Below are 72,089 nucleotides of genomic sequence, written 5' to 3'. Positions count from 1 at the left end.
ATTCAAAGATTTTATTCCACTGGAGTGTCGTGGTCCATTATTCTACTTGTTAGAAAACAGGGGTAGCATTTAAAATTGCAAAGCACACCCAATACGGTTGAATTCTTCTTATTATACAGAATTTATATAGTGCCAACAGTTTTGCGCAGCAATTTACAATATGAGGACAGACATTACAGTTACAATTCAATACAGGAGGAATTAGAAGGCCCTGTTCATTAGAGCTTACAATCTAAAATCTAATTTTGTATGTAAACTATATGTTTTTTTTTTTTTGTTGTTTGCCATCTAGGTAACATTGGAGAAATTTCACATAATTTCCTGTCCTGAAAATACAACAGAAAAAAAAAAGTCTCTACAGAATGAGGACAGGACAACCCCCCCCCCCCCCCCCCTAAGACAATTGATGTCACCTTTATTGACAGCTCATAATGTTGGATTTTCCTCACTTTAAGGCTAAGTTTACATGTGTGGCAGACCCTGCCACCCCACTGAAAAGCGATCCACGATAAATCACTTTTCAAAGGCATTTGATAGGAGGTGAGCAGGTGGTATGTGAGAAACAGGTAAACCCATTGCATCACTTAAATGGGTCGTGTTCAGTGGTGATACTGACAAATGTGACAGGGAGTATACTTTTTGCTGTGGCTGCAGCATGTGTACATTCCCAGCCATCTATTATGTATTCTATTAATATCATATCCGGGATAGCCATCCACTCTGGGAGAACACAGTGATTATTGATACAGGGTTTAACTGCCGCTAGCAATAATCACTTGTAAAATGTGTCAGGCTGGTTGTACCCAAGTTGATTGATCAACTTGGGGACATTCAGCCTGCCCATACATGGTTCAAATCTCAGGCAATTCATGCTGAACCGAGATCGAGAGATTCCGATCCATCGATCCATCTATGGCCGCCTTTATGATATGTAAAACAGGTATGCAGATGCATACCTGTTTGCCTGAACATGTAAAACAGTCATTGTATGAGATTATAAAACAAGATTTGCCGCTTTGTTCAAAACATGAACTCCACGCAGATATGAACAAATACCATGTATTATAGAGATGTGCACACTGAAATATCATGGAGGATGCTGGGACTGTGACATCATAATGGGTGGGGACATCATCCGGTGATGTCCCTATATAAGTCGCCGCACGCCGCGTGCCCTGTCATTGTGACCGGAGACAGTGATGAGGCAACATCTAAAGAAGAGAAGAGAACAGAAGACGGCAGCAGCGGCGACAGAAGACCAGGCCACCACTTGTAAAAGAGCTAGAAGAAGACGCGGTGGCCCAGCAAGAAGAAGCGAAGAGGGGGACAAAAATGTGTCAGGCTGGTTGTACCCAAGTTGATTGATCAACTTGGGGACATTCAGCCTGCCCATACATGGTTCAAATCTCAGGAAATTCATGCTGAACCGGTCGAGATTCAATCCGATCCATCTATGGCCGCCTTTATGATATGTAAAACAGGTATGCAGATGCATACCTGTTTGCCTGAACATGTAAAACAGTCATTGTATGAGATTATAAAACAAGATTTGCCGCTTTGTTCAAAACATGAACTCCACGCAGATATGAACAAGTACCATGTATTATAGAGATGTGCACACTGAAATATCATGGCGGATGCTGGGACTGTGACATCATAATGGGTGGGGACATCATCCGGTGATGTCCCTATATAAGTCGCCGCACGCCACGTGCCCTGTCATTGTGACTGGAGACAGTGACGAGGCAACATCCCCAGAAGAGAAGAACAGAAGAACAGAATAACAGAAGACAGCAGCGGCGACAGAAGACCGGGCCACCGCCAGTAAAAGAGCTAGAAGAAGGCGCGGTGGCCCGGCAATAAGAACCGAAGAGGGGGACAAGACCCCCGAAGTCGGAAGAAGTGGGCGGCGGTGAAGAAGAAAGCCGGGCTCCTCCGCTAGCAAAAGAGCTAGCAAAAGAGCAGAAGATAGCGGAGTCCGGCGAGAAGACCCCCAAAGATGGAAGAAGGCCCCCGGAGCTGTGCAATAAACTATTTTAACCCTTGTGTGTTGTGTTTTTTTCTGTACATTTTTTTCACAGGTGAATGGGTAGGGGTACATTGTACCCCTTACTCATTCACATAGGGTGGGGGGCCGGGATCCGGGGGTCCCCTTATTAAAGGGGGCTCGCAGATTCCGATAAGCCCCCCCCACAGACCCCGACAACCAATGGCCAGGGTTGTCGGGAAGAGGCCCTTGTCCTCATCAACATGGGGACAAGGTGCTTTGGGGGTGGGGGGGGCCGTGCCCTGCAAATTAAAAGCATAATGGGCTAGTACGTGTGCGGGAGCCGTCAGTCATGGCACACGCTGGGGAAGAAACGGCACGGAGGTCCGTTTCTTCACAGTGCATGCGCCGATGACATCATTGGCACACTACAAGGGAAGTATCTTCTTAAAGGCGCACGTTTAGGAGGTATTTCCACTACCTATAGGTAAGCCTTGTTCTAGGCTTACCTATGGGTAAAAGTCAGGCATGGAGGTCCGTTTCTTCACAGCTTAAAATATTTGTAAAACAGAGAGGAAAAATAATTTTTTTGACTTTGTAGTAAGCTAGCTCCTCTGATTCACCATTGATGTTTATTTGCTGAATCTTATCCCTTTGCATCTATCTGCAGGAGCTTTAGCTTCACCAACATTTTGTTTGCCAGCTTTTGTACCACTTCATTGAGCTAAAAAGTAAAAGTGACGTTTTAGGACCAAGTGGGTGCATTGAGATTAGTGCATCCCTCTCACATTAAAGGTTAGTATTATATACACACATATACATATTTTTTTTTATAGAAGTGGTAACCTATGAAATACATATTTTTTTATATCTGTGGTAACCTAAGAAATACATATGTAGCACTAACCCCCGAAGGAGCTGCTTGTTTTATTTGGGCTTACCGTTACCTGACCTGCTCGCCTCTCCATCACAGGTGTCCCGTTAGAAAGTAGCCCAAATGATGTTGAATCCGACACTTAGTCCTTTTTTTAACATTTATTCAGCATAAGCACAAAAGTTCTTCAATAAAGGGTCAGAGGATAAATGGGATTTCAGGCACCTAGTAATTGTGGGTTAGAGGCATCGGTCAGATCCAGAGGCCAAACAGCTCCACAGACTGGATCCAGCAACGGATCCAACAGATAGGCCCCTCTCACTTGACCTAGCAGCCGTTGAGTTGCTAAACAAAGTCTCTGCCACAGACTTGTCAATTAAACTTAAGAAATCTTGAGAGTTTAGAAGAACTACCATACAGTACCAGATTCTTTCAGCTGACCCGGCGATACTGTGTGGGTGTTGATCCGGGTTGTGTCCACCTAACTGAGTTTCCAGGCTCCTCCAGAGACACAAGCCTTGCGCTCGGTCCTCTACCAGAAAAGTCCTCTCCTGGATGCTCCAGTTTTCTTGGCTTCTCCCTGCATGCAAGGCAGCACAGGACCATCCCTAGATCAGTAGGCCCCAAGACTGTTGTGGGCCTACCCTTTCAGTTGCACAGCCTCAGGCCAGCCAGCCCTGAGGCACATAACCACGCGGCACAGACCCCAGGCCAGGAGGGCCATGAGGTCGCGATAGCGACCCCAAAAAAGTACCACAAAAATGGTGTCGGTACCTTAAATACCCTCTCCTAGAATGCACAGCAGGGAAGACACTCCCACTGAGCCATTTCTGAGCAAGAGGTAATATTCAATGCATCCAGCCTGCTGCATTTCCACACTTCCCGGTGGTGACAGCAACACCTACGGTCAAGTGGGAACCAGTGCAACCCAGCTGGACTGGTACAGAAACCAGAACTTTAGAGAAAATTAGTATGAGCCAATTAAAGGCTTCAGACAACTAAATTTGAAAATAAATGATAGTGTCTGCCCATCAGGAGCAGGGCGCTACACATATTTTTTTTTTTTTAGATAAGTGGTAACCTACAAAATATATATTTTTTTATATAATTGAGACCAAGTTAAGTTCTACAGAGTGGTCCATTTGTATTCTTAATAATTTGATCATTTCAGGCAACTTTATTTGATTGTGGCAGATAACCAAGCTAACGTATTTAAAGTGGTTGTAAACCTTTGAAGTCAAAAATTGACAAAGGATATTCTCATAGAGTGTGCCCCATCCATAGCACTTAGTGTGTATGTTCTCTCCTTTCCTGTGTAATATGCATGTGACACTTCTGACAGTTTTCTCCAACATCAGACAATCCATAGTGATGACCCACCTCCCCCAGCACACAGCTGGTGATTGACAGCCTCAGGTGTGTGCGTTCCCCAGTGAGGCTGTGTAGAGGGTGTGCAAACTATGCAAACATTGCAGTGGAAACATTACAGGCAATGCATTCTCCCCTTTTTATATATTATTTATTCTCTATAAAAAAACAAGGCAATAAAATAATATCCAAATATGTTATAAATTGAAAGCCGTATATGTCCTGAAAAAAAAAAAAAAATGTAGAATACATACATACAGACTACACATTCTAAAAGGACTAATGTGCTAAAACAACACACCAAAATGAATAAAAATGTTCTGGTACTTGAGGGGATTTAGAAAAAAAATGGCCTGGGGATGCAAGTGGTTAATGAACATATGTGCACATTAGAAATAAACATTCATCCATGATAATGATAGTAATGAATTAATGAAATACATTATATATAGAAGGCAAAGTTTGCAGATTCCATTAAATGGTTAAGGATCTTGTTTCTAAACAGATAATGAGCTTCATTTGCCTGTTCACATGAACAAGAAAAAAGTCTATATAAACTTTTTTTCCATTTACCCATGACACTATCATGTAACAAGGAACAGTCTGTGTATGCCTCCTTGTGTCCCCTTTCCCCTAAGATAAATGTTTCTGTGAAAATGCTAGGCAACATTCCAGAGAAAGGAATTTAATTCAAATATTCTTTTCTTAATAAGTAGCCTCAGGCTTTTGGCTATCCTCACAGGATTGGAAAATATCCCACCTCATTCACTTTTCTGTGCTCCTTTTCTTTCACACAACTATTCATTGATAGCAAATAAACAAGAAAGTTTCACAGGCTGTAATTCAAGTAAAACTTAAACTGTACTGTAAATATGTATGCATTGCTTCATACAATAGGATGTGTTGCTATACATTTTTTTCATATCAGTTACAACAATGTAAATTTTATATGCATGTTCTCATTCTTTATTACATGGAAACATTGAAAGTAATGGCAGAAAAAGGCCAATTGGTCCATTGAATCTGTTGTTTTTTTTTTTACATTTTGGTCTGCATGTAGATTCCACACATCAACTACTCTTTCAACAAAGTCATAAGTCCTAAGGTGAGTTTAAGGTCAGTTCCCCATGTTCTAGATTTTAGTATCATATTAAAAACACTGCCCTCTTGAACCTTATTCCTGCCTCAAAGCAAAACTCTGGGCAAAAACTTTTTTCAATGTCCTTGTTGCTGATCTCCTACCTTCAACGACTATGACATCGATCTTCAGAGATCTGTAGTTCCTCTGTAATAGCCTGCTGATTTTGAAGAACAAACGTTACTGCCCTGTAATTTGCTGTTTGTAAGACCAGTGGCTGCTATTCCTCCTGTATTCCCAGACACCGGTCTTGGCACTTCCCATTTGTAGTTCTCTACAGCAACCAGGGGCTTGTACTTCCACCCTGCTTTCTGTAGTGGGCAGAGAGGTCTCACAGACCCCGTTCTGTACCGCCAATGGAGGTGGTGTCCTCCTTCTCTTCTCCCTGCCAGCACCGCTCCCCAATCCACCCCCCCCCCTCGCCACCACCTGCCACCACCTGCTGCCACCCACCATCTCTCAGTGCAGCAGGGATCATTTTGAGATACCAGCGGAGATTTCTGGCTGTGACAGATCTTGTTTGTGAAATGTACATAACGTCCTGCCTCCTGGACTGGCTTTGTGATAGAGAGCACACTGTTCCAATGCCAGTCCAGGAGGCGGGACATTACGGTGATCGATGTTTCACATACAAAATCTGTCACAGCTGGAGATCTCTGCTCTGTCATCCGGCTGGTGTCTCCTAATGGTCCCAGCTGCACATACTGTATGGACACGGATTGGCACAGATAGGATGCACTGATATGCTGCACTGGTGGGCACAGATAGGCAGAAAATAATGTATTTCATGGATGAATGTTTATTTTTAATATCTGCACTGATGGGCACAGATAGGCGGCAGTGATGGGCACAGATGAGACTGCACTGATGGGCACAGATAGGTGGCACATATGGGCACAGATAGGCTGCACTGATGGGCACTGATGAGACTGCACTGATGAGCATAGATAGTTGGGCACTGATGGGCACTGATGAGACTGTGCTGATGGGCACAGATGACACTGCACTGATGGGCACAGATAGGCAGCACCGATGGGCACTTATAAGCTACACTGGTGGGCACAGATGAAACTGCACGGATGGGCAGAGATAAGCTGCACTGGTGGGCACTGATGAGACTGCACTGATGGGCACAAAAGGGGCATGTATTGGCACAAATAGGCTACACTGATGGGCACTGATAAGCTGCACTGATGGGCACTGATGAGGCTGCACTAAGGCGGCACATATAAGGCAGCACTGATGGGCACTGAGGTGGCACTGATGAGTCTGCACTTATGGGCACTGATAAGCTGCACTGATAAACCGCACTCGGGTGGCACTGATTAGGCTAGTGGGCACAGATAAGCTGCACTGATGGGCACTGAGGCAGCACTGATGGGGCTGCACGTATTGGCACTGATAAGCTGCATTGGTGTGCACTGATAATCTGCACTGATAAACTACACTGAGGTGGCACTGATAAGCTGCACTGTGGTAGCATTGCAGCACTGATGAGGCTGAATGTATGGGCACTGATAAGCTGCACTGATGGGCACTGATGAGGATGCACTGATGGGCACTGATAAGCTGCACTGATAAGGCAGCACTGATAAACTGCACTGAGGTGTCACTGATGAGCTGCACTGATGGGCACTGATGAGGCTGCGCTGATGAGACTGCATATATGGGAACTGATGAGGCTGCACCGATGGACACTGAGGTGGCACTGATAAGACTGCACTAATAAACAGCACTAATGGGCACTAAGGCTGCACTGAAGGGCGCTGATAAGGCAGCACTGATATGCTGCACTGATGGGCACTGATGAGGCTACACTTATGGGCACTGATGAGGCTGAACTTATGGGCACTGATAGGCTGCACTGATAAGCAGTGTACACTGTCCACTGCTTTACCGACACCGTCCACTGCCAAATATCTGTAGGAGGGGTTTGCACCATCCCTGCAAAGTTTACAGACATTTTTTATGTCTTATTTTCAGTTTGATGTGTATTATATGTGACATTACATATCACAGAGACCACTATTGTGGTGATATTGAAGCTTATTGAGATTTCCATACATAGAGGGTGTCATCATTATTGTGTCATTGATTAGTAAGTTAGCACTGCGCTTTTTTGATTTTTTCTCATGCCGACATTTATTTGTGCCACATGCTGATGATGCAAAGCAGCATGTTCTGGCTCTCTCTTTCTGTGGTGTGGCTAGGGATGTTCTCATATACACCATACAAGCAAGGGGGAGAGCACAAACATGGCAAATGGGTGTACCGGTATGTTCACTTTAATTTGCGGGGCTAGTGGGGGCGTGCCCACCGCATACAGCGTGACTGTGCCCGCGGGTCCTGCGGACTTGATGTCCCGCGATCGTGTCGTGGAGCTGCAGAATGGGGAGATGCCTATTTAACCCCTTACAGACCGGACCATTTTGCTGGTCAAAGACCAGACCACTTTTTGCAATTCGGCACTGCGTCGCTTTAACTGACAATTGCGCGGTCGTGCGACATGGCTCCCAAACAAAATTGACGTCCTTTTTTTCCCACAAATAGAGCTTTCTTTTGGTGGTATTTGATCACCCCTGCGGTTTTTATTTTTTGCGCTATAAACAAAAATAGAGCGACAATTTTGAAATAAAATGCATTATTTTTTACTTTTTGCTATAATAAATATCCCCAAAAATATATCAAAAAAACTAATTTGTTACAATGTAAAGTAGTGAGTGTACATTTTGTATAACCATGTAAATTTGCTATCCTCTCAAAATAACTCAACACACAGCCATTAATGTATAAACCCCTGGCAACAAAAGTGACTACACCCCTAGGTGAAATGTCCAAATTGGGCCCACAGTGTCAATATTTTGTGTGGCCACAATTATTTTCCAGCAATGCCATAACCCTCTTGGGCCTTGAGTTCACCAGAGCTTCATAGGTTGCCACTGGAGTCCTCTTCCACTCCTCCATCACAAAGCTGGTGGGTGGATGTTAGAGACCTTGCGCACCTCCAGCTTCCGTTTGAGGATGCCCCACAGATGCTCGATAGGGTTTAGGTCTGGAGACATGCTTAGCCAGTCCATCACCTTTACCCTCAGCTTCTTTAGCAAGGCAGTGGTCATCTTGGAGGTGTGTTTGGGGTTGTTATCATATTGGAATACTGCCCTGTGACCCAGTATCTGAAGGGAGTGGATCATGTTCTGCTTCAGTATGTCACAGTACATGTTGGCATTCATGATTCCCTCAATGAACTGTAGCTCCCCAGTGCCGGAAGCACTCATTTAGCCCCAGACCATGACACTCCCACCACCATGCTTGACTGTAGGCAAGACACACTTGTCTTTGTACTCCTCACCTGGTTGCCACAACACGCGATTGACACCATCTGAACCAAATAAGTTTATTTTGGTCTCATCAGACCACAGAACATGGTTCCAGTAATCCATGTCCTTAGTCTGCTAGTAATCAGCAAACTGTTTGCCAGCTTTCTTGTGCATCATCTTTAGAAGAGGCTTCCTTCTAGGCAATGAAGACCAATTTGATGCAGTGTGCGGTGTATGTTCTGAGCACTGACAGGCTGACCCCCCACCCATTCAACCTCTGCAGCAATGCTGATAGCACTCATACATCTATTTCCCAAGGACAACCTCTGGATATGATGCTGAGCACGCGCTCTCAACTTCTTGGGTCGACCATGGCGATGCTTGTTCTGAGTGGAACCTATCCTGTTATACCACTGTATCAAAGGAGGGGGGTAAGTGCTGCAAATGGTCTGGAAATGGCCTGACCCACATCCCAGTTAATGGTAGATGCGAAAAGGGTGCCTGGGCGGGACTTTAAAGGGGCAGGACAAGTATTTAGTAGGCAATATCTTACTTTAAAACAAATATTTTTATTTTACTTCAAGTAAAGTCAAAGGGGTAGTGGTCATATGGGCAAACAGAAGCCCAAATAGTAGAAGGGATATGAATGAATGTGTGGATACAAAAAGCAAAACAGGATACAAAATACAATAAACACAAAGAGCAAAATACAGGTGAATATTCCTATTCAGACGCGTTTCGAGTGTTTCAAATTCTTCCTCAGGGAAATGGATCAGCAAACATATAATATCAATCTACAAAAAAAGGAAATAACATAAGATGTGTGGCTAATACAAAGGTTATAGTCACTATAGCATACTAACATTGAGTAAAAGCTAGTATTGTACTGACCCTGTATCAGAAGCTCGATACGTCAGAAATGCATCCATAATTATACATAGTTAAAAACAATGGTAGACCTCAGGAGAACAGGAAGGGGAGGTGTGCTGTCTTGTGTCGCCTCGCATCCGACGAAGGAACCAGGAGGTGGAGAGAAAAATTGTTCCCGCCCTGGATGGAAGATTCACAGCCTTGAGTGAGGAAATAGGGGTTCACCCAACAAAGGGTCAGTGGAGGTCCCTCACAGAACCTGCAGGGGGTAATCTAAAAAGGGTACATAGGATGTAAGTAAGATTGAAATAAGAGGGTCCATCGTCAACATGTGCCAGTATTTTTGGACTGTTTGTTTGACCGTGCTATGTTGTTTGGAGAATGTGGTGATAATTGAAATCGGATGCGGTTGTTGGAGGGATTATATAAGATGTCCGTACGGGTTCTGCTGCATACTCTTTTATATGCTTTTTTAAGGCATTTAGGAGGAACTTGACTGGCCTCCAGTCTGACCTTAACCCGATAGAAAACCTTTGGGATGAATTAGAGCGGAGACTGCGAGCCAGGCCTTCTCATCCAATATCAGTGCCTGACCTCACAAAAGCGCTTCTGGAAGAACGGTCAAACATTCCCATGGACACACTCCTAAACCTTGTGGACAGCCTTCCCAGAAGAGATGAAGCTGTTATAGCTTAAATCCTTATTATACAGGATGTATATAGCGCCAACAGTTTACGCAGCGCTTTACAATATAAAAGGGAGACAATACAGTTATAATACAATAAAATACAAGGATTAAGAGGGCCCTACTCAGAAGAGCTTACAATCTAATAGGATGGGGCAGGTGGTACAAAAGGTTGTAACTGTGGGGAATGAGCTGATGGAGGTGGTAAAAGATCAGTTGGAGACATGATAGGCTTTCCTGAAGAGATGAGTTTTCAGGGATCGCCTGAAGGTAGCAAGAGTAGGGGATAGCCAGACAGGTGGAGGTAGCGAGTTCCTGAGGATCGGAGAGGCTCTGGAGAAATCCTGGAGACGAGCATGGGAGGAGGAGATGAGAGAGCTTGAGAGTAGGAGGTCTTGAGAAGAGCGGAGAAGACGATTTGGGTGATATTCGGAGACAAGATTGGTGATGTAGCTCGAGGGAGAGTTGTGAATGGCTTTGTATGTTGGGGTTAGTATTTTGAATTTAATTTGCTGGGTGATTGTAAGTCAGTGTAGAGATTGGAGAAAAGGGCTGGCAGACACTGAGCGGTGGTAAGGTGTATAAGTCTGGCAGCAGCATTCATGATAGACTGAGGAGGGGATAGCCTATGGAGAGGCAGGCCAATGAGAAGCGAGTTGCAATAGTCAAGGCGAGAGATAAGAAGGGATTGCACGAGGAGCTTGGTGGTTTCATCTGTTAAAAAGGGGCGGATTTTAGAGATGTTACGGCGGTGAATTCTACAAACTTTTGACAACGATTGGACATTAGGCTGAAATGACAAGTCAAAGTCAAGGATTACATCTAGTATCCTGGCATGAGGGGAGGGACTGATAGTTGCATTGTTGATTTTGATGGAAAAGTAATGGACTGGGGCCACGGGTTTGGGGGAATATTAATAGCTCCGTTTTAGAGAGATTTATTTTAAGGAAATGGTGTGACATCCATGCTGATTTGTCAGTTAGTAAATTAGTAATATGAGAGGAGAATGAAGGAGTGAGGTGAGGTGTAGACAGATAAATCTGGGTGTCATCGAGCCGTTATCAAGTGATCAAGGGAGGAGGTGTAGAAAGAGAAGAGAAGGGGCACAAGAACAAAGCTTTGGGGGACCCCCACAGAAAGGGGCAATGGATTGGAGGAGACAGAGTTGTAGGTGACACTGAAGGATCACTATGATAGATAGGCAGAGAATGAGGATACAGGAGAATCTTGGAGGCCAAGGGAATATAGTTTATTGAGAAGGAGCGGGTGGTCAACAGGATCAAAGGTAGCAGAGAGGTCAAATAGTAGGTCTATGGAGTACTGGCTGTTGGTTTTAGCAGTTAGTATATCATTAGTGAGTTTTAGTAAGGTGGTTTCCGTGGAGTGCTGCGAGTGAAAACCAGACTGTAACGGGTCAAGAAGGTTATTTGCCCATTGCCCTGTACATACGATCGGTTTTGCAGTCGGAATAAACTCCAAAGGTTTCTCTGACAGAACCCCGACGGAATTCCATTCCATTCCATTCTGATCCTGACCTCCCTGGGGCCCTAAGCAAAATTCTGCTAAGGGGCCTTCTACCTGACCTGTGATGCAGTGAGCTATGTAAACCATTTGCCATTGCCACACAGTCACACCTGACACTTCAGTGCACCCAATACAATCCTCTTTCCTTTAAACAAATCAGTCAAAGAATAGGTACAATATATATATTACATCAGGGTCCCCAGAGAGCGGGGGGTTGCTGGATGAGTCCGCTGGTGGGAGTGCTGGCAGAGTCTGCTGGCGAAGGGGGTTGCTGGCTGAATCCGCTGGGGGGGCGGGGTTGGTTGATTGCCCTTGAGCCGTCACTGCCAAACTTTAAAATTGTTGTTATGCAAAATTTCATCACACCTTACTTCAGGCTGGGGAGGGCTGTGTGTTTCAGTGGAGAGCCAAGTCCTTGCACCTCTTCGTGGGGGGTGATGATTCTGTCCTGTCATGTCAAGTCTCTTCTCTTCTCTTCTCTGCAGGCAGAGCTCAGCCCCAGCCCACCAGCTCAGCAAGTCACATGGGACAGGACATTCTTGACGCTGCTCGTACCCTCCCCTGACGTTCCACGTGACCTGCCTCTGAGACTCCTGGGAGGTGGGAGTTGTAGTTTGCCGTGCTGATAAGGTCCTTACCTTTAGGGCGGCCAGGCTATAACTCCCACAATGCAGCCCAGCCTGCGCAGCAGCAACCAGCTAGCTAATTGGCCGGCGGGGTCGACATCTAGCAAAAAATGTTTTTAAATTAACAGACAGCCAGCGCCTGTGGTCCCTCGGCCGTTTTAAAGATAATATAGATGGCCTGGGGGGAAATTTCCACCCTGCCCTTTGGCCCAGCACCCCCTGCAGGGGGTGATGCTGGGTCTTGGGAGCCCCCCCACACAGCTTGTGTAGTGAGTATATGGGCAGATTGGCTCTGCCTCCACCTTTCCCTCAACCCCAGCAGAAGCTGATGAGGTACAACCCGGGCCTTCCATCCTGGAAGAAGTGGATGCACCCAGCTGGAGTCAGGTATATTATTTGTAGACAAATTTATTGTCCTAATATATATGATGTTAAAGCGGAGGTCCACCCTAAAGTGGACCTTCCGCTCATTGGAACCCTCCCCCCCTCCGGTGCCACAATTGGCACCTTTCAGGGGGGAGGGGGGTGCAGATACCTGTACAGTACAGGTATCTGCACCCACTTCCGGGATAGCTCTCTGCGGAAAGGGGCGTAGATTACGCCCCTTTCCGAAAGTCCCCTGCTGCCTGCTGGGAAACACACAGATCCCAGAGGCAGCGGGTCCATCCTTATTGCGCAGCGCGACTCGCGCATGCGCAGTAGGGAACCGGGAAATGAAGCCGAAAGGCTCCACTTCCTGATTCCCATACCCAAGATGGCGGTGGTAGCACCCGAGAGACGATCGAGAGATCGGCTTCGGGTGCCGACATCGCGGGCGCGCTGGACAGGTAAGTGTCACTATGTTAAAAGTCAGCAGCTGCAGTATTTGTAGCTGCTGGCTTTAAAAAAAAAAAAAAAAACGCGGAGTCCCAGCGGACTCCCGCTTTAACTAGATGTTATAATTAATAACTAATTAATCTCTTTAACAACTTACAGACCAGACAATTTTGCTGGTCAAAGACCAGACCACTTTTTGCGATTCGGCACTGCGTCGGTTTAACTGACAATTGCGCGGTCGTGCGACGTGGCTCCCAAACAAAGTTGACGTCCTTTTTTTCCCACAAATAAATCTTTCTTTTGGTGGTATTTGATCACCCCTGCGGTTTTCATTTTTTGCACTATAAACAAAAATAGAGCGTCAATTTTGAAAAAAAGCATTATTTTTTACTTTTTGTTATAATAAATAACCCCCAAAAATATATAAAAAAAAACATTTTTTTTCCTTAGTTTAGGCCGATACGTATTCTTCTACATATTTTTGGTAAAAAAAAACGCAATAAGCGATTATTGGTTGGTTTGCGCAAAAGTTATAGCGTTTACAAAATAGGAATAGTTTTATGGCATTTTTATTAATAATTTTTTATTATTTTTTTTTTACTAGTAATGGCAGCGATCAGCGATTTTTATTGTGACTGCGACATTGTGGCGGACACATCGGACATTTTTTACACATTTTTGGGACCATTGTCATTTATACAGTAATCACGGCTATATAAATGCAGTGATTCCTGTGTAAATGACACTGGCAGTGAAGGGGTTAACCAGTGGGTGGCAGTGTAGGGGTTAAGTGTCCCTAGGGGTGTGTTACTAACTGTGGGGGGGTTGGGCTTTCATTTAGTGAACACTGATCTCTGCTCCAATCACATGGAGCAGAGATCAGCGTCACTAGTTGCTAGGGAGAATGGAGAAATGCTGTTTACACGGCATTTCCTCCATTCAGCCGTCCTGTGAGACGATCGCGGGTATGCCCGCGGTGATCGAGTCCACGGGACACGTGACCGGACTCACGGGGGTCCCGACCAGCACGTGAGCGAGTGATTTACGTATGAATAGATAGTAGTGGCCAAAATTTTTGGGACAAGGATGAAAAATACTGGGGTCAGAATGATAGTCTTTTCTATTTATTAACATTCAATTTGCAAGTCATGAGCTAAAAATTGTGTGTGATTGATGAAGCAAAAACTAAAACAATGTCTCTTTTTTATACACAGAATGAGCTCAGCCAGCAGGGTCTGGAAAGTGGCAGGCTGGAGGAGGCCGTGCCCAGTGACAGCCAGGAGGTGGCCATGCCAAGTGACAGCCAGGAGGAGACCATGCCCAGTGACAGCCAGGAGGAGGCCATGCCCAGTGACAGCCAGGAGGTGGCCATGCCCAGTGACAGCTAGGAGTTGGCTGGTCCCAGTAGGAGCCTCACCCAGTCCCAGGTGCCTCCCCTCTGCCTTCAAACAAAAAGGCCCAGGAAAGGGAAAATCACAGAGGAGGCAGCACTGGGCCTCATTAGGGAAGCAAGTGATGTGCTCAGAGGCCCCCCTGATGCTGAAGAGGCCTATGGCTGCTATATAGCCACAGGATTATTGAAATTGGAGGCGGGCCAATGCTTACCCTGTGAGCAAATTATTTTTCACGGCCTTCAGAAGGGGTTGAGGGGCAAGCTGACAGAGAACAGCCATATATCTGAGCTCGCCCATCCTCCTCCTCCTCCTGCCACAAGTCCACTACCAGAGACACAGCCTCCAAGGAAGGCTGCAGGGAAGCGTGGAGGGAAGGCTGCAGCGAACAGAAGAAAGTGATGGCCTGACTCCAGTCTGGTCTGACAGAAGATGCAGGCTGGTGTAGTACCACAGCTGCTGGTCCTGATCTCTGAGAGTCCTGGACCAGATTGGGCTCAAAATTATATGGACTCCTCAAGATAATTTTTTTTCAACAGACTTGATGTGTGCCCTGGGGCCAAAAGGCTTCGCAAATTCCAAAAGTATATCCAGCCTTGCCTTCCACGTTGTTTTGTTAACCAGAATAAATGGATATTTTATTTTGAGAAAATACTTGCCTATATGTGTTTTTCTAAAAATAGGACAGATTGTTTGTGAGTATGCAGGTACATTTTAAAAAAACAATGTCAAATTGCCAAGGGACACCAACCAGCCTCCTTGAGGTTACAAAATACAAGATGTTATTGTGGTAACTTGACACACCATAAAAAATTTAAATATGGAGATCACTAGAAAATAATTAAGCAAGAATCAAAAAAAAAAGGATATCTTGATAAAAAAAATAAATAAAAAAAATGGATGACTCTAAAAAATAATTCTAAACATTATTCTGGAGATCTGGCTTTTAAATAATAAAAGATTATTCATGAGATCATGAAAAATAATAAAGAAAAAAGTCTGTGAGAACTCATTAGCAGCAAAACAAGTTCATTCTTCTAGCATTATAAAGCACTAAAGAATGCGATGCATTAAACGATCACAGAATTTGCAGCATGAGGAATGTGCTATATCCATTCTGAACGCTAGTTTTACCAGACCGACCGCTTCCGTCTCGCACTTGCTTCTGAGCTTGCATAGTTTTTGGTACGTTGGAACAGCATACAGACGAGCGGGTTTCCCGATAGTAATTAGCTCCATCGGGAAAATTTAAAACATGTTCACTATCTAAGTCCGTCAGAATTTTTGACAGAAAAAGTCAGATGGAGCACACACAAGATCTGAATATACAATGAAAAGCACCCATCAGACTTTTTCTGACGGACAATGTGCTCATGTGTATGCGGCATAAGCGTTCTAGAAGTTTAGAGATGAATGGGAGCAATGAGATGGGTCTTAAGTCGTTCAGGTTGATGGGGTCCAGTGAGGGCTTTTTAGGTATGGGAGTGATCTGCGCATGTTTTAGAGGGGAGGGGAAGGTGCCACTAGAGAGGGAGAGATTGAAGATGAGTGAGGGAGCATAGGATAGAAGAAGAGGGTGACCGTAGTAGTTAGAAAGGGAGCAGGATCTAAGGGACAATTGGTTAGATTGTACCTGAGAAAAATTTTGTAACCTCTTCAGTAGTAGCCAATTAAAAAGAGGAGAGCGTTGAATGTGCTGTTAGGCAAGGTATGTTGGGTGGGGAAGATGTACGCACAGTGGAGGTGTCCTCATGAATTGCATCAATCTTGTCTTTGAAGTTTTATATTGAACCCTACTGACTAAAACTGGGATACCATTAAAGTTCATGAGCATGTAAAAGGCTTTTGTGGGGGGAAAAAATTGTAAATAAAGAAAAAATAATATAGCACATATAATTGCGACACTAATCATATTGTAATTGAATGTTATTAACCACTTCAGCCCCGGACCATTTTGCTGGTCAAAGACCAGACCACTTTTTGCAATTCGGCACTGCCTCGCTTTAACTGACAATTGCGTGGTAATGCGATGTGGCTCCCAAACAAAATTGACTTCTTTTTTTCCCACAAATAGAGCTTTCTTTTGGTGGTATTTGATCACCTCTGCGGTTTTTATTTTTTGCGCTATAAACAAAAATAGAGTGACAATTTTGAAAAAAACGCATTATTTTTTACTTTTTGTTATAATAAATATCCCCCAAAAATATATAAAAACATTTTTTTCCCTCAGTTTAGACCGATACGTATTCTTCTTTATATTTTTGGTAAAAAAAAAACGCAATAAGTGATTATTGATTGGTTTGCGCAAAAGTTATAGCATTTACAAAATATGGGATAGTTTTATGGCATTTTTATTAATAATTTTTTTTTACTAGTAATGGCGGCGATCAGCGATTTTTATTGTGACTGCGACATTATGGCAGACACATCGGACATTTTTGACACATTTTTGGGACTATTGTCATTTATACAGCAATCACTGCAGTGATTCCTGTGTAAATGACACTGGCAGTGAAGGGGTTAACCAGTGGGTGGCAGTGTTCCTAGGGGTGTGTTACTAATTGTTGGGGGCTGAGCTTTCATTTAGTGAACACTGATCTCTGCTCCAATCACATGGAGCAGAGATCAGCGACACTAGTTGCTAGGCAGAACGGGGAGATGCTGTTTACAACGGCATCTCTCCGTTCAGCCGCCCCGTGAGACGATCTCGGGACCTGCGACCGGACTCACGGGGGTCCCGATCGGCACGCGAGCCGGTACAGGTACGCCCATTTGCCTGCCCGTGCCATTCTGCCGATGTACATCGGCGTGCGCTGGTCAGGAACCGGTTAAAAATTACCTTTCCTTTTCAATCAGCAGCCACTGAAATTTTCTGAGAATGCATTGCAATATGGCTACCTGGAGTTGTTCTGTACACAGAGTGTGTACTGACCACTCCCCAGAAACGTCATTTCCTGCTTGTGTGGTTTGCTCACCATTTTTCCCAGAAGTCTGCCTAAGATACAAGCCAGACTTCAGGTATCCCCTGCAACAAAAATGTCATTTTTGGTGAGAAACTTTTAATAAGAGCACATCTAAAAGTATACAGGCCCAGCAGATTTTGTCACTAGAGCCCTGCAGCTGCACACCTGACAGTTAATTATGAAACCACTCCCATTAGACCCACTCAGAACAGAGGCACAGACAAACACAGAATGATTTCTTCAGAATAACAAAAGGTAGGAATCTGCAATAAAGTTTGTTCTAATCCTTGCAATGTACATAGATCACCCAGAGGGGAATGTTTTTTTTCTCATCAAAAGTGGAGCTTCACTTTAAATGTATGTTCTTTGGAGAGCTTTATTACTTCAATATCAGTAAAATCTCCTACAATGACAATTCTTCTCAGTGGCTCCCTGAAGATAGATAGTTATATGTCACAATGCCTACAAAACTATTCATTATTTCTCATTAAAAGATAACTAGTGCCGTTTTTTAAGCCTAGTACACACCACTACCTTTTTTTTTCGTGTCCTACGTTAAGTTCAACTGAACACCATGAAAGACTGAGGCAGGGATCACAGTGAAATTGTTAATAATAATAATAATAATAATAATAATAATAATAATAATAATAATAATAATAATAATAGTTAATCAGTTTAACTTGCCATTAACAAGCTACTGCGTGCTATTGTTCATCAGGGGCATGCCGAGTGTCAAATGCGTTTAATTTAACTCTTAAGCCTAGTACACATGACCAGAATATCATACCAAAAATATTGATTTTGAAGCAATCGTACGATAATCTGATCATTAGAATGCAGCTTTCGTCCAAAATGATCTGAAGGGACAAACACGAAAATAAAGTACAAATACATTACATCACTTCCAAAAAAATGTTGGTCGTACGAGAATTTTTGCACTAATAACCTATTCGTTTTCGATATGGAGACTAGCATGCAAAAAACAAATGGACGATCATTCAGCCGATAATCTTATCTTGTGTACTAGGCTTTAAAGTGGGAACATTTCTGACTCTTGGCTTAACCACTTGCTTACTGGGCACTTAAACCCCCCTCCTGCCCAGACCAATTTTCAGCTTTCAGCACTGATGCACTTTGAATGACAATTGCGTGGCCATACAACACTGTACCCAAATTAAATTTTTATCATTTTTTTTCCCACAAATAGAGCTTTGTTTTGGTGGTATTTAATTACAGCTGGGAGTTTTATTTTTTGCTAAACAAACAAAAAAAAGATGCAAAAAAAAATAAAAAATCATGTTTAATAGTTTGTTTTGCAAACAGGCCATTTTTCTCCTTCATTGAAGTGCGCTGATGAGGCGGCACTGGTGGGAACTGATAGGCTGCACTGGTGGGCACTGATAGGCATAGTTAAGGCGGCACTAATAGGCACAGATAAGGTGGCACCGATAGGCACAGATAAGGCAGTACTGATGGGCACAGATAAGGCGGCACTGATGGGCAAAGATGGGCACAGATAAGATGGCACGGATGGGTGGCACAGATGGGTGGCTCTGATAGGTGGCACTGCTAGGCACTGATGGGCGGCACTGATGGGCGGCACTGATGGGCACTGATGGGCACTGGTAGATGACACTGATGGGCACGGATATGTGGCACTGGGGTGCAGCACCGTTGTTGAGGCAGATTGTGGGCACTTATGGGTGGCACTGTGGGCACTGATGGGTGGCACTGATGGGGGGGCACTTTTTTTATTACTGAGGTGGCACTGGCATGGGGCAGGCGGGCACTGGTAAGCTGGCCGTGATCAGGACTGATGTCCTGATCACGGCCGCCGGTGATCGGCTCTTTTTTTTCTCCTCGCGCTGTCAGCGCAAGGAGGAAAAATAGCCAATTACCGGCTCCGTTGTATCACATGATCAGCTGTCATTGGCTGACAGCTGATCACGTGGTAAGGGGTCGGGATCGACCCCTTGCTCCGATCTGTGATCAGGCGAGTCTCATAGACTGGCTGATCACAGAGCGTGCCGCGCGCACCTCTCAGGGGGAGCGCAGGCCGCTCGTGCACGGGATGACGTCAATAGACGTAGTCCCGGCAAAGGAGGTCCGCGCTGTAGCCGTCATTTGGCTATAGCGCGGATCCCTAGTGGTTAACCTAATCATTTTTATGCCCAAGTTTGATTTGTACCTATACACAAAAAAAATACATCTTCTGTGACTCTTCTGCATTAGACATTGCGCTATCAATAAATTTGTTTCGTTTCGTTCCATTTCGTATTAGCCGTTAATTCGTATCCCAAATTCAATTTGGACGAAATACGAATTTTCATTAGGTTCGTTAACTTTTCATAACAATTAAGAACGTTCGTTATGATGAGTTTAAAATGCAAAAAATACTTTTCTCAATATGGCAGTCGTTGACTCATTATGAGGGGCTGCCACCATCCCTGTGCTGTGCTGACTTCCTCCTGGGGCTGTACCCCTGCTGTGCTCATTATGAGGGGCCCCCACCATCCCCCTGCTGTGCTGACTTCCTGGGTTTTTAACTTGATCATAAAGAATAATCATAATTATTATGGCAATAATAAATCAATGTTAACAAACATTCTTATTTTGTCCGATTCTGAATCTCCCATTTACTACTAGTACCAGTCTCCCACACCCATATTAAAAAAGTAATTTTCCCAACCCCCCACTCAGCAGCAGAAGAAAACCTCTGATTGATCAACAAAATACCAGTCACGTTTCCATCGTAATGGAATTTGGATCCGAAATTAATCAAAGAAATGTTGTATTTCATATACAATTCAGAAGCATAGAAATTCATATTTTGGATGCTTCCAAATGTACGAATTTTCGTAAATTTACGCAAAGTTTCGATTTGTACGAAACAAAACGCACATGTCTATTCTGCAAAGGGTGTGCTGTACCACATGCTAGTTTACATGCATTTGCAATACTTTAGGCCCATATGTGATAGCAATAAAATGAAGTGTAAAAAAAGCTAACCAAATAAAAGTCACATACAATCAATAAACCCTCCTTCCTCCATGTGCAAGCACATATCAACATAAATGCGCAAGTAGGGTTTGTCTGTATGTACAAAAATTATGATTGCACTATACATATTGGATATCGCTGCATACACTGGAGAGACATGTTAGGTTTTTACTGCTATATCGGGGCTCGTTAGATAGACTACCCCTCAATAACTGTCTGAATGGCAAAAGTTTAATTGGGCAAAAAGTTATAGAAAGTCTGCATCATGGACAAAGCCAGACAAAAAGCTGATAGGAGTGCTAGCCTTCTCTTACTATGCTAATAAAGCATTTCTATTCTGCTCCTTGTTGCCAAATTTCTCTCACTTCCTATCTGATCAAACCACTGTCATTGCATTAGAAATGAGGGAAATCTCTCTGACAGTGGTGCAGATTCTAGTAAAACCCTCTTCTTCAGAGCCAAAGAGATAAAGAAGGGGGTTCTTCCTCGAAACACATTAGCCACCTTGCATTACTGCCTGGTCCTCCGACATCTTTGGTTCCTTACTATAGACCTATCAGATACTGGTCGCTTTTGTTGATGCTTTGATATGCTTGTTGACTACATTTTTATGTGAGTATAACCATTTCTGTATTACTTTTATTTAAATAATTTTTGGTAATGCACAAGGTTGATGCGCCCTCCTTTCTCTCTTCTATATGTTTCAGTTCCAAGGAGCAGCAAGGCCATTGACATTCTATTTAAAAGGGTTGACTGCACCACACATCCCTAGACCCAGCACCCAAGCGCAGGAGAATTGTTTTGTGTGACTAGTAAAAACCCAACAGGGGTTCTAATTCTTATCCATAGCTAAAAAAAAGTTTTGGCTGTACATATACTTTGACTGTGAAATGAAAACTCAGCTCATTTAACACACCAGCCAAGTCCATATTTATGCACACTCAATAGCTTATACAAATCCTCTATTTTTAGTTTAAAACATGAGTTAGATATTTCAGTACTTAAATATTCATTCCTGTATCAGCAGGCTTGAACACGTTAATGGAAGAAGAGTTTACTTTGCAAGATACATACAGTATCAGACCACACAGCTTTCTAAGCTATCCATTTGTTAAGTAGTAAATGTGTAGCTGAAGTGACATTTTCCTCATGCTCAGATTGATTCATTAGCTATCTTACAGCTTTGATATACTGTAAGTGCATTCAAAGGATTATTAATGAAGAGTTATTTAGTGCAACACAGTTTATGCTTATGGTCTTTCTTTTCTTTCCAATTAACATCACAAGGTCATTGCACTGGTACTGTCCTTCTGCAAACTGGCACTTGTCTGTTATTTACACTTTGGATTATCTTTTGGCCAGAAGCCTAGCAATGAAATGGAGCAAGGAAAAGACAACTACACAGCACAAGTAAAAAGAAATGTATAATAAGTAAAATATCAAAAACTATAGAAAAAAACACACAAAGCATGTTATATACACCTACAACAGTATAGGATGTGCAGTATAAAATTTACATTCAGCATAAAAGTTACAGATAGGCTGACATAATTAGGCCTCATGTACACTGCTGCTGGTAAACGGACGTTCAGAGGCAGTTGGATGCTTTTTTTCAGCTGCCCCTGAACTCATCCAATGTTATCTTATGTGTACATGTACACAGGTTCGTTTAATGTTGTTTTTAGGAGTGCGCATGCGCGGGATCTCAGACGCAGACGTGCTCTGAGAGAGCTCCGCACGATCCGGCCCAAATTTAGCTAAAATCAGCGCAGCCAGCGGGACAGCGGTGACGAAAACGGCTGAGGGAAGTTCCGGAGAGGGTGATGAACAGGCGGGCTCGGGGCCAGCCGAAAAAAGGACAGCGTAAAGCCCTAATATTCACCGGGGGGTCCGGGTCCTCTCCGGAGCGCAGGCCGCAATCCAAGATGGCGCCGGGACGCCGAGACACGCGGGGCCCGGCCGGAGCTGCGGCCTTCCTGAGGGATGGAGCCAGCAGAACACCCCTGAAGCTCCCCAGGGATCCGTTCTCCTCGCAATCTTCCGGGGACATGGAGGAAGAACAGCAGGGTGAGTCCCGCTCGCATCCCCCTTCCCCAGCCATAGATGAAGATGCACAGGAACTGGTGGGCTCCCCTGAATCCTCTATGGATAAGAATATGGCTGAGCTGGCAGAGGCCATGTCTAGCCAACGTAGTTCTGCTTCTATAGCACCCCAGCCAGCTTACTATTCCGGGGACACAGTGTTACTAGCTCGGTTCTCCACGATGCTACAACAGGAGCTTTCTAAGGCCTGCACTCTGATTACCACTGATCTAAAGAAGGACATCCACAGTATTGGTGAGAGATTTGACATTGTTGAAGCTAAAGTTGAAGGAACTGTTAAAAGGGTTAATCAGAATACCCATATGCTCACAGACCTCCAGGATAGGCTGGAGGAGGCCCTCGCTAAAATCGAGGACTTGGAAAATCGCTCTCGTAGATACAATGTGCGTATCCGCGGCCTGCCCGAAACGCATACCGATTTGGAAGGGGCAATGCAGGAGTTAATGAAGGACTTAGTCCCAGATATAGCACCGCATCACATGGAAATTGACCGCATTCATAGGGCCCTCACTGCCCCTAGACCTGATGGCCTGCCTCGTGATGTTATTGTTAAACCACACTACTACCAGATTAAGGAGAAGTTGATGTTTGCTGCCCGCAGCTGACAGGACTTGACTCTATGTGGGTCGTCCATCCAGCTGTTTACCGACCTTGCTCCTTCTACGGTACAAAAGCGCAGAAATTTGAAACCCCTGCTGCAACATCTCATCAACCAACAGATTAGATATCGGTGGGCCTTCCCCTTTAGACTGTCGTTCACCTATAATGGGAAATCCTATTCATTTTCCACGTTGCCGGAGGGAGAAGAATTGCTACTTAGTTTGGGCATCATCTCAAGGGACTCATCAGCCTCCTCTCCTCCGATTCAAGCACGCCGCTCACTCTCCCCACTTTGGACGGAGCGTAAGCGGAACCCACCTAGAGGAGCCCCCCGGAAGACCAGGAATCCCGAGAATACACTTTTATGCCCTCCTTGAAATTCTGGACTGGCCGCTTGCGGCTGAAGGGATACTACTATTTTTTTTTGATTGAGGGACGCTCCTGAGTCCGTCTATACCTACGTGACTACGTAGTCACCCTGTTAGCACAACCATAGTGCAGTTTCCTATTTTTTGGATTTACTCCACCCGAAACGGTTCTTCCATGACTGATTTAAAGTTAATGTGCTTTATCTTTATTGGTTTTATTTTTATAATTACTCTCTATTTTTGGACATGTTCTACAGCGTCCTCATAGTTTGAGGTTTGCACTTTGTTTCTATATAACATGGGGAAATGGGGTCTGTCCTATGGCGAGGCCCGTGGGGAGGGGTGCTGGGGCGGGAGGGGACCATTAGGTGCCTGCTTGCCCTGGGGCCGTTGCCCTCGAGGTGGGATGACTCGCGAAGCTAGTGTAACTCATTGTCCGACAGCATGCGAAACCTGAATCCACACCGCTGGCATGCTATGGAGCTAGGGCCCTTTGGGCCAGATCGGGAATCCATGCTGCTCCTTTGCAAGACTACCTTCTCTCTTTGGAGAAGAGGTACCCTTGCCACTACCGGAAAGGACACTCTATCCGTCAGGGATTATTTCCCACATTGTTCTACGGTTTACACGAGTTTACTGGTATAAGTTACTGGGCCTACGGCCCTTGTCCTGTATGTTCACTAATTCTCTGTTTTTTCTAATTTTTCTCTTTTTCCTCTCTCTCTCTACCTTCTATCTTCCCCGAGCTGTAGTCCTGACTCTAACCTACGTGCGCTGGTATTGGAAGCCTGCGGAAGGTGATCCCCATGTATTGAAGGCTATGCCCGATCTTTTGGTGCAACAAGGTAAGAGTGCTCTGCCCTACCACGATGGCTAAGTCGTATTCGTCCGACTTTTCGGTGCTCACGCATAATGTCCATGGCTTTAACTCCCCAACTAAAAGGACTAAAGCCTTCCAATTTTATCACAAGCAGAAAATAGATATTTTACTACTGCAAGAAACGCATTTTTCTAAGACGTCAGCTCGGCGTTACCTTAGTGTTAAATACCCGCAGTTTTACCTGGCAAATGGACCCGATAAAAAGGAGGGGGTGGCTGTGGCTTTTTCTAGACGTACCCCTTTATGCCCATAACCATAATTAAGGATAAAGGTGGCAGATACATCATGGCCGTGGGACGTATACATGACCAACTGGTATCCTTTATATCTTATTATGCTCCAAACTCAGGACAGGTGGAATTTTTTAGCAAAATGTTGAGGACATTGATGCCCAAAGTCCAGGGGCAGGTGATTTTGGGGGGAGATAGTAATGTCCCGCTGGACAGAATTATGGATAAATCCAACCCTGACAGACCCACTCTCAAGAGACCACCGACTGGGAGCAATAGGGTGGCTAGGCTCTTACATCTCTACGATTTAATTGACGCTTGGAGGGAGTCCAATCCCACGACTAGAGATTATACGCATTATTCGCAGGTACATCATACATATTCCAGGATAGACCATATCCTGGTCCGCACGCCCCTACTCCCGCATCTAACGTCGGTATCGATACTGTCCACCCCCTGGTCGGATCATTCTCCGATCAAGATGTCATTGACTGGGTTATGGTCCAAAGCTTCCCCGGCCCCGTGGCGTCTGAATGCTAGTCTGTTAAAAGACCCCGTTTGGGGGCTGAGATAGACAAAGCATTACAGCAGTTTTTTGCGGGTAATAAATCCTCAGACACATCACCCGCGATTAATTGGGCAGCTCACAAGGCTACGATTAGGGGCATTATGATACAAATAGGCTCTAGACAAAAACGAGCACGTGACCATGCGATTCGGCAATTAGAAACCAAATTGGACCAGCTACTCCGGGAACAACATGCTCACCCGCACTGCGACATTAGACAAACGATATACGATGTTAGACTGGAACTGAACTTAGCTCTGACGACTCAGGCTGAAAAACATATCGGCTGGACTAAGCATAGGTACTATACAATGGGTGACAAACCGAATACTATGCTGGCCAGGAAACTGGTTCCCCGACCACATACACCTACGTTACCAAAACTGAGGCTTTCAACGGGTCGCTCTACGCAAAACCCTGAACTTATTATACAGGAATTTTATAAGTTCTATTCCAAGCTTTATGGCTCACAGACTGCGTACGATTCTCGTAAAGCTGATCTCTTTTTCCATGATGTTCCGCTGCCTCAATTGACACGAGCTCACGCGGATCTAATGGAGGCGGAATTCACTGAATTAGAGATTAAAATGGCGATTAAGTCACTCCACCCCTCGAAGGCACCGGGACCAGATGGATTTCCAGGCCAATATTATAGGAAATTTCAGGATGTTCTGATTCCTCACCTGTGCTCTTATTTTAATGAGCTTCGGAGGGGAAGCAAGATACCCTTACATGAAAATGTGGCTTATCTTAGTGTCATTCCTAAACCGGGCAAAGATCACGGGGACTGTGCGAACTATCGACCGATCTCCCTGATCAACACTGATCTAAAGATTTTAACGAAAGTCTTAGCATTTAGACTTAACACTTTTCTGCCAAACTATATTCACCCTGACCAGGCCGGTTTTGTCCCGCTTAGGCAGGCATCGGATCAGACCCGCAGGCTAATTAATCTTATATCAGCAGTGCGGTCGGACTGGGATGGTGGAGGCACTAGACGGGGAATGCTGCTATCGTTGGATATTCAGAAAGCGTTCGATTCCCTTTCTTGGGAATATTTATTTGCGGTCCTAAGTAGGTATGGTTTTGGTGAGCGCTTTCTGACTCTCCTCGGTGCGCTTTATGACACACCGTCGGCATCGTTGATGCTGCGGGGATATTCCTCTGAACCTCTACCGATTAGACGGGGCACGAGACAAGGCTGTCCACTGTCCCCGCTCCTGTTTGTTCTTGCAATAGAGCCACTGGCCATTAGGATCAGGGAATGTCAGGATGTTCAGGGGATTAGGTGTGGAAACAGAGATCATAAATGCCTACTGTTTGCTGACGATCTCATGCTCACGCTGACGTCACCAATTACTTCTCTCCCAAACCTATATGCGATTCTTCAACCCTTCTCCGAAATCTCAGGGTTAAGAGTTAATCAGTCCAAATCTAAAGCGCTCAATCTTTCCCTGTCGGAGGCCACACAGAAAGCTATAGAGAGCACATACCAATTTAAGTGGGAGTCGGAGGCCCTGCCTTATCTTGGTGTTAATCTGACCTCGACTATCCAGCAGTTATACAGGCAGAATTACCCCCCACTCTACAAGACACTGGCAATGGACCTAGCTAAATGGCAGCTACACCCTCCATCGTGGTTCGGCAGATTACACTCTATTAAAATGAATGTGTTACCTAGAATACTGTATCTGTTCCGTACCCTACCAGTGGCTATTCTGCGTAGGGATCTACAATTGTTGCAAAATGATATTCTTAGGTTTATTTGGGGACACAAGAGGCCCAGGGTGAACAGGAGTACAATGTACACCCTAAGGAAGCAGGGGGGTCTGGGCCTGCCGGACTTGCAGAAATACTATCATGCGGCTCAGCTGGCCCATCTTACTAGATACCACTCTAGCCACGCACATGCTATCTGGATGGACATGGAATCTTATTCCTGTCGTCCCTCACAGGTTTCACAGTTACTATGGCTTCCAATGAAGGATAGACCGCTGATATTGTGTCCTACCCTGTCACTGGCTCTGGCTATATGGGACAGGCTGTCCAAATTATACAAATTCAGATCGCCCCACAACCCGCTGGCGCCATTACTTAATAACAATGAGTTCACCCCGGGCCTCTCTCCTCAACTGTTCAGTTGGTGGACAAATAAAGGGCTATTGCGCATTGCAGACCTATGTGACCATAGGGGTATACTTTCTGAACAAGCTCTAACTGAAAAATTTGATATGCCGTATTCGGAGAGGTTTCGATGTGCCCAATTAAGGCATTTTGTGCAGAGTATGGTCCGTAGGGGAGACCTGGGTTCCCTAACTCCCATGGAACAGTTGAGTATGCAATATGACAAAATAAGAGGCCATTTATCTGCCATCTATGCATTACTTAGGGGGCCAAGGAAGAAGTTGAGTTATATGCTTCAGTGGGAGCGGGACATTCAGGAATCCTTTGATTTAGATGACTGGTGTACACTCTCCGAGACGGCATATCGCTCTCTCGCCAACACATCGGTGATAGAGGCCAATTACAAGGTATTGTTGCGGTGGTACATGGTCCCAGCCAGGTTGGCCGCTTTTGTTCCGGGAGCACCGTCCCATTGTTTTAGGGGATGCGGCCAGGCGGGGACCACCTACCATATCTGGTGGTCATGCCCGAAGGTCAGAAGGTTTTGGATTAGAGTGTTTAATTTTGTCTATACTATCACAGGATTGAACCTGAGGAAATCACCTAAGCTGGCCCTCCTGGGGGGCAAGGCAACAGAGGTTTCCAGGCCTCAGCAGCGGCTCCTTACCTTTATATTTATTTCAGCGAAGATCACTATAGCTCGTAACTGGAGATCAGCCGCACTACCGATAGCCCAGCTTAAACATAAAATGTCATGGCTAATGCTAAACGAACGGTTATCCGCATTGTCACAAGACAGGATGAAAATGTTTCATAAAATTTGGGACCCATGGATTGTCTATCTAACTAATGGTTCCGGGACACATGCTGTTTAACGTTGTCACGGTAGCATGAGTTTGTGGATCCAGGACTACGGCTCCCCCCCCCCCCTCCCACTCAGTTCTCCCCCTTTCCTTCTTTTTTCTATCTTTTTCTATTTGCTACTCTTTTCTCTTTCCCTGCTATAGGGTCCTTCTTCTTTTCTTTACTGTTCTCTGCTGAATTCTTTATATCTCTCATTCAGCGGTGCTAGCAAAATAATTGGGTATCTCCATCACTCAAGAGGCAACAGCTCCGGCTGCTGGGATCCTATGTGATCCGGGGTTACTGGATATGACACCTATTTCGAAGCCGCCAACATGTTTACGGAGCGGACTGGTGTGTTAGTCCATTTTACATTGTGCTTAATGTAATAAGTTGCCGCATTAATGAGACTATTGCTTGTATTGTACTGAAAACCTTTAATAAAAATTATTGAAACATAATGTTGTTTTTAGGCAGTTGCATTTATATGTGAACAATATTTAAACCTCTAACAGAAATGAGATAAAAATAGTGGCGCTAAATTAAATATTAAAGTGAAACATGTATGTAAAATACTAAACATGCATCAATGAATATTTAATCACCCTGTGACTAGTGTGAAAAAATAAAAAAAAATGTATCTAAGAAAAAGAGTTAATAAATAAATTCTTCAAATGTTGGCATAGGTAACTTGCTGACTATCAGTTGCATTTATAGGCTTTGCTTTGAAGGCAAAAAAATTAATTCAGACACTGAGTTTTCCGTCATTTCAGATGCCAAACGTGGGTAAAAGCGGTACCGGCGTTTAGCCGTGTTTTAGTTTAAAAGAGTTTTTAAAGGTGCCCTTTTTTTTTACATTAGAAAACTTAAAAATGATAGCAAATGATGAAAAACCACTACCATTTTTTTTAAACTTGTAATTGCTTGCAATACTTCATAGAGCATTTATATACCCCTAATGAGCCAATGATCCAATCCAATACACCACTAGCATTGCTGTTAGCCAAAGTAGAATTGGAATTTGACCCATCAATGAGCTTGACCCCCGACTTGATCAAACTGTGTGCTTTAGCTCATGAACCCCCATAGAGGCAGAGAACCTAGGTACAGTAGAAAATAGATCATATATCCCCCCTGAAGAACAAGGTTAGGATTAGGGGTTAGGGTTTCCTGTTAGTGTTAGGATTAGGGGGTTAGGGTTTCCCCCTGAAGAACAAGGTTGGGGTTAGGGTTAGGCATTAGGGTTTTCCCCTGAAGAATAAGGTTAGGGTTAGGGTGTTAGGGTTAGGTTTTCTTCCTGAAGAACAAGGTTAGGGATTAGAGTTAAGGGTTAAGGTTTCCCCTTGAAGAGCAAGGTTAGGATTAGGGTTTCAGGTTAGGGTTTCCCATTAGGGGGTTAGGGTTTCCCCCTGAAGAACAAGGTCAGGGTTAGGGTTAGGATTTTCTTGGTAAACAAAATACAATAAGCGTATATTGATTGGTTTGTGCAAAAGCTATAGCGTCTACAAAATAGGGGATAGATTTATGGCATTTTTATTATTATTTTTTATTAGTAACAGTGGCAATCTGTGATTTTTATCATCAATGCGACATTATGGCGGACACATCGGACACTTTTGACACTATTTTGGGACCATTGTCATTTATACAGTTATCAGTGCTATAAAAATGCACTGATAACTCTACAAAATAGGGGATAGATTTATGGCATTTTTATTTTTATTTTTTATTAGTAACGGTGGCGATCTGTGATTTTTATCATCAATGTGACATTATGGCGGACACATCGGACACTTTTGACACTATTTTGGGACCATTGTCATTTATACAGTTATTAGTGCTATAAAAATGCACTGATTACTGTGTAAATGACACTGACAGGGAAGGGGTTAAACACTAGGGAGCGATCAAGGGGTTAAGTGTGCCCAAGGGAGTGATTCTAACTGTGGGGGGGGGGGATTGACTCACTAGAACATGACAAAGATCACTGTTCCTGATGGGAAGGAGCAGTAGATCTCTGAGAACAGGGAAATGCCTTGTTTACAAAGGCATCTCCCCGTTCTGCCGCTCCGTGACATGACCGTGGGCCCCCGGAGGACACCGAGTCTGTGGGACCTGCAGGCATGGTCACGGATGCCGCAATTTAAAGGGGACGTACCTGTACGCCCATTTGGCCGGCTGCGTCATTGTGCCGACATATATCGTCGTGAGCTGGTCGTGCATGTGGCTAAAAATTTTAAATATTTAAAAAATTGCAATTAAAATTTGCATAAAAAAGACAAAATATATGTTTTTTAAACTTAATAAACAACTAAAATAATACATATATACATATATAGATATATATAAATATATACACATACCTGATAGTCACCAACAGACATTCTTCTGGTGGCACACTCTTCCTCATGTTCGTGTCCATGTGTGTCAGACTGGGACAAATTCTTTCAAGGAGAAGGTCAAAGAGGGCAATGGACATGCGAGTAAAATTAAAAAAATTTATCAGAGAAACTGCGTAGTTTGAAAAATATCCTTCATACATGCGCTGCACAATCAATAAATAAGTCCAATAGTGACAAACTCTGGTCCTCGTATGCAATTTCCGATGTCATTCCAGCCTCATCAACAGCAATGTCAGGAGCATTTCCTCACATATGCTCATTATGGGATACTCACACTGGTATCACAGAATGGCTGAAATAGTTAAATAATACTGTTTTTTGGGCTTTTGGAGGCTCTTATGATGTTATCTTAAATAAACGCTCCTAGATGCGAAAGAGGGAAAATGCTGCTAAACACGACTAAACGCGACATGTAAATGCAGCTAAATGGATATTTTTAAACACCAAGCTGTCAGAAAATCGTTCAGAGGAGGTTGCATCAGCGTCCAGTGTACATTATGCCTTAGCCCTTGTACACACGGTCAGAGATTCTGACAACCAAATCCGTCGGATTTTGTCTGTCGGATCTTGTCCGAAACTGTTGCATAGACACGGTCGGACAACGTTGTCGAAAAATCCGATCTTTCAGAACGTGATGACGTAATTTAGTTACGATGTGACTGCGTTCAGGCTAGTAGCCAATAGCTTTGATGTAGGAATTTGATCTGAGCATACGTGGCACTTTGTCCGATCGGAATTCTCTACACATGATCGGAGTATTTTGACGGAAAATATTTCCAGCAAGTTGGAAAATTTGGTCCGACGGATATTCCGATGGAAACAGTCCGATGCATACCACACACAGTCGGATTATCCGACAACACGGTCCGATAGGACACATTCCGACGGATTCTCCGACCGTGTGTACAAGGGCATAGGGTAACGTGGGTTCATTCAGTAAGGTCACTCAAAGAGAGAAGTGCCAGGTCCATAGCAATAAGATCTTAGTTTACTTTAATTATATTAACAAAGTGATAATGTTTGATTGGTCAAGATGGGCTGTTGCACTTTGCACATCAACACTGCTTCTTGTATTATGTTATTGAATGGGCCTATATAAGTATATAATGTTTGAACCTTATGACTTTCAGAATTTACAAACCAGGTACTACACAGAACATTCTGTAACTAAAATCCATGCTACACAACCAAGTATAAAAATCCTTCATACTTAGCCAAACTTGAACTGGTGAGCTGGCAGATCTGGGATTTGTCAGAAGTGCTTATATGTTTGAGATTCATATGTATACATTCAGAATCAAGACAGAATTATTAGACTGGTTTGAAACATAGCTGTCAGCTGTTCCTCCATTTATCCTTAGTTAAACTTTTAATAAAATTAGATAGCTTTGTTTGAATCTTTCCACTGCCATGCACATATCAGAAAGGTTATGGCTCTTGTCCCTCCTTCACAGTTGTGAATGTTTTCATTATATCCTGGCTGATAAATTATATTTTTGAACCATTATTTATGCTCAGAACCACAACTTTCAGTTCAGCAGACAGTGCAAAGGGCATGTCTGTCTCTTTGTAATGGCAGTAAAGTAAAAAAAAAAAAAAAAAAAAAGAAAAAGGTAGTAATAAAATAATTATAAAATGCTTATGCAACACACACACACATCATACATATGTATACATTTAAAGCCCACATGTGTACATAAACACCTTTACGTAGCATACACTAGCTGTGTGTACTGATGTCTAAAATAAATGTGAGGCATATTTTTAGTTTAATACTAAATCGATTAAGTATTAAATTATCAAATTGACATATTTTTATATTTTGTTCTTAACAAGAGTGCATATTTTTAAATGTTGTATTTTGGTATATATAAGATATATTAAAAGCTGAAGTTTATTTTGTATATTTTGTGCCTTCTCTGGTTCCTCCCTTCCACCTCTTGTACTATGCTATAATATGCTAATTACATTTTTAAATAAAATCTTTCCTTTCTATTATATATTTTGTTTTAGAACCATTGACATCATCACTGGGTTTTTGTGCTTCTTTGATCAATGAAGGCAGGTCATTGCTGGTGGAAGGGGCTGGAAGGGTGCTGTACAAAGCTTTCTGAAAACATATCAGCACCCTGCCTTAGTACTGCTTTAAGTGCTTTCAGCTCTGATGCAAGCAATGGGCTGGCTCTTGGTTGGAGTTATTCAAATATCAGAATGCCTTGACGGGTCGATGTCAGTCTGGAGGAGTGGACATGCACACCACCCTAAATATCATCCACATGTAATGCAAAGCCACCATGATTAAAATAACTGGAAACAAAAATTAAAGGGTAGGGAATTGGAATGTGTTTTTCTCAGTACATGTTTCATTGCTTAAAAATAAGACAAATCAATCAGCACAAAAATGATTTCAAGCTAACAACAGCAGCTGGACACTGAGGGTCAAATTATCAAATCCCAAATAGCAATAAAAAGCTTCCATAATGTCCATATTCAAAAACACCAACAAGTGCTCCTATGGATAATACACAAAGTGATTGTGTGACAACCTCCACCAGCAGTAATCCTAGCCGCACACCTAATGGCGTGGACCCTTGAGTAAATCAGACAGGTCACGCAAGCAGTTCCCTCACAAGAGTAAGATAGCTGAGCCACTGGATATGATGGACGCTGGAGATGAATACATACTGAGTGTATGATATCCCTTGTATCCTGATCATAGCCTCCGGTACACACATACATAAAATAGAAGCAGTAGAATATAGTGCTCTCCGTATTTAATGAAGATAAAAAGGTTTGCACTTACATAAATAGCACTGTATCTCAGTGCAAAGTGATATGCAAAGCAGTAAAAACATTCCACGAGGATCAACACAGGTGACATCACGCTAGTCACGTGGTTCCGTATGTGTTACGTCCCAGGGGGCGGGACTTCATCAGCGGTCCGCAGATACAGTGCTATTTATGTAAGTGCAAACCTTTTTATCTTCATTAAATAAATGTCTGTATACATTTATACATGTATACATTTTTTAACTAAACCCAGGTTTCCCTGAACTGGCCAAAGTGATAGCATGTTTGTCTTTATTTTACAGGTTTATAGTTCTATGTAGAGTTTCTTCTGTATCACTAATGTACCACTAATAGCTTTTTTGGTGCCATCCTGACATTTCACCAGGGGATGCCTTTCTATTTCTTTGACTGAGTCTGTACAATTACCAACTTATGTACCTCCTATGTACTACATCAGCAGTCTTTCCATTATACTTTTTCCTCCATCCCCCTTTCCCCTCATCTCATCTCCCAATTTTTCTCCTCTTCCCTCATTTCTCTGCTCCTTCTACTTCCCCTTCTCTTTCTACTCCCCCCTCTTCTCCACTTTTTTTGTCTCTTCCCATATCCCTTTTCCCTGTTGTAATCTTCCATTTTTATATTCTCTGGAGATTGCAGACCCTACAAGAAGATATTTACTCTTACATAGTAAACTATATGACCACAAAGGGACATTGGTCACTGATTACACTCCTAATAAATTCCAGACAAAATTCTTCTCCCACATTTTTAAAGTCATCTCTCGTTCAAATATAGTTTTACATTCTGCCCTAGATCAGCAGTATCCCCAAGGAGCTAACTTATCCCACAATTCAACTAAAAAAACTCAAATGCACACCCTTCTTCAAACGTCTGGTATGGCGTGCATGTTTTGCAGGAAATGCACCTTACAACCAGTAATTTCACTTTTTATTTTACCCCCACCACAGCATTTATCATGTGACTTTGACCTTGCTGTATTGTTCTCGTCTGATCACTCAAAGCCAATTAGGTGAATTCAACACTAAATTTCTTCTCTTAAATGTGATACAAGCCATCTAGTGGGGAGCCAGGCTGTTGCTGCTGGGATTAGGGAGAGCTTTTTTTCATGTTGTATTACCACTTTTAACTTTGGGGTTTACAACTCCAGGTAAGCGGTTTGCACAAGTGGAGCTGGCATTTCACATGGAGGTGCACAGTAGTGCCTAGAGATTTCATGGCACCAGTCTGCCTTGGGATTTATGGACTTTTGATGGACTTTCTTATGTATTAAAGGGGTTGTAAAGGTTTGATTTTTATTTTCTAAATAGGTTCCTTTAAGCTAGTGCATTGTTGGTTCACTTACTTTCCTTTGATTTCCCTTCTAAATGTATTTTTTTTCTTTGTTTTCTTTGTCTGAATTTCTCACTTCCTGTTCCTCCTCAGTGAGCTGTTCTGGCTGACTAAACACCACTCGGATGATGGTGTGAAGTTTACTGAGGAGAAACAGGAAGTGAGAAATTCAGACAAAGAAAAAAACATTTATGCCCCGTACACACGAGCGGACTTTTCAACATCCAAAGTCCGTCAGACCGAGTCCGTCAGACTATCCGATCGTGTGTGGGCTGCAACGGACTTTAGCTTCGCAAAAGTCTGACGGACTTTAGAAATGAAGCATGCTTCAAATTTTCCCGACGGAACTCCGCCGGACCCGGTCCCCTTTGAAAACTCCGCTCGTGTGTATGCTACTCCGACGGACTAAAACCGACGCTAGGGCAGCTATTGGCTACTGGCTATGAACTTCCTTATTCGAGTCGGGTCGTACGTCATCACGTTCGAATCCGTCGGAGTTTAGTGTGATCGTGTGTGGCCAAGTCCGTTCGGCCGAAAAATCTGTCAGAACTCCGTCGGAACTCCGGCGGAACTCCTTTGGAAGTCTGTCGGACATAAGTCCTCTCGTGTGTACGGGGCATTAGAAGGGAAATCGAAGGAAAAGGTAAGTGAACCAACAATGCACTAGCTTAAAGGAACCTATTTGGAAAATAAAAAAGGAACCTTTACAACCCCTTTAATATATTTATGTTTGTAATTGTATTTATTTATATATTCATTTGATATGCACATGAGCATTTTTTTGATGATCAATTCTTTCTAATTGTTCATGAATGTTTTTTATTTATTTATTAGATAAGCACATGAGCACCTTTTCTTATAACTGACATATCTAAAGAGACAGCACCACCTGCTGCTGGTTACATTCTGTGAACTTATCTTGTATTCAGATTGCAGCAGTCTCCACTATTGTTGAGACACGGAGTGCAGGTATATTTTTCTACTTGCTTTTTGTTACTACAACAATTACCCTTGGTTGACAGGATAGATATCCAGACCACTCCCTGGTCAAACCATGACCCTATTTTGCTAAATTACATGTAAACTCACCCTAACTGCACAGTTTTTTAACTGGGGGCTAAATGAGACCCTTTTGAAGACTCATGAGACTTCACTTCGCCTCTATTCACATATTGAAACCTACTTGCCAGAAAACATGTGTTCTGTAGCTTCCTCGATCATACTCTGGGAGGCCTAAAAGGTCACCATCCAGGGATTCACATGGCCTCTCTTTACTTTACTTTACTTTCATTTTCAAATGAGAAATCCCTGAGGCTGAGGTTCACCTAGCTATCAAATCTCTGAAACCCTTCAAAACACCCAATCTGGACGTCTTCTCAGGTCTTTACTATAAAAAATATTCCTCACGCTAAGTCACCCACCTGACCCACCTTTTTAATGTCTTCAGAATGGGAACCTGTCCCTCACTTGTGTCCTTGCAGGCACACATCACAGTGTTCTCTATGAGCGCAAACAAGTCCTTTGATCCTCAGCATTGTAGACCTATGTTCACTCCTAAATGTTGACCTGAAATTATCAGGTACATTTCTTGGCTTCCAAATCAGCGGATATCTCTGCTCTCTTATTCAAAAAGACCAAGTAGGATCTGTTCCAGGACATCGAGCAGGGGACAATATCCACAAAGTGATTCACCTCACTCACTTTCTACACCAATATCAATTCCAGGCTTTCTCCTTTCCTGTGACATTTAAAAAGCATTTGTCTCCCTCTCTGCAGATTGCTTACAATATGTCTTGCAGCATTGAGGTTTTGTAGATTTAACACGCTCACAGACATCTGCCTTATACTCTTCCCCTTCTGCTATGGTAAGAAAGTAAGAATACTATTTACAATTTTTTAACATTTTCTGAGGTACTTCACAAAGATGACCCTTAACCCAAATCAGCTTTATTTTGTCCTTTTGCAATAGTGATCAGGGATAACACAGATATAACCAGGATCTTTAATGCTGGTCTTCACTATAGGATTTGCAATGCCCTTTTAGCCCTCACTAACCCTCTCTTAACCCTGTAGAATTCCACTGAATTCTTACTCAGTTTACAACCTTGCAGGCCTTAGGCCGCGTACACACGGGCGGACTGTTCGCCCAACTTTGTCCGCTGAACAGTGTTTGGGCGGACAGTCCGCTCGTGTGTGGGCTTTCAGCGGACAGTTTCAGCGGACAGTTGGACGGACAAGGTTTTTCGGAATTTCCGAAAAACTGTCCGCTGAAACCTTGTTTCAGCGAACAGTCCGCTCATGTGTAGGCTTGTTCGTCAAACAAAGTTCCGCGCATGCTCAGAAAGGATTTTCACGCCGAAAGCTATAATGCAGTGTATAGGACGTCGTATTTTTCGTCCCGTCGTACGTGCCGTTCACGTCATCGCGCACGGTTTCAGCAAACTGTTCGTTCGTCATGTGTGGCCATGTCCGCCCATGCTAATTTTGAGCGGACTGTTTGCCGAAACTGTTGGACGGACAAAGTTGGGCGAACAGTCCGCGCGTGTGTACGCGGCCTTAGAGTAAAATAAGCCAAATCTAGAGGCTATAAACATTTCACTTTTCGGTGAGGCAGATTCCCATATCCAATCTCATTTTCCCTACCACTGGACATCTTTGGTGTGGGATCATTTGAGTATTAGCCTACAGAGGCAGTATTTTTTTCTTTATTTTTTTGCACACATTGTAAAATCTGCATTTTTTAATTAGAAATTACTGTAAACTTCCCAAAAACGATATATTTTCTGGAAAATAAAATATTAGTAAGATTAATAAGATTTTTTTAAGTTGCACAATATTTGCACTAAAATACATTTTAGTGCACACAGTATTTTACCCATTTTTGGTCAAATATAATGGATTGGGTTGAATCAAGTAAATAGATACCAAACATGTCAACCCTTAAAACTGTGAATGCCTGTGAAGTCGCAGGTATCCAAAATTATCCATAGGAAATGTTCTAAAAGCTTTTACAGGTTAGCAGTTTACAGATAACCATGACCTATGACCCTAGAATTATTGCTCTCCCTCCAAGATTCATGCCGATACCTCATGTGTGTAGAAAAAACGGAAAATTGTATACTCACCTTTCCGTAATTTTCCTTTCCTGACGCATCCCATGGCAGCACACACACTGGGTTGTGACTCCGCCTCCACAACCTGATAGGACTGGTTAGCTATAAGATTTGAAGAGGAGTCCACCGTTGCATTCTCAGTAACTATCACCTTAGAGGGGTGGGATCTGTGTGCTGCCATGGGATGCGTCAGGAAAGGAAAATTACGGAAAGGTGAGTATACAATTTTCCGTTTTCCTGACGCATCATGGCAGCACACACACTGGGAAATAACTCGCTACATGGGAGGGTGCCTTTCAGAAGTTTTTTATTTACTCAAGCACAAGATATGGATGAATTTGATTGAATAATTGATCTCCCGAACTCAACCGTAGGTAATTTAGCCGGGTCTATTCTATAGTGTGACATGAATGTGGTTTTTGATGACCAAGTTGCTGCCTTGCAAATAGTCTCTGGTGATACTCTGCTGTAGGCTGCCCATGAGGTCGCCATCACCCTCGTTGAATGCGCTTTCAGGTTTTCCGGTATTGGAAGGTGTTGAACTAGATATGCTTTCTTGATGACTTTAATCAGCCATAAAGATATTGTCCTTGAAGAAGCCGCTTGACCTTTTTTGGCGCCATGCGGAATGACCAGGAGGTTTTCTGACTTCCTGAAAGGAGCGGTAGCCTCCAGGTAGGCAGATATTGCAGACTTCACATCCAGAGGGTGCGGATTTCTATCTGTGTTGAGAAAAACAGGAAGATTGATCTCCGGATTAAAGTGGAAGCTAGATGCTACCTTTGGCACGAACTGTTCCGAAGGTCTGAGTACGACCCTGTCTGGGAAAAGAACTAGGTGTGGTTCTTTGATTAATAGAGCTTGCAGCTCGGAGACCCTTTTGGCCGATGTGATTGCAACTAGAAACGATAGTTTTAATGTCAAGTCCCATAGGGATATTGATCCCCCCGGCGAGAAAGGTTCTTTTGTTAAAGCTTCCAAGACGATCGACAGGTCCCAGGTCGGAAAAGTTGGTTTTCTGGGAGGCCTTATTTTTAGGCATGCCTTCTGAAACTGAATGATGAGGGGGTTTAAAGCCCACTTGACTCCTGTCATTGCGGATATGGCAGAGACGTGAACTTTTAAGGTGCTTGACCTTAAACCTTTCTCTAGACCTAGTTGTAGAAATTCTAACACCTGAGAGACTGATGGAGAAAGGGGGTTCCAGGACTGTAGTTGGGCTACTGCGGAAAATTTCTTCCAAATCTTATTATATATGTTGTTTGTCGATTTCTTCCTTGCTTGTTGTAAGGTGGGTATTACTCTTAATGAACAACCCTGATCTAGCAACCTTTCCCTTTCAGTTTCCAAGCCGTCAGGTGTAATCGCTCTGGTGACGGGTGTAGGAATTTCCCTTGTGAGAGCAAGTCTGGGAACAGCGGAAGTGGGAGAGGCTCTTCTGTGTTCAATTGCAGGATGGTCGGAAACCATGGTCTTCTGGGCCAGAAGGGCAACACTGCTATTACTGTGGAAGACGAAGTCCTCAGTCTGGCCAGAAACCTGGCTATCAGGGGCACCGGAGGGAATATGTAACCTAGGCGAAATTCCCAAGGATGGTGGAGACAGTCGATCCCTGTTGCTGCTGGATAGGCGGTCCTTGCTAAGAAGCGAGTACATTTGCGGTTCGCTGGAGTTGCTGCTAGATCCATATCGGGAACGCCCCATTTGCGTGTCAGAAGAGTAAAGGCCTTGTGACTGAGAGACCACTCGTTGTTTGAAATGAATATTCGACTTAGGTCGTCCGCGAGTTGGTTGTGAATCGCGGGTACGTATACTGCCTTCAGATCCGTCAGGTACACTTGAGCCCACTCGATTATAGGTCGAACCTCCTGCATTAGGACCTTGCTTCTGGTGCCCCCTTGCCTGTGGACATAATTCACAGCCATTGTGTTGTCCATGCGCAGGAGGACACTCTTCCCTGAAAGGAGGGGACTGAAAGTTAGAAGTGCTTGCCATGCAGCCCTGAGTTCCAGAACGTTTGAGACTATCCCTTGTGGACAGAAGGACCAGCGGCCCTGTGCTCCCCGATTTAGATGATACGCTCCCCAGCCAAGATAACTGGCATCCGACGTTACTATTTCTGGGAGTGGATGAACGATGGGATGACGGCGTGCTAAATTGCTGGTTTGAGTCCACCATCGTACTGACTCCTTGACCGTCCTGGTGATTGTTATTTGTTGTGACATTGACACCCCGTTCCATTGTTTTAGGAACGAATTCTGGAATACCCTCGAATTCCATTGGGACCACTGAACCATTAGAAAGGTTGATGACATTGAGCCCAGAACGCTTAAGCATTTTCTTGCAGACAGGTGGTCTACTGACAGTAGCTTTCTTACTTTGCGGATAAGAGGATAAAGTTTCTCCTGGGGAAGCCCTACTGTGTTGGATCTGGTGTCCAATTCGGCTCCTAGGAAGACCATTTTCTGTACTGGGACCAGGCTGCTCTTCCTCCAATTCACTATCCACCCGAACTGCTGGAGTGTGGAAATCAGAAATGAACGATGTCGTAGAAGTGTTTCTCGATTGTCTGCTAGAAGAAGAATATCGTCGAGATAGTGTAGGACTCTTAGACCCCTCTCTCTCAATAGTGCTATAATCGGAAGTAACACCTTTGTGAAGGTCCTGGGTGCCGTCGATATCCCAAATGGAAGGCTTTTGAATTGAAAGTGTTGCCTGCCTATCGCAAAGCGTAGGTACTTTTGAAAGGTTTGATGCACTGGAATGTGTAGATAAGCGTCGGACAAATCGACCGAGAGCATCCAATCTTTCTCCCCTATTGTTAGTAATATTGATTGGAGACTCTCCATCCTGAACGATTCGACTAGAATCATTTGGTTTAACTTTTTGTAAGTCCAACACGGGCCTCAGGTCCCCTGTTTTCTTTGACACCAAGAAAAGGGGAGAATAAAACCCCTCTCCTCTCTGCTCTTGTGGAACTTCTATGATTGCTTGCTTCTGGAGCAACTCCATAATGTATCTGACCAAAAGCTTTTGTTTTAGGCGCGAAAAGGGTAGTTTGGTAGGTCTGTAGTGGTTTTTTGGCGGTTTTCGCTTGAACCTCCACCTGTGACCTTGCTGAACGGTGGATATCGTCCAGGGTTCCTTTATTTTGTCTATCCATACTTGGGCAAATAGCCTCAGCCTCGCACCTACTATTGCGGGCTGGGCATGCGTGGCATCAAAAAGATTTTTGTTGGTCTCCCGGAATGATTGTCTTTGATTTTTGGACTCTCACAAAAGAGGGTTGTGTGCTTCGCCAATTCCGTTTGAATTCTTTCCCGGGTCTATAAGATCTTACGTCCCGGTACCTTTCTGGCAGGTGACGTCTGAAGGGCGGATTTTTCTGTTGTTTGGATCTTCTGTCCGACGGTATTAGACCCGATTTTCCCCCCGTGACCTTTGAAATTGCGGAATCTAATTTTGAACCAAAAAGGTTAGTGCCGTCATAAGGGATCTTACACCAGCTGGATTTGGAAGTTGCGTCAGCAACCCAAGGTTTTAGCCAGAGAGCTCTTCTGGAAGGTACTGAGGCTAGCATCGCTCTTGCTGAGGACCGTATAATGTCCACCGCCGCCTCCGCTACGAAATCACCCGCAAGGCTGAGTTCCTGCAGTGCTGAAATAATCTTGTCTTGGTCTGCTGCTTCTACAATTAATCTTTCAACGCCAGACGTCCAGGAGGTGATGGCTCTACCGACCGCTGCTAGAGCAATTGCTGGCCTACAGGCCCCCCCCCCGCTGCTGAATAGGCTTTCTTAAGGTCGAGATCGATTTTGCGATCCATCACATCCTTAAAGGTTACGGCGTCTTCTATTGGTAGGGTTACATGGCGCGCTAAACGCATCAGTGAGGAGTCTACCACAGGAGTGGAGATAAGAGGGTTCACTGCTGGCTCTTTTAGGGGATAGAGCTTTGCTAATCTGTTGTTCAAGCCGGACTTCTTTTCTGGTTTTTGCCATTCATCTTTTATGAGCTCCTCTAGCTCTTCAATAAAGGGGAAGACCTCAAGGTCTCTTTTTCGGTTAGGGAAATATTTCCGTAACTTAGACGGGATGTCTCTTTCTTCTTCCCAACCGATCGCCTCCTTAACCGATTTCGCAAATGGGTTTATTAATGCGAAGTCGAAAACTGTAGGGGCCAGGGGTTCCTCATCCTCTGGGGAGTCATCTGGATCCTGAGGGGTGTGAGAAGTTGAGGCTGAGTTAGATGACCTGATTGGATCATAAGCTGTCACCTGTAAGATTGTTTCTTTAACCGATTCTCTTATAATATTGGAAGCTTCTCTAGCGTCAGCTTCCTTGTCCCGAGTTGCTTCCTTCAGACAGATTTGGCAAACAAGCTTACTAGGTAATGCTTGCGCTCCACAGACCCAGCAGGTATTAACCGCAGGACGGGTATGGTGCTCCTCTCGGTGTGAGGATGACGCTTCTCTGTGATGACGGGAAGACCTTGACCGACTACGCCGAGAGTGAGAGTGTCTTGAGGGGGAACGTTCCTTTCTTTTAGAATGGGATGACCCCGATGACCTGCCAGAGCTACCAAAATGAAAGGTATTAGTGGCAGTGCTCTCTTTTTCTCCTCTTCACTACTTACCAATCCATACGTCCCCTTACCTTGTAGTTCTAGGATGGTCTACTAAGGCGGCGGTCTCCATAGGGAAGAATAGAGTACATCTGTGACCAGAAGTTTTCAGTGTAAGAGCCAATGCAGAGTATGGGCAGAAGGTGCTGACACAGAAATGAATGGTAAAGCACATAAAGATGATAGAGAAAGGGCTTACCAGAGATCAGGAGGACTTGTCTTGCAAGGCAGCAGGCTGTGTGCAGAGATCAGGATGGTAGATGATGTAGAAAGCACAAGCAGCATTTCAAAACAAAAATGACAGTTTTTAAATAGCCCGCCGTCGCCGGAGGAGTGACGTCACCGCTGCGCATGCGCAGTGGCCGGCCGCGCCGTCCTGCGCCATCTTGGATGCTGGCAAATGCAGAGGGCAAGGGGAAAACATCACTTCCTGAGCGCCGAGCGTCCGAACGGAACCGCCATGATGGAGAGGTCACAGCGCTGTGGAACTACAGGGCTCAGCGTGCCCAGAGGGGGAAAAAAAAGGAGGAAAAGAGAAAAAAAACAGAAAACGGAAAGCAGGCAGAAAGGGAGGCATGCCTGGGAGGTAAGTGGAACCACAACAGATAGGGGGGGAGACCGCTGCAAATTATTAAAACCTTTTTAAGGTTTTGTTTCTTAAAAGTCTGTTGATTTGTTGTTTTGCTCCTGAGACCACCAGAGTGGGGCCCCCTGCGTTATGGCTCATTTAGAGACCGTACGGACAGGGACTTCCAGGTAGGAGAGGCTGAACCTAGCTGGGGTAGTGCGGTAAGGGGTTTCCATTTGCTAACCGATCGCAAAACGTGATGTCCCATTCAGGTGAGGAAAAAAAGGAGAAAGGGAATGCAACGGTGGACTCCTCTTCAAATCTTATAGCTAACCAGTCCTATCAGGTTGTGGAGGCAGAGTCACAACCCAGTGTGTGTGCTGCCATGATGCGTCAGGAAATGTATGTTTATATACACATGCTCACTTTACTTTGGTTTTTATATGGGATATGTACAGGGTTTTTTTTATTGCTATCAGAAGGGGGCTAACATGTCCCTATTACACCCTTAGAGTGGGGTCCCCCTCAAAATCCATACCAAGCCATTTGGGTCTGATATGGATTTTAAGGAGAATTCCACGGCAATATTTTTTTTTAAATGGCGTGGGGTCCCCCCAAAATCCATACCAGATCCTTATCTGAGCAAGCAGCCATGGCAGGCCAGGAAAATGGGGGACAAGCAAGTGCCCCCCGAACCATACCAGGCTACTTGCTCTCAACATGGGGAGGGTGCTTTGGGGTCCCATTCCCATAATCCTTGTGGTTGTGGGGATCTGCGGGCGGGGGCTTATCGGAATCTGGAAGCCCCCTTTAACAAGACGGCCCCCAGATCCTGATCCCCCATGTGAAGGGGTAGGGAGGCCTCCCACCAACTGCTGTCTCTTGGCTGTGACAGCTGTTATATAGGCAAGGGCTGGGCCACCCGGTGACATAAACTGGTGACACCACCCCCCCCCCCCTCTGATCTCATGTGAATTGTCAAAAACTGTCTCCTGACGTTTTTAGTTTTTTTTTTACACTTTTTTGGTGAATAGGTAGGGGTACAATGAATCCGTGTGCATTAGACGTGTGCATTCATTTTCCTCCAATGCATTTTCGTCTGAATTTTGGGTATTTTCGTTATTGTTAATGAACGTGCAGAATCTGAAAACCAAAAGATCAGACATAAACAAATTCTTTATTTTTGTTTTCGTTGCAACAGTTCGATATAGATAAGAGATTCAACATGACACTGACAATAGCAATCTGCGTCCATCGAACCTGTGGTCGAATGTGCCTAACCTTAGCTCTATTAGTTCAAGGTTATTCTACATTCTCTATTCTAGAGAAAATATTTGCAATAGAGAGAAATGATTTGACATTATAGAGACAATAGCAAAAAAAGGTTGAATGTGCCTAACCGAACTCTATTAGTCCAAGATTATTTGACATAGAGAGAAAATATTCGACAATAAGATTCGATGAAGCAGTCGCCGCGAGTGTACATTTATGGTCAAATGCCCCTGCCCATAAGCTATAGAAGAATTCTAATGTTGGTTGACTAGTAATAATAATAAATATAATTATTACTAGTGTCATACAACATTACAATTCTACTATAGCCTGTAGGTGGAACATTCGACAGGAAATGTACGATTGCGGCGTCATACAGTTTAGCTGCTCCGTCGAAACTTCTTAGGCCGCGTACACACGGGCGGACTGTATGGCCTACTTAGTCCGTCATAAATCCGACGGACAGTCCGTCATACTTTCGAATGAACGGACTTGACCACACACGGATGCACAAACAGTCCGTCGAAAGCTTGCGCGATGACGTATACAGCACGTATGACGGGACTAGAAATAGGAAGTCCAATACACAGCAATGCACCCTTCCGCCATGTAAATCCTTTCTGAGCATGCGCCATTCTTAGTCCGTCGAACTAGCCTACTCAGGAGCGGATTGTCCGCTGAAACCAAAGTATGACGGACAGAATTACGGAAATTCCGAAATACTTAGACTGTCCGCTGAAATGTGTTTCGGCGGACTAAGTAGGCCATACAGTCCGCCCGTGTGTACGCGGCCTTAGAACATTCGACAGACACCATAAGCTTTCAATGACAGATTCGAACCTTAATTATTTTGGCTTTTTGGACTAATGCATTTTTTAACGAAACAAAATAAATGAAAACGAATTTGGGGAGTAACTAAATAAATTTATTTTTCAGACGAAAGTGAAATTCCGAAATGAAATATTTCAGTGTGCACATGTCTATTCATCATCCAGCACCATCAATGCTGACTTGGACAAGTTTATGGTAAGGCCAGAGAAGTGCCCAAAGTCTGAAATTATAAACAGTCAAAGAAGCAGAGGTGTCCCCCAATAAAAGCATCATGTCATCAGCGTATAACATGATCTTCTTGTGTAGGTCACCATATTTGAGCCCATTGATCTGCGGTGTTATGGGAATATTTCTGAATGTGACTCTAAAGACGAAAGTTATTACTGCAATTGCTGGAACAGATTCAAAGGACGCAATCACTGTGTTTAAAATGTCAGTTCATCAAAATGTATTATTACATGTTATTTTATACATAGATAAGAAAGGGGTGCTGTCAGATGTTATTAAAAACAAAAAAATAGAAATATGCTATTAAAAACTAGGGAATAGGACAATTGCAAAAGTAAAACCTTGGGAGGGAAGGGGGGAGTAGAGACAGAGAGAGCTTCTAGCAGAAGTTGTGTCTGTGTATTACGTGAAGGTTACAGAACACATTTCAACAGTGTGAACAAAATGGAGTGTCTTGTGCTTAAATGAACAATACAGTAAAGTCCATGTCATTTCCCTCCTTTTGTTTATTTGACACGATTCTTCTCCACGTTACATTAAGCCGATTGCTGGTAACTCCTGCTACGTTGGCGCAGAGAGATGGCATCCTGTTCAGCTCTCTCCTAGTTTTCTCAGAATAATAGGTTCATCAGGGCTGGTGGACCATCTGTTGGTACAGTGGGTAGTCACACAAAGGCATAGCCAGATGAGGAAGTAGATAACAAATATGAGAAATAGGAACATCACACTGTAAGCACCTAATTTCTGTAACCATGTTGCTATGCCATATAAAAAGTCAACAAAACCTCCTAATCCCTTAAAGGGGTTCCATCCATCTTTAGCAATATCTCTGTCCTTATTCTGTAGTTTTCTTATTTTGATAAGATGCCCTTTATTAATGTCCTCATTATCAGCAATGTATATACAATTGTCAGTGTGAATGACCTAGTGAGATTATTTAGCATTTATCTGTGCTCTAATATTACTTTTTTAAGCTAAGTCATTTATTCACTTCATAAACTTACAGTATATCAATGGTGGTGAGGTTAATAATCTCATCTACAATTCTAGTGTAATTATTTATTCTTTTCATTGCTTCAATTCCCCATCCTGTCCAGGAAGGGAACCATGACCATGTCATGTCACCTTCAGTGAACAGCTCTCTTCTGAACACTAAAGGGTATTCTGGACTTTCACCTGGTTGCACTGTATCTTTGCGAACAGCCACACCAGGTGCTAACTTCCCAATTTAACATGTACCTGTAACATTAGTAGGAAGCCAGGCATAAGCTTTATCTCCACATATATAATATAACCCTCTATGTATGTATGGCATACCTGCTCCTAAAAAACGATATGCAATAGCATGGAATCTCAGGTAACTGATACTTCCACATATTGGGAACTGTAAGTAATTTGTACTATAAAGGTTTATATTTAGTTATGGATCTGGGATATAATACAATTAACCATAGTTTCCTCCATTAACTGTAATCTTTGCTCCAGTGCAATCTGAATTGCCCAACTGTGTACATTTACTGTCAAATTGGCATGTAATGTTTAGACAAATCTGTGAAGTGTCTATGTGTTTTGAAACCATCAAAGTTACTTATCTGTGCTCATTAGCTGTGGAAACTATGTATGACCCATTTATTCTTGTCCTGTTTAGATCAGTGAAGTTGAGAGGCATTGCTATCATGGGTATTGTTCCTTTTTAGGGATTTAAGTGAGAACACACCCAGCAGTTACTAATGTTGCTATGGGTTGCATACAATTTTAACATTTGGATGGAAGGGTTATTTTTCCATGTCTCGGTTCTCACAAACAACAGGAAAGGAAACCTCTTTTTTTTTTCAAAAGATATCATCACTTCAGGATTTTCTTGCAGTGGCTGGCATGAATCCAGGTGGGCTTTCCTTCCATCTTGACAGTGGAACCAGTTGTCAAAAGCACCAAATGTGTTTCGTCTAAATTTGGTTCTAGCAGCTTTCTGATGTGTCACTTGATCACCACTCAATCACCTGGTTGGATTCTATGAACACCTGAAACAGAATATGGGTCGGGGATAGATTTGTAAACACCTTCATGTATTTTATTCAATGTTCTTTGCAAAATCTGAACATATTCTAACAGACTAGCGTCTGAGAAGCCTGCAACTGTTGGGGAAAATATAGCCCTGTTTTGGGTGGCCCTTCAAATAAAATCTCTTAAGGGGACAGCCCATGTGGTTGTTTAGTGCTAGTTTGTACAGAATATAGGGCTATTGGCAAAGCTTCCACCCATCCTTTTCCCGTATCTGCTTTAATTTTTGCACATCTGTTTTTCAAAATTCCATTAAGTCTCTCAACTTTACCACTACTTTGTGAATGATAAGGTGTATGGAAAGCTTGCTGTATGTGAAGCGCTTCCATTATCTCTCTCATTACTTCCCCAGTAAAATGGGTTCCTCTGTCACTCTCAATAGTTTCAGGAACTGCATATCTGCAAACTATTTCATTCAAAATTTTCTTTGCTGTTGTTTTTGCATTTGTTTAAGCTACTGGCTAACACTCAGGCCAGCCTGAAAACATGTCAACACACGCTATAGCATACTCATAGGTGCCTATTCTGGGCATCTGAATGTAGTCCATTTGAATTCTTTGGAAAGGGAAATCTGGCCTATGGGAATGCTTTTGGGGCACATGGACAGGCCTCCTTGCATTGTACAGAGCACAAGTGAGACATGAAGCACAAAACCTGGCTGCAAGTGCACTAAATCCACATGCTATCCAATAGCAGTCAGTAAGTGCCACCATCGGCTCTTAGCAAGATGACTGACGCTATGTGCCAGTTGTGCTAAAACTGGATACAAACACCTGGGTATACACCACCTGTTCTCAGTGCTTCACATGCCCTGCTAATTTTGGGTAGCATTACATTTGATCCACTTATCCTTCTCTTCGGCAGAGGCCTGGTTCTACAACTGAATTAAAGTTTCTATATCCCACTGTTCTTGATGAAAGGAATCTGTCCCCGCTACCAGGGCGACTTCTACAGTGAGTGTGACTCCAAATGCCATTAGGTTAACCTCTTTTGCCACTTGGTCTGCTAAACGTTTCCTCTGGCTGTCATGTCATTTCCCCTTGCATGTCCTTTTACCTTTAAGATGGCAACTTCTGCTGGTTTCTGAAAGGCCTCAGATAGCCGCTCTATTCCTCTTGCATGTCTCACTGGCTTCCCTGCATTAGACAGAAGGTTTTGTGCTTTCCAAATAGGCCCAAAATCGGGAGCTATTCCAAATGCATATCTGTTGTCAGTGTAAATGTTTTCCCTTTGGTTCTCTAGGAGTTTACATGCTTTGACTACAGCACACAACTCATATTTCTGTGCTGAAATCTGGGATGTCAATGCTTCTTGATGTAAAATAGGGTCTGTAGTTGTTACAGCAAACCCTGTGTGTGGCTGGGTATCATCAGTGTAAAATCTGGAACCATCTATGAATAAGTGTGTGTCACAATTTGATAAAGGCTCGCCTTTTGCTGGCATTTTCTACCTCCATTAGAGCCAATCATGAGAAAAACTCTCAGGTTCTACATCCGTCACATTTTTTGCATCTTCCTCATGAATTATAGGAAGAAGAGTAGCCAGATTTGACTAAACACGTTGTTTGATTGTTAAATGTGATGGAGCAAAAAGGGAAGACTGGTACTTGTCAAATCTACTGGCAGACACATGTCTGGTATTTACTTGATTCATGATTTCCTGTACTACAGGGTCAGAGCAGAATCTAGTACAAGCTCAGTTACTTTGTCTAGCAGCAAAATGCAGGCTGCTATGGCACGCATACAACTGGGGGAGCCTTTGATGACAGGGTCTAATGAGGCTGATACATACATCATAGGCCTCTATTTGTCTCCATGTAGCTGGGTGAGTACACCTACAGCAAATCCATTGACTTAGTGACAAAACAATGATAAGTTCTTAGTATAGTCAGGAAGTCCAATGGTGGGCCCTTCAGACAAAATTTTAATACGCTCCTTCATCTGCAATTCAATGTCCCATGTGAGTGTGAAAGGGTTTGTAGTGGTAGCCTCAAATAGAGGAACCATAAGTTCTGATGCATTTGGAATCCAGTCCCTACATTATTCCACTAACCCCAGGAAGGCATTTCTTTGCTTTTCAATTTTTTGTAAAGTTTTAACGCAATCTGGGGTTAGATGACAGATTCCGTGTAAAATGCAGTGACCCAGGAAGGTCACTTTCTCCTGGCAGTATTGTAGCATACCTTTGCTAACTTTGTTGCTACTGTTATAGATAAACATGAGAAGGCTTACTGTTTCTCTGCTACAAATCTCCTTTGTATTAGAACAAATAAGCAAATTGTCTATGTACTGAAGAAAAACTGTGTTTGGGAGTGAGTGGGATCAGTGGTCCAATATTTGCTTTAATGCAGTATTATATTCAGAGGGGCTACTCACACAGCCTTGGGGCAATCTTGTCCATGCTATATCTTGGGCATCATGGGTAAATTAAAAAAGGTGCCAGCAATCTGGGTGTAGGGGCACTGAAAAAAAAGCATTTGCAATATCATTCACTGTAAAGTAGGTGCCGGAGGCAGGTATTCCACTTAGTAAAGTGCAGGAGTTGGGCATTATTGGGGTATCTGCCTTGATTATATTGTTAATGGCTCTCAAATCATCCATCATGAGGTATGTTATTTGCCCCTCCTTCTTGTCTGGCTTCTTTGCAATTGGGAACAGCGGTGTATTGGCTTTGGACTTAATTGGTACAACAACCCCTGCTGCTTTCAGTGGAGTGATCTGATTCCTTATCCCCTCAGTCTGAGTAATACTCAGTGGGTGCTGTTTAACCACTTCCCGACCAGCGCACGACGATGTACGTCGACAGAATGGCACGGGCAGGCATATTGGCGTACAGGTACGTCCAATATTCAATGCCGCCCTGCCATCGGGAGCGTGCCGCCGGTGGCGCGCTCCCACGCTGGTCGGGACCCCCGTGAGTCCGGTCGTGGGACCCGCGGACTCGATCGCCGCGGGCATCCCCGCGATCATCTCACGGAGCGGCCGAATGGAGGAAATGCCGAGTAAACAACATTTCTCCATTCTGCCTAGCAACTAGTGACGCTGATCTCTGCTCCATGTGATTGGAGCAGAGATAGTGTTCACTAAATGAAAGCCCAACCCCCCCCCCCCCACAGTTAGTAACACACCCCTAGGAACACTTAACCCCTACACTGCCACCCCCCGGTTTACCCCTTCACTGCCAGTGTCATTTACACAGGAATCACTGCATTTATATAGCAGTGATTACTGTATAAATGACAATGGTCCCAAAAATGTGTCAAAAATGTCCGATGGGTCCCCCACAATGTCACAGTCACAATAAAAATCGCTGATCGCCGCCATTACTAGTAAAAAAAAATAATAAAAAATTATTAATAAAAATGCTATAAAACTATCCCTATTTTGTAAACGCTATAACTTTTGCGTAAACCAATCAATAATCGCTTATTGCGATTTTTTTTACCAAAAATATGTAGAAGAATACGTATTGGCCTAAACTGAGGGAAAAAAATGTTTTTTTATATATTTTTGGGGGATATTTATTATAACAAAAAGTAAAAAATAATATGTTTTTTTCAAAATTGTCGCTCTATTTTTGTTTATAGCGCAAAAAATAAAAACCACAGGGGTGATCAAATACCACCAAAAGAAAGCTCTATTTGTGGGAAAAAAAGGACGTCAATTTTGTTTGGGAGCCACATCGCACGACCGCGCAATTGTCAGTTAAAGCGACGCAGTGCTGAATCGCAAAAAGTGGTCTGGTCTTTGACCAGCAAATTGGTCCGGTCTGAAAGTGGTTAATCTTTGGGAGATGGGCTCCTGGCTGGCTCGCCAAACTGTTATGGGAATATTTCTGAAATTGCCTTTGCCTCTTCCTTTTCTGCTCTGCTTCCCCATGTACATAACCTTTGGTTTGCTGTTTTTCTGGTTAATCCTATTTTTTATGGATAACAGGATAGGCAGGAGGTCTTGAACAGATATATTGCCAGCCCCAGGCCTTGTTGTGAACAAATTTTCTTTCAACTGGGGTATTAAACCATCAAGAAACCTTTGCTTTAGCAGTTGTGTAGATGGACTTGCAGTTTCTCCCTTCTTTTCTTCCTCTATTTTAAGGCCTGCTTCCTCAGGCCTTACTCTTTCACTTGCTTACATTTAGAAATCCAGCATGTCTGGTGTGTTCATATATTTGGGGCAATTTTTCCTTCAATTGTTCACAAAACTTCCACCCACTAACCATCTTATCTACATTTGTGATGTCTACACCACATTCTTTAATATACCCAGACTGTTGTTTCCCACTGCTTTAATAATAAGCTGATGAATGTCAGTAGCAGAAGCCTCATATGCTTCCTGTGTAGCACTAGGTTTGTTTGCAAACCCAATTGGACCCTTTCTAGGATCTCCCAATCCCTCTAATATGGCTCTCATTTCTTGGGAACTAAAAGGTACATGCCATTTAATTTGAGACTTACTGTCAACAGCATTACCTTCAAAAACAAATTGGGTTCTAACTGGATAAACTGCAATAGGTTGGTCTGTGCCAGTGGCAGAATGGGTGGCTTCTCCCTTTCTTCTCTTTTCATCTTGCTGCCACAGTTTGGAAATTATGGTTTGCTCTGGAAGTTCAGACTCTATCTCTCTTTTTTTGGCCAAAGCCTTAAGTTCAGAGAGATTTAGTTTTGCATATGTGCCCTTTGATTTATGACAGTCATCTGTTTCTAAAATATGAGCCAAATCTCTCTTTGCAGGTTGATATGGTGCTGTTAAAACTCTGCTCTCTACTATATTGCCCAGCGCATCTTTTGTGTGTTTCATGTAATCTAATTCTTGTGTTTTTGTGGATAGATCTCTAAAACCTAACTGGCAGCCACATATGGTGGGGGATATTCCTCTATAGAGTCTTCTGGCCAAACATAGTAAATTTGGGCAGTACTTTTATTAAACATCTCCATCAAATTAGTTTGATTTGCTACTTTAGCTTCTGTCTCCTACGTGCAAGCTATTCTCCACATTCCTTCACTGCACAGTAGTGGGCCATAACCGTGCAGAAAAGTTTGCCATAGTTGTAAGCCCTTTTACACACGGTCGGAGAATCCATCGGAATGTGTCCTATCGGACCGTGTTGTCGGATAATCCGACTGTGTGTGGTATGCATCGGACTGATTCCGTCGGAATATTAGTCGGACCCAATTTTCCAACTTGTTGGAAATATTTTCCGACAAACTGGTCCGATCGGACATACTCCGATCATGTGTAGAGAATTCCGATCGGACAAAGTGCCACGCATGCTCAGATCAAATTCCTACACCAAAGCTATTGGCTACTAGCCTGAACGTAGTCCCGTCGTAACGAAATAACGTCATCAAGTTCTGAACGATCGGATTTTCCGACAACTTGGTCCAACCGTGTGTATGCAACAGTTTCGGACACAATCCGTCGGACAAAATCCGTCGGACAAAATCCAACGGATTTGGTTGGCAGAATGTCCGACCGTGTGTACAGGGGCTTAATCAAAAGTCCCTTCAGATTTTAAAGGTTTAGCTGTTCCTTTCATCCACTCTTCCCATTTATCTAGGGGCTCAGTATAGGCGGAACCATACCTTCGGTTCATATATTCTCTAGTGCTCATCTTGTGCTGGGCATTTTGTGAGGCTCTCTCACCCTTCATTCCCTTATTTCATTTAAAACCCATAATGACTGGCCAGTCTTTTCTCTTCTCTACTTGTGCCTATACCCTCTTGCCTCTAAAACAAATAGTACAGCAAATCTGCGAATCTACAAGAATAGTCTCCACTTATTTACGTGGATAGAAGGAGTTTATGACAATAGACAAAACATTTTCTAAGAGTCCCTGCTCGTCTCTTCTTTTCTTTGTGGGTTTTATCTAACCCTACATGCGCCTCTGACCCAGGTCGCCCACAAGGAGTCAACACAACGAAATGCAGAGGATTTTCCCTCTCCACACATAATCCAACCCCTGAAGGGGGACACAAACACATTCACACACACACGTTATCCAACCAGAAAGGTTCCAAGAGTGGTCTGGTTTCCTTGAGAACCGACAGATAGGATACATAGGAAAGGCAGAAAATATAGCAAGATTAAGGACAGCTTACCTAGCCGTCATTTAGAGGTCTGCATTCCCAATGATCCTGAACAAAGCGCGGTTCCTTCTGGAGACTCTGCCAAACTCCTAGCTGGCTCGCCAAACTGTTATGGGAATATTTCTGACTGTGACTCTAAACATGAAAGTTATTACTGCAATTGTAGGAACAGATTCACGGGACGCAATCACTGTGTTTAAAATGTGTGTTCAACACAAAATATATTATTATATGTTATTTTATACAAAGATAAGAAACGGGTAGTGTGAGATGTTATTAAAAATGAACAAATAGAAATATGATATTAAAAGCTAGCGCATAGAAAAATTGCAAATGTAAAACCTTGCAAGGGGAGGGAGGAGTATTAACAGAGAGAGCTTCTAGCAGACGTTGTATCTGTGTATTAAGTGAAGGTTACAGAACACATTTCAACAGTGTGAACAAAATGGAGTCTCTGGTGCTTAAATGAACAATACAGTGAAAGTCCATGTCAGTGGGCAGGCATGTACCAAAGCCGCTAAAGGCTCTATTTCTATAGCAAAGAGCGGGGGAAACAGCCCTGCCCAGAGCAAAAGCGTGCAAAGTCCTATCAGACATGCTTATGGTTGCTTGTGGAGATTCATATAACAATCTAACCCAGGCTATAAATCGGGCCCCAAATCCAAATTTGGACAATATCGCACACAGATACCGCCAGCTAATGCTCTCAAACGCTTTATTCGCGTTTGGGACAAAAGAGTCCTTTTATCCCTGCTATCTGCCAGTATCTGCATGTTAAGAAACAGCCATCTAAGATTGGTGGCTGTAGAGCCAACCTCGTCAGGATGCATGATGGAAGAGATTATCCCATTGACCCGGAGCACAAAGACCTTGCCCAGGATCTTGACATCGCTCTGAAAGAGAGAGATTGGTCTATAGGAACCAGGGTCAACTGGATCCTTTCCAGGTTTATGTAACAGGACCACATTTACTCTGGTCATAGAAGCAGAAAGGTGACCCACATCAAACAAGGCATTAAATACCTTCAGCAGCCTAGGTAAAACAGTCTCACCATGTTGGGTGTATACCTCCATTCAGAGGCCCCAGGAGCTTAAATTCCTACTATCCATGCCTTTCTGCTGGGCATTTAATCTTTCCCGGCGAGTGTGTGACCTCCTATCCTATCGACATCCTTGGGTTGTACTCTAGATGGCACCTCTGGATGTCATTCTGTTGTAGGAGGGGCAGGCGGCACCCTCTTAGGTTTTTCCTACTAAGGCGCTGTTTTGCGGTACTGTGCATGCATGGTCCGAGATTGTGTTTGGTGGCATCATCATCTAGCGGTGCCTCGGTGCTGTGCTGGTGTCAACATCTGAATAGGAGCCAGGTGTACAGGGGTGTGTTTAATGGAAGCTGGTCTCCCTAAGCCTACTTTCTGTCATTTCAGCTCTTGGTCTAATGTCCTGATGTAGCTTTTGTTTCTGTGTTTGATTATATATTCCTATATACTTAGGTCATCTTGCTGGGCATGTTTTGGTTTGTAAACGCTGCCTGATAGATATACTTCAAGTGACAGTGTGGTAGCTATCTATTGCTGGGTTTTTCTGCTGGAGCTAGTGGGTTTTGGTTACTCTGTCTGTGACCCCAATACAAACATATTCGAGACTGGGTTAGTGTTTTTTGTGGTTATGCATTGGGTGGCTCTGATGCATTTGGATATATAGCACATGTTCTGTAATAATTCTATCTCCCCTCAATTTGTACCCTGGTGTGTGTTTTTAACCCCATATTTATATAACACTTGTTCGATCTTGTGGAACAACCGTCTATTCTGGATTACAGTGCCTTCCTGGATGATCCATATTCCCTGCCTTGCTAAATATTCCTGTAAACATATTGTAGGTGTGTATATATTAATTTCTCTCCCTTCCTCTTTCGTTACCCTATTCTACATATATGAGAATGATCTGTTATTGATTATCAAGATGTGGGTGATTGAGATGACAGCTCATCCCCACCACAGAGGCACCCAATTTTGGGATGTTTTCTTTAAATGGTACACTTTTTCCCCCCTCTCAATTTTTTCCTTGAAACAGTGTTTTACACATTTACATTTTACCTAGTTCCCACACTCAGGATATTGCTTTTACAGGTCTTGTGATGCCCATACATATTGGCGCTGGCAGTTTTGGTATTTTTTACGCTTGTAACAGCATTCCTTTTGGTCTCACCTGTACCACTGGGTTGTCTAAAAAGGGACAGAAATTATGTGTAACTCTACAGAAATTATATGTAATTTTTTCGATCATCTTTTTTTCCAGATTGCGGCAGAGAATTGGGTGCCTCATTTGAGCAGTATGCTTTATATATTGTATATCTGCCTATGTTTCACCAATTATGTTTTGTATAATACATTTAAATTTTTGTAATTACCTTGTGTCAGTCTATACTGTACCATGAAAGTCCATATTGCCTCCTCAATTGCTGATCTTTCTCTTCCCCAGGAGCTTTGCGAGTGGTAAAAGAACAGGCCGCTGTCTGCAGTTCATCCAATGTTAATGGGGCATCTAGTTTTTGCCTAGCTGTAGAAGATAAAGATGACAAGGAAATGTCTGAAAGATAGTTGTCTAGGTTTTCATCAGAATAATCATCTCATGATCCATAAAGATCAGTATAAATTGATGTTAGTTCAGAGATAATTTGTTTTGGGTTGTTGACTATCTGTCCACTGGATAAGCGAATGGCCCCGATAGCAGGAGATTGCTGCTGGGATCTAGCAATTTTTGCTAGTAGGTGGCCCATCTTTTCACTGATCCTCTATGTCACTGACTCGGGCCTCCACAGCGGTGGTTCTCTCTCTGATCTTCTGGAGGTCCTGGTGGAGGAGGGACACAGTTTCCCTCAGCCCCTTCCTTCAGGTCATCCACCGAAGCAGTACACTTGTGAACTTAGGCTTGGTGTATTTGTGTGAATTACCCCCCTGCTCCTTCAGTTTCTCCGTGACTTGTAGTGTCTATTGTGACTGAGATTGCCAGGTGCTATTTCGAGATTCCAAAGCTGCCCTAGCCATGGCATCTGCTCGGTTTTCACAGGTTATCATCAGCAGGATGGCTCACACACAGACCAAGGAATGACAGGGGATCAGCGGGCAGATATTGTGACAAATTCTGGGCAGGAACAGCAGCGAAGGAAGGATTATAGACAGGATCAGCAGCGGGAGCTCCGTGAAATGTGTCTGTTCACATGCCGGTGCAGGCCAACCCCCCATGTAATCATCTTCTAGTTTTGTTTCTGTGGAAGAAGGTGGATGGGGGTCAACTGGGTCCTCCTTACCCCCTTCCTCTGGGCCAAGGACCGATCCTTCGGTCATGTCTGGACAGGCTGCGGAACTTGTAGGAGTGGCTGGACTGTCTGTATTCACTGTACTGGAACTTGCAGCTTCTGAGTCAGGAGAAGCCAAAGGTTCAAGTAAGAGAGAAGGCAGGTACCAATCAACAGAAACCTCCTGTACTGGTGGGACATCCACTAGATCAAGAAATTCTCTGTCTCCGGCTGGTTTGGCAGAGCAATCTCTGCTTAACACACAGGGCCTCAGTAGGATAGAGATGTTTCTTCAGAGGACTGGGTACCTATAAGACTATGTTATTAACCGGAGTTGGAGAAAAGAGTTGCTGTTCAACCCGATAGGGAGTTTGCTCCCAGTTGGGCTCCAGTTTATTCAGCCTTATTCATTCTGGGTATTTTTCACCAACACCCCATTCAGATGCTTAACATGGTCCTCGAAAGTCTTGGAGAAGATGACAAAGTCATCCAAGTAGACTAGAACAGTCTCAAAGTTGAAGTCTGCTTGTAGAGGAGCACATGTGACTTCTACCCTAGGTTGCACCTCTGAGATACTGTTAGGGGGCACTACGTACAGGTCTGGTAGAATGGCATGGTTGTGGAGTGAAATTGGGGTCATCCTCAGGTTGATGAGCTGCACCAGGACATTTCCTTTGTCAACTTTGGTTAAAGTGTGAGTGACCAGCCACTCCCCTGGCAACTGTAGTCTTTGCAGGGTTCTACTGTTACTGTGACCCCCTGAAGTTTCTTGAGTCTCGATGGTAAGAGACAAATCTAGCTCTTGGAGGGGTGCCAGGAATAATTTCCGATTGGGAGGTGTACGGACAACCCCACCTTTTTGGGCTTTTTTTCCCTGCTGCTCTTTGTTGGGCCTCATTGGTCCATATCACATTGAACCATGTAGCTTGCAGGCCACAGCCCTGCACCTGCCAGCAGGAGTGATTGAATTTGGCCAGCAAGGGAGAAAAGTCCAAGTCCTTCAATATGTTCATGCCCAGAGTGGTAGGTAATTACTAGGTCCTGAGTCGGTACTATCCCTTCTCGATTCTCCACATGGTCATCAATCTGGATCTTCACCCAGGTGACAGTAACACCTTCTACCGAGATGGGCAGGTTATTGGCTGTCTTAAAGTATTACTAAACCCAGGACCCTGCATTCATTATCTCTGGTCTCCCACAGTACGCAGAACATAGAAATGCAATAATTTTAGTAAATATAAATTGCTAAATACCTTTTCTCATCAGCAGTATATAGCAGTCTTGGGACTTATATCAGTCTCTGCCTAAAGCTTGTGGGAGGAGTATTCATTCTCCACAATCCACTGTCTGGACAGTGCTGATTGGCCCTGTGCTGATCACAAAACAATACTCATCAAACTGAGCATGTGCAGCCTGACTCCTAATGCTCTGTTCTATCACGAGATGGATTGGAGTCGGTTAAAGAAAAGGAGGATCAGAGAAGACAGGATCACACAGCCTTTTTACACAATGTGGGGGATTACTTCTTAGGTTCCACAGTGAGTATAACAAGCATGCTTTACTGCATATACAGACTGATTTTACTGTTGAGGGTTTAGTAACACTTTAAGGGATAGCCATGAGGGGTCCAGCTGATCTTGCATCCATAACCACTGAGCATAGAAGTCATACTCAAGAACAGTGACCTTTGAACCTGTGTCAGTCAGGTATAGGACCTCCTGTCCATTAAAGATAGCAGTCACGACTGTACTGGGCAAGAACATGGACTATAAATGGCTGGGACCTTGTGCTGACAGTCCCGGGAGCCGACCATCAGCTCCAGGAGCAACTAGTTTAAGATTTGGACTAGCGAGTAGACAAAGAAAGGGTGCACCCATCTAAATGTGAATGGAAAAGCAAACAAAAAGGTAAGCTTGAGGACATAGAGAAAATGGTGAGAGGAAGGTGGAGAGGGAACCGAAGAAAGAGAGAGAGAGGGAGGCAGCCCGGAACTGAGCAGCAGCTGCTTTCCTTATGACTTCTGCAGACACCAGCTATTTGCCCGCCGATCTTGGCACACAGTCTGGCCGCTTGCCTGTCAAACACTGCAAGGTGAATTCAGCAATCTATAGAACTTCTACACCATTAACCATTTACAGACCGGATCATTTTGCTGGTCAAAGACCAGACCACTTTTTGCGATTAGGCACTGCATCGCTTTAACTGACAATTGCGCGGTCGTGCAACGTGGCTCCCAATGAAAATTGAACGTCCTTTTTTTCCCACAAATAGAGCTTTCTTTTGGTGGTATTTGATCACCTCTGCGGTTTTTATTTTTTGCGCTATAAACAAAAATAGAGCGACAATTTTGAAAAAAACACATTATTTTTTACTTTTTGTTATAATAAATATCCCCCAAAAATATATAAAAAAAAATTTTTTTCCCTCAGTTTAGGCCGATACATATTCTTCTACATATTTTTGGTAAAATAAATCGCAATAAGCGATTATTGATTGGTTTGCGCAAAAGTTATAGCGTTTACAAAATAGGGATAGTTTTATGGCATTTTTATTAATAATTTTTTATTATTTTTTTTTACTAGTAATGGCGGCGATCAGCGATTTTTATTGTGACTGCGACATTATGGTGGACACATCGGACATTTTTGACAGATTTTTGGGACCATTGTCAGTTATACAGCAATCACTGCTATATAAATGCAGTGATTCCTGTGTAAATGATACTGGCAGTGAAGGGGTTAACCAGTGGGTGGCAGTGTAGGGGTTAAGTGTTCCTAGGGGTGTGTTACTAACTGTGGGGGGTTGGGCTTTCATTTAGTGAACACTGATCTCTGCTCCAATCACATGGAGCAGAGATCAGCGTCACTAGTTGCTAGGCAGAATGGAGAAATGCTGTTTACAACGGCATTTCTCCATTCAGCCATCCCATGAGACGATCGCAGGTATGCCCGCGGCGATCGAGTCCGCGGGACCCATGAATGGACTCACGGGGGTCCCGACCAGCACACGGTAGCACCAGTCTTATGGGGCAGACTAGGCTGAGAGGCAAATTAGTCTAGTGCCCCCATAAAGCAGCCTCACTGCTTCTGGTACGTGGAACTAGTGTCCCCACTCAAAAATTTCAGGGCGGGTCTTAAACAGAAAGGGATGTTGCCTTGACAGAAAGGGATGGGTCATATTTTAATTAGGGGGTGCATGAGTTTAGTCAGACCTCGGGCAGCACAAAACCTAAATACACTACTGGGAGCAGCACTATCTGTACTCCATTTTGGCACTTGTTAATTAGGATTTTTGCCCATCTACCAGACTTTACCAGTGATTTTCTTCCTCCCTCTCCCTGCTCTGTTCATTATCATCCACATCCAGGAACTATAGGTAGCGCTATAGCTTTTTCCTTTTCACTTTTTTAACAGCGGTCTATGTGTGCTTTTGGATTCAGGCCAGCCACAGTTCTTGGATGTATGTCCAAAGTGGCCACACTATCAGCAATTCTGGCCCAGCTCTGGGTCCCTCTGTAACAGACTTTCACCCTTGGAGGAAGGGGCCGAATTCCATTTCATTGAGGACATTTCTTGTTTCAAGGTGGCCATATCCAGGACGAGTTCTCTCAACATTGTGTGTATAGCTGAAAGAGACGAAGGCGCGAAGGCCTCCTCTTTCAGGTGGTCATACCTTTTTGTCACCGCCACAGTTTCTGTTCCTGCGCACTCTGTGAACCACAACATCATGGGAAGAGATGACTGGTTGCTACCTGATTCACTCCTGCAGTGTCCGTCTGACTGGGCCAGACTTCATTCCAACCACTAACTGGTCTCTGGGTAGATGTAGTGGTAATAACCGCACAGCCACGCACATCCCTGTTCTCTAGGCATTTCCAGAGATTTTGAAGTGCTATCGCAAAGTGAGTAAGGCTCTCATTCTCCTGCTGCCTCTGGACAAAGACTCTGCCTTAAGTCTGGGACTGCACGTTCTCTCCGAACATGCCTTCCAGGCATGCCACAATCTGTTCCAGAGTAGCTCAATCTACTTCAGGTAGCACCATCACTGTTTAACGGGCATCATCCTCCAAAGAGTTAAGGGCCAGCTTTGCGCACAGCACTTTCTAGCCTCTCCTCCCACTCTATTTGACTATTTGAGCCATTAAACGTAGACACCAGAGCCAGGGCCGATCCTAACTGTGCCATAATGGTTCCTGTTCCTTCTTCCGCACCCACTGTGAGAAGTGTAGGGCGCTGCAGCGTGGTGCGGTGGCAGTAAACACTCAGAGTCCAGTTGTAACAAAATAACTTTATTGTATTAAAGTCCAAGCAAACGCAACCACCCAGCGTGGAGACAATCCAGCCAGGTACACTTACGGAATGTTACAGGAAACAGTGTAGCAGTAGGTCCCGGATGCTCCGACAGCATCTGTCCTGAGGTATAGAATGTGGCTTTGCCAGTATGCGCTCAAACAGGGAGGCTCTTCCAGTAAGGATAGCGTGTCCTTACTCATCAGAAACCTCTCCCTACTACTATTACTGTCTCTGCCAGATGAGTGACCTGTCCCTACATTATCCACATGCTAAGCCTGGAAGTCAGGATCTTAGATAGTCTCTGCCTGACCCAAGATGGTTGCCAGAGTCACATGGGGTGGCAGTATCCAATTGGATAACTTCCTCAGTGACCCAGGAAGCTATAGAGGAATCACATCCTTCTGGACTTGCCCTCCAACTGCAATGACGATGAGTCATGCACCATATACAGTGGAGAAAATAGACTGCACCTGTCTACACGCTGTCCAATTCTAAGTTCCTTCTGGATAAGATATGAACCAGCGCAGAGCATCTGAGTGTGACCACCACCTTCCAAGGAACTGCACTGAGACAGACGTATTCTCCACAAGCCTACATTTAAGGTTGTGTATACCACTTACAGTGGTTCTTTTGCAACCTCACCAGAAGTGAGTGACTTTTTTCCTTTGTACCTATCTATTCACAGTATCTCACGTCCATCATTTATGTCCTAATGGTACTACACAAAAGGGATTTCCTGTTTTCTCTCTCTCACATTTTTTCACTGGGAGTAACACACATACTTTTAGTTTGAAGCTTCTATAGCAACTTTGTATAGATAGTGTTGGACAGACATCCTCACCAGCACACTGCCTGTGCAGACATGCTCTGTTGATGTTTGTCAGTAGTGTTGTCTGTGCGGGTTGATGGAAAAACTAAGAATGCATGTTGTGCTGCGTACTTGTGGCTCTCCACTGATATAGGTGGTCTAGAATCACAAGTCTATCTGGCATTTATAGACGGCTTTTGGCTTATAATAAAAATGTAATTTTTAAAAAATCCTTTGCTTTACAACCCTGAAGTAAGTAAAATCATCCAGCAGGAATAGTTAAACAGTATCAGTATAGTGTGTTCCTTAGGTACAATCATTTTTGCAATAAAGAAAAAAGAAATTAAAATAAATGTAAACTTAGCATCTTAAAATGAGTGAAAGTTCAATCAGTCATTATCTCTGCAGTAAAGTAAGTCTTAAAATAGTTTGTGCTTGCTGCATTTTCAACGACTTAATAGTCAATGCGCTCTCCTTTCTTGTCTCCTTCTGGTACTGAATAGAAGGCAGGCGAATGATCAGTTAGGACTTAACATCTATTGTTCAAAAGACATCTATTTATACATTAACTTTATCTTAAATGATTTTGATTAATAGCCTTGGTGAACACCCCCTGATTTTTTGAAAAGAGATAATTTTTGCTGCCGCAGCTGTTTAGCTTTCCAGGGACAGGAGCGTAACAGTCTCTGAGCTCTCATATGATCAATGCCTGTCACAGCTGATTCCAGGTGAGAAATGAGGAGGGTGGATTTTTAATCCCCACATTTTGCACGCATTAGCCAAAGGATGTACAGGAAACAATGTGATTCACAAGCAAAGCAAATCGACTCCTACAGTCCTACATTGTTTACATTCCCATGTCTCCTTCCATTGTCATCTCAGTGTTCCAATCGTATCCATCCCAAAAATTACAGATGTGCAATGAACCAAAAGATTCATATTAAACTGCACATCCAAACAAGCAAGAGATTTAACGTCTGATATGAAGTCATGGCATATTTACAGACCTAAAGAACCTTTGATTTGCTTCATATGTGTTGTAAATTGATAGAAAAACACATATACTGTAAACTTTTTAAGTACGGTAGGTATTTTTACTTACCATATATTATTTGTTACTTGTTTACAATTTTATAATAATTTTGCTTAATGCATATTCTGTATGTACAGTATAGATAAAGAGTTGCCGTGTTGATAAAAAGATAATGTGAAGAATAAAATTTGACAAAAAAAGAAGAAAATGTATAGTCTATATGACAAAGCAATTCATGTTGAGACCAAACAAGGTGCTAATTCCACTGGCTAGGAACTTCGGTGATGTGCATCCAATATAACTGGGCGTGACAAATCAATGAATCGATCATGCAGGTGTACCTCGACCAAGAAATAAAAACATTGCCTCCTTACCAGAAACAATGGACAAAGTTATAAGAGTCAGAAGCACTGTATATAAACCCAAAATTGGAAATCCAAAATGTCTCCCCTCTTATGATTGTAAAGGTGGTATTGTGGCTTATAATAGGAATCACTGCATCATAATGGGCATGGGGATAAATGGAAAACACCCACAAAGTGTAAAACTGTAAACTCATTTTTTAAAACAGAATACTGCTAGTAATTCACAGTGGAGCAGATAAAATCCAGCATGTAAACAGAGATATTTGTTCCCAGGAACTGATTCAAATTCCTTGTAGCTTTGGCATGCCTGATGATGTCACAACGCAGAGTCCATGTGATGTCACCACGCATGCTGAAGCGACAAAGCACAGAAATATTCCATGGGCATAAGAGGTTCATTCAGAAGGTTTGGAAAAAGTGGGCCAATTCCTTACTTTTGTTCGCACACAAACCAAGGAATGGCAGGGTATTAACGGGCAGATATTGTGATGAATTCTGGGCTTGAATAGCAGCGAAGGAAGGATTATAGACAGGATCAGCAGCGGGTGCTCCGTGAAAAGTGTCTGTTCACATGCCAGTGCAAATTCCTTGTAGCTTTGGCATGCCTGATGATGTCACGAGTGCAGAGTCCATGCTCGTGACGTCACCACACATGTTGAAGCAACAAAGTGCAGACTTTTTCCATGGGCATAAGAGGTTCATTCAGAAGGTTTGGAACAAGTGGGCCAATTGCTTACTTTTTTCTAGTAATGGTGAAGAGATTCTCATGAGCTGCCCATCAAATAGAAAATAAACTGTAGAAGCTGTGACAAAAAAAGGTAAGCAAAGGACATTGCCAGTATTGTCTGTAGGGTGCCTCCAGAATCCTTTTCCCCATTACCGACTCACAGTGCCTTGTTTTACACTGTGTCTCTGGTGGTCATCTTGTTAGAGGAGAAAGGCTTTACCCTACATGTCATAACTGCCCCCCTAATGACTGGTAATCTAATGACTTGTGGAGGTAATAATCCAAAACTGAAATGAGTAGAAGCAGTGAGATTTTTGCATTTCAGCTCTCTATTCAGCAAGGCCAGCAGTAAGCAGCACAGCAGTGACAACACATCTCCTACAGCTATGCAGCTCAAGGCATAGGAAGTGCACTGCTATTTTTCAGCAGGAATTCAAGACAAAAAGTATACATTCAGGCAGGTGCGTAACTATAGGGGTCACAGGGGTTGCTCTAGGGAGCCCATGTGGCTCCCCTGTACACTTGAATAGGAAATGGGGTGAGGTCAGCATGTAGAAGAAGGATACCCTCCATTTTCCTCCTGCAGCTGCTGAAAGCCTACTTCTCCTCCTCTCCCTCCTGCAGGCATTAAGCAGCTGCTGAAATGGCATTGGTTCCTCTATATGCTGTTCCCACAGTTCCTCCTATCCAGATTCATTGCCTCCTTCTGCCCCCAGCTTCTGTGTGCTCCCCTGGTTCACCTCCCCCTGCAGTGCTGCCGGCTTCCCACTTCACCTGTCCCGCAGGCTGAGGGGGATGTGTCAGGATGGAGAGTGGGAAGGGGCTGGTAAATATATTGGTACTGATCCCTCCTGTGTCTATTCATAACTAAAGCATTGTAAATTGTGTTTACTATGCTTGGTGTGTGAATGAACAGGGAAACTCTGTGCAAAGCTATTCTGTCCATTCATTCTGTGCAGCTGAGGCTGCAGTGATGGAGATTGAGGGTTGTGTCCTCAATCTCCTTTTTGTGTCTCAAAGGTGAAATATCAGAGGTCTGTTTAGACCCCAACGGAGCTCCTAAAAAAATTGTAAAAATGTTTTTTTCTTTAAATAATATTGCAAAAAATAAAATAAAATAGCAAAAATAATAAAAAAATGAAATAACAAAAATAAAAAAATAACTACAAGGGCTGCAAGGATCAAACTTGCTACCCTGCCCTGGCATTCCGCCACTATGGGGGGCCCCAAGACTGCAGGAAGGGGGCCTGCTGTAGGACATGTGAAAGGGTCTCACTGCAGGATCATAATAAAGGGCCTCGCAAGGGGAGTAAAGGGCCCCTGGATCAGTGGGACAAGCCCCAAGCCCAGAGGGAAGGGCCTCAGCTGGGGGTCAGGTAAGGACTTCATGATTTCTGGCACCTGGGCCCTGAAGGTTCTAGTTACGCCTCTGTATTCAGGATACTGCTTAAGCACACTTAACACTTCTGAATGTTTCCTATAACATAAAACTGCTCCTTTCACTTGCTTTCTGTTTTTGTGCAGCTGAAAAAGAGTTTGGCATAAAAATCAGACAGCATGTTGCCTCCAAAAACACACTTTAGCATTGGTTTTTACTTAAATAGTTACACTAAATAAAATATAGACTGTGCTCTAAAGATTGCCAAACAGGGTTTGAATTTCAACCAATTCATGCTAAATCAGCTCAAATTAGGCCTGGCTCAACACCCGGCTCAACAGGAGTTTACTCAATAAGAGTAACTTTTGTCAACGCTCCAGATGAAAAATGATGGCTAAACAGTGCCTGCATCCAATTAAATGCAGGTACTGTTTGGACATTCTGAGAGCCACTGGAGCTTGCTGTCAGAATACAATAGGCATCAGGGAATATTAATCCATCTGCTCTGTTTGGCATGGATGGAGGAACTTGTTAGTTCAGCCGACAGAAAGAAGTGCCTGGTGACAGTGCCCCATGTGCAAAAGAGAGAGAGAGACTATGCTTTGGGTATGCCCTGGTTTAAAAGAGAAATAAAAATTGTCTTGTAAAAGTGAAACTGTGTAAGGAAATTCTGTTCATTGATTTCCCTATACAAGAGAGGTAGAGAGATTATCCAGTTAGGGTGTACTGTATAAGAGATACAGAGTGAGTGACTGTTCACTGTGAATGGTTCTGTTTGAGAGAAAGATGGAAAAACATTGCCAACCTCTTTCTCAAAGAGATTGAGATAGCAGTGTCATATCCAGGATGTGGCAGGTATGGCAGGTGCCCTGGGTACTGTGCAGGGGAAGTTTTTGGGGAACGGAGGTACAAATTCTGCTATCACATTCAAGTGATTAGCAAATCAAAGCTCCCTTATTTTTATTGTAAAATCCTGAAGTTCCTGGCATCCTCTAATTGATGGCGCCACACAGCATCATGTCTTTCAATGGTGCTGGTTCAAGGTGGGCGACATCCAGCGACTTTCCCAGGGTCTAGAAGAGAATGAAGTCTGCCTCCATCCAGACCTGTTCAGTCCCCCCCCCCCCCTCTGCCATGCTCCTGCTGATGTACTAATTATAGGGTAGAACACTGATGTGAGGGGGCGCTAAGTACTCAGATGTAAGGGGGGCTTTGAGAACACTGATTTTAGGGGATCTCTGAGGACACTTGTGATGGGAGTCACTTTGGGGCGGGGGGTTTATGGAACCCGGGTTACCATGGAGAGCACTAGAAGCTCATTGTCCAGCTCCCCCAACCCCTCCTATGTGTAAGCTTCCCTGTGTCTCTTAGGGGCACATGGTGACCGAGAACCCCAGTCTGACCTTGAGAATATATGAAGATAAAATTCACTGTTCATCAGAGACCATTGCTAGATGGTTTGAGGTGGGGTGGGGGTTGATATGTGTTCGTTAGGTGTGACTGTATCCCATTGTTCTATTGTGTCTGTCTGCCTTGTAAACAACCTATTATGGGATGTATATGTCTATGTAGATTAGCTGTAAGAGGGAAGAATTCCCCCAACAACTCTCCCTGCTGATTGGACAGTCTACTGGTGAGAAGTTTGAAGATCTCTGTGTGCCTGTCTCCAAATAAACAGTTCCATGTTCCAGCTTTGTACCTGAGCTAGTCTTGCCTGTTTTTTTTTAGTTACAATATGTGGCTTTAAGACCTGATATCTATATTCTGACTGGAAGGAAGCGGTATATGATTAAAGAACTCAAGCGGAGTGAGGGATGTTTTATTACATTGGTTGCAAGCAGTGGTACACTTCTTACAGTCTGAGACATCCAAACCTCCACCTGGATCCAAGATCACAATAGGAGACTTAGGTCACCCCAGTGGCGATTTGGATCTGGCATCAGAGTTCCAGAGGCTGCTGTGGATCATTCTTTAGACATACTCCAGGACTGTGTCTGTGGATGAATACCTGGAGCTCAGGCAGCAGATTCGAGTAGGACTCTGAATTGGAGCCCTCCAGATTGCTGGTATGCAAAAGGGTAAGTACTTTCCAACCCCAGAGCAATGGGAAAGTGACCAGATGGCATTCCTGGGAGAGCGGCCCCAGGATCAATGGGTGAGTTGGACAGGCTGGTCCAGCAGGACAATCGTTATCGGGCTCTGCAATGGCACGCAGAGCAGGAATATTTAGTGGAGATAACAGAATGCTCTCCTGAGGGATATGACTTTGGTGGCCCCGGATTGCTGTGGGAGAGCCTTACAGATTGTTTTGTGTTTGGCGATGAAGGGGAACATACCCTTGAGGACATGTGAGAATACAGAGAGGCTATGCTTAGTCTTTCAGGGGTCTCACAGCTTAAACCTGATCTGGACTATTTGCTAGCAAAGGAACAGCATCTGGAAAGGGCATACATGAAACTGCTAGAACATGTTCAGCAGCATGCCAGAGAATCAGCAGTGGAAACTCCAGAGATTTCCGTCTCCAAAGCTGTAGTGCTGACAGCAGGGCAGAGCTCTGCTAACCTCTGCCGAGCACCAATAACATCTTATGGGTTCTACGGACAGGAGATGGTGACCCTCTATCACCAGACACCAGTTCCAGAGACTGTGGATTTAATAGACTTCTCTGCTGAGGAAGGACAACCTGGTGAACCTCCAGCACAAGAGCTGACTTCAGGGTCAAACATTATAAAAATATATAAATGTTGCAAGCTACTCTAGAGCAACCTGAGGTTGCAAACAGCATCAAGTATATAGCAATCTGAGTTTACAGCCTAGCGTCAGGTGTGGTATAACAATTCCTGTGAAACAAAGTGCAAATTCACAGCTGCTAAGCATTGATCGCAATCCCATAAGCTGTGAAAACATATATACAAAAAAACAAGAAAATGCAGAGCTGTGTGATACTGAACCTTACAAATGCATAGATGCGATAAACAATGAAAATCAATATTGCCAAAAATTTTACTATGAACATAAAAAAAATATTGTTTTTCTGTAACAAGCAAGCTCACAGTGAAAAAAAATGTAGTATTATTTCTTAACCACTTTCAGACCGGACCATTTTGCTGGTAAATGACCAGAGGTCTTTTTACACTTTGGCACTGCGCTGCTTTAACTGGTAATTGCGCGGTCATGCAATGTTGTACCCAAACAAAATTTGCGTCCTTTTCTTCCCACAAATAGAGCTTTCTTTTGATGGTATTTGATTGCCTCTGCGATTTTTATTTTTTGCGATATAAACGTAAAAAGACCGCAAATTTTGAAAAAAAATGATATTTTCTACTTTTTGTTATTAGAAAAATCCAATAAACTCAATTTTAGTCATACATTTAGGCCAAAATGTATTCAGCCACATGTCTTTGGTAAAAAAAAAGTCAATAATTGTATATTTATTGGTTTGCGCAAAAGTTGTCACATCTACAAACTAAGGTACGTTTTCTGGAATTTACGCAGCTTTTAGTTTACGACTGCCTATCTCATTTCTTGAGGTGCTAAAATGGCAGGGCAGTACAAAACCCCCCCAAATGACCCCATTTTGGAAAGTAGACCCCCTAAGGAAATTGATAAGAGGCATGTTGAGCCCATTGAATATTTTATTTTTTTGCCTCAAGCGATTGAATAATGACAAAAAAAAAAATTTTTTTTTTTTTTTACACAAAGTTGTCACTAAATGATATATTGCTCACACATGCTATGGGCGTATGTGAAATGACACCCCAAAATAAATTCTGCTGCTTCTCCTGAGTATGGGGATACCACATATGTGGGACTTTTTGGGAGCCTAGCCGCGTACGGGGCCCCGAAAACCAAGCACCGCCTTCAGGCTTTCTAAGGGCGTAAATTTTTGAGTTCACTTCTCACTACCTATTACAGTTTTGAAGGCCATAAAATGCCAAGATGGCACAAAACCCCCACAAATGACCCCATTTTAGAAAGTAGACACCCCAAGCTATTTGCTGAGAGGCATGTTGAGTTCATGGAATATTTTATATTTTGCCACAAGTTGCGGGAAAATTACAAACTTTTTTTTTTTTTTTTTTTTTTAACAAAGTTGTCACTAAATGATATATTGCTCATGCATGCCATGGGCATATGTGAAATGACACCCCAAAATAAATTCTGCTGCTTCTCCTGAGTACGGGGATACCACATATGTGGGACTTTTTGGGAGCCTAGCCGCGTACGGGGCCCCGAAAACCAAGCACCGCCTTCAGGCTTTCTAAGGGCGTAATTTTTTGATTTCACTCCTCACTACCTATTACAGTTTTGAAGGCCATAAAATGCCAAGATGGCACAAAACCCCCACAAATGACCCCATTTTAGAAAGTAGACACCCCAAGCTATTTGCTGAGAGGCATGTTGAGTCCATGGAATATTTTATATTTTGCCACAAGTTGCGGGAAAATTACAAACTTTTTTTTTTTTTTTTTTTTTTTTCACAAAGTTGTCACTAAATGATATATTGCTCACGCATGCCATGGGCATATGTGAAATGACACCCCAAAATAAATTCTGCTGCTTCTCCTGAGTATGGGGATACCACATATGTGGGACTTTTTGGGAGCCTAGCCGCGTACGGGGCCCCGAAAACCAAGCACCGCCTTCAGGCTTTCTAAGGGCGTTACAGTTTTGAAGGCCATAAAATGCCAAGATGGCACAAACCCCCCCCAAATGACCCCATTTTGGAAAGTAGACACCCCTAAATTTAGGGGTACACTAGTGAGACTAGGTAATAAATGGCGGGTGCCCTGAAACTATAAAAAAATAACTAACCAACCAGCGTCACCTGTAACAGTTATATGGTGATCACTGGTGAAAGGGTTAACTAGGGGGCAATCAGGGGGCTTTATGCGGTAGTATATGGGGGTCCCTGGCGCTATAAAAAGCTGCAGCGAACCTAAATACCTACCTGCCTAACTAGCGTCACCTGTGACACTAATACAGCGATCAGAAAAACGATCGCTTATTAGGCTGGGTTCACACTGGAGCGATGCGGGAACGCCACGAATGCGCGGCGGGTTCCCGCATCGCATGCCTCCCGGCGGCAGTTCACACTGCCCTATGCGAACTGCTGGGAGTGTCAGTGAAATGTTACTGACACCCCCAGATCAGTTCGCATATCGCAGTGCGATCTGCAAACTCGGATCGCATGGTGTGAACACCCATGCGATCCGATTCTGCTGCGGGCCAAAAAAAGGGTCCCGTGCGAATTTGCGGCGGGTGCGGCGGGTGCGGCGAATGGCTGAACTCGAATCGCACAGAGATCGGATGTGATTTGCACTGCAGTGCGGTGCGAATCACATCCGTTCTCATAAACCGCTGCAATGTGAACCCAGCCTTAGTGACACTGGCGACGGGGGGTGATCACGGGGTTAAACCTTTATTGTGGGGGTTAGGGGGGTACCTTAGAACTAAAGGGGGCTAACCCTAACTGCCCTAACAGTTATTAGTCACAAATGACACCCGCCGGGTGATCAGGGGGTTAAACCTTTATTAGGTAATAAATGGCGGGTGCCCTGAAACTATAAAAAAATAACTAACCAACCAGCGTCACCTGTAACAGTTATATGGTGATCACTGGTGAAAGGGTTAACTAGGGGGCAATCAGGGGGCTTTATGCGGTAGTATATGGGGGTCCCTGGCGCTATAAAAAGCTGCGGCGAACCTAAATACCTACCTGCCTAACTAGCGTCACCTGTGACACTAATACGGCGATCAGAAAAATGATCGCTTATTAGGCTGGGTTCACACTGGAGCGATGCGGAAACGCCGCGAATCCGCGGCGGGTTCCCGCATCGCATGCCTCCCGGTGGCAGTTCACACTGCCCTATGCGAACTGCTGGGAGTGTCAGTGAAATGTTACTGACACCCCCAGATCAGTTCGCATATCGCAGTGCGATCTGCAAACTCGGATCGCATGGTGTGAACACCCATGCGATCCGATTCTGCTGCGGGCCAAAAAAAGGGTCCCGTGCGAATTTGCGGCGGGTGCGGCGGGTGTGGCGGGTGCGGCGGGTGCGGCGAATGGCTGAACTCGAATCGCACAGAGATCGGATGTGATTTGCACTGCAGTGCGGTGCGAATCACATTCGTTCTCATAAACCGCTGCAATGTGAACCCAGCCTTAGTGACACTGGCGACGGGGGGTGATCACGGGGTTAAACCTTTATTGGGGGGGTTAGGGGGGTACATTAGAACTAAAGGGGGCTAACTCTAACTGCCCTAACAGTTATTACAGTCACAAATGACACCAATGCAAAAAAAAAAAAAAAAAAAAAAAAAAAATGACATTGGTGTCACTGTGACTGGGGGGCAGGGGTAATTGGGGGGGTGATCGGGGGGTAAAGGGGGGGTGTGAGTGTGCCTGGCATGTTCTACTGTGTGTGTGAGTGTTGGTGCAACTTACTGATCCGCTCTCCTCCGTGTCGGAACGGAAAATACCGACACGGAGGAGAGAATACATCACTTCCTCTCCTGTGTTTACATTACAGGAGAGGAAGTGATGTCACCGGGGATTTCTATTCGTCGGGAGCGATCGCGAGGG

The sequence above is a fragment of the Lithobates pipiens genome, unplaced genomic scaffold (assembly GCF_037356315.1).
Source record: "Lithobates pipiens isolate NorthernLeopardFrog02 unplaced genomic scaffold, aLitPip1_a1.2 Scaffold_19, whole genome shotgun sequence".
NCBI lineage: Eukaryota > Metazoa > Chordata > Amphibia > Anura > Ranidae > Lithobates > Lithobates pipiens.
Note: the sequence above shows the minus strand (reverse complement) of the source record.